The sequence below is a fragment of the Vombatus ursinus genome, unplaced genomic scaffold, assembly GCF_900497805.2.
Source record: "Vombatus ursinus unplaced genomic scaffold, bare-nosed wombat genome assembly UNPS02014821.1, whole genome shotgun sequence".
NCBI classification, from domain to species: Eukaryota; Metazoa; Chordata; class Mammalia; order Diprotodontia; family Vombatidae; genus Vombatus; species Vombatus ursinus.
The window spans coordinates 8,287,345-8,340,233 of NW_020954599.1; the positions used below are offsets into that span (position 1 = coordinate 8,287,345).

Below are 52,889 nucleotides of genomic sequence, written 5' to 3' on the forward strand. Positions count from 1 at the left end.
ATAGAGCTACACAATGAATAAGTGTCAGAAGCAGGATTTTTCTGCACTCCCACCCTAACTACCTACCTACTATGCTACTAAAGTCCAGAAAAAGGGGAGGGAAGGAGAGTGGCCCAAGGCAGCAAGAACCTTTAGATCTAAGACACAGGAAGTGTTTGCCTCCATTAGTATGTGTATTGGAGCAATTGATTAGCATTCCTTACAGGGTTAAGAAAGACAGTATCCACCTTGAAGGCTTACATTCTGATGGTGGAAGACAACACTTAAAAGGGAACTAAAAAGGAAGTGGGGATAGAGAAGGTACCCGTTGGGGGCATGTGCCAAAATGCGTGAGGACAGTAAGAATGAAGCTTGGCCAGTATAATGGAGGTGTGTCTAAGGGAGAGAAGGCAACTAAGTCAAGATGCTAAAAGGAAGTGGGGGAGGAAGCTTGGAGGGACCTGTGGCCAGAGCAAACTCGTCCCTTGATTCTTGGCCCTACTTTTCTTGAGGTTATGGAGTTTCAAGCTTTGTTGAGAAAAGGTAGGGCCCACGTAAACTTCGAGTCTTCTGAGAGTGAGAGATGGGAGGAGTAGACTGCATTGAGCAGTATTTCTGATTCCTATCCTCAGCTTGCTATACTAGATGACTCCGGGGAACTTACCCTTCAGTGGGATCTAGGACTCTCTTTTATTGAGTCAAGTTGATCCATTCCCAATGGGAAAGCTTCTCCACTCTAGTGTCTGGTACAAAATATATTTTTCTATGTATACTTTCTCTGATTTCTGTTTTGCTATTGACTTGGATAAATGAATTCTTTTGCCAAAAAAAAAGAAAATGGGTAGGCTGTTCAGCAGAGAGAAGAATGGGGTGAGGCTGATTGGGATTCCCAACTAATTTGGAGAAGAGGTATGGTGGCAGGCCAGGAATTCCACAGGCTTTGATCAGCTGGAGGAAGGTGAAGGATGTCTCTTAATTCTACCAAGTATTATAATCAGGGCCCCCCTATCTAGACCGATCTGTGACTGGTGGTTCTAGGTCTCCTTTGAATAAACTTAATCCTTCTCTTGGTCTGGAGGTAAGATAAGAGAGCCTCAGAAAATTCCATAGCCTCAATCAACACTGAGTGGATAGGGTTGGGGGTGGGAAGGCAGGAGGTAATACCTATGAGTCAATGCCGACTCAGAGACTTCGAGGCAGAATGGCTCCATCTCAGCAGGTGTACTCTCCACTTCCTCCCAAGGATTTCTGCCCCTGTTCTCTGTTATTTTTATCCTTTTTTTATCATCTCTCTTTGGTGGAAAGGGGAGAGATCTAGAGGCAGCATTTTTGAATAAGTGAGGACTGAGCTAACTATCGGCTTCTCTCTGGTTGTTCTCAGTTTAAACTTTTTGTGTCATGGACCCCCTCTGGTAATATGGTGAAGCCCATGGATTCCTTTTCAGAATAATATTTTTAAATAATTGAAGGAAATATCAAATTTCAGCTATAAGTTAATGAAATTAGTGATGTCTTTTTTTCTCATCCAAATTCATAGACTTCCTTGAAATCTGCCCATCAACCTAGATGAAGAACTCTTGCTCTACTCTGTTATCTTCCAAGAAGTCTTCCATATACATCTTTAAAGCTAGAGAGATGTCCTCCTGAATCAATTTTAAATTGAGCCCTTTGGGGGCAAGAAAATAGACTAAATGAATTTCAGGCCCCACATATCTTGGAGATTCTAGATTTCCTAATCAGATATCCTTTTTGATCATCATTCAGACCATACTTGTAGCATTTCCTGCCAGGTAGGACCTACCAAAGCTTGCACTGGGGGCTGGCAAGGCCTTTGAAGATGCCTTTCACATGACCACAAAGCTCTAGAATGCAAGGCTTTGAATAATGAACCTTATTTCTGTTGCTTGAGTTTCAGTCTAGCTAAATGTGAAAAGACTCATCATCAGGTCTTACAGGTCAAAGGGAGGTATGTTTATACTCAGTGGAGAGGGTACCCTCATTCACAAAATGACAGATCCTTGGAGTATTTAAGTAAGTACTCCTGGTAGACCCAATCATCATTCTCTATTATTCATTGATCTAAACAAAATTTCTGTTCCCATCTCCCAGAGCCTTAGTGATAAACACTATTTTAAGCATGTTGAAATAAGGAAAAAGAAAGAAAAAAAAAGAGCAAAGGATATTCTGAACAATTCCAAAGCTAACGGGAAAGTCATCCTCACCCTCCCCCTTGCTAATGATGATCTGTGAAAAGATGGCCTACCCTATGTTCGATCATGATAGACTGGTCACTTTTCTGTCAGCTTCAACAGGGAGCTAAGACTTATTTCATATTCTTCACAATCCTATAAGAAATAGATGTCTGTATAATAGTTGTCTTTAAAATAGTTGATCTTTTGTCCATTTTCACCTATCAATGAAATATTTTTTGACTATTATATTTAGTTCCCTGTTCCTCATTACAGTTCCTAAGAGAGGATGACAAGGCCCCACAATGACACAGGAACAAGGTAGTCTGTGATAGGTGCTTTATAGATATTATTTCATTGGATCTCAACCCTGTGAGGGAGGTACTATTGTTATCTCCATTTACAGATGAAGAAACTGAAGTTAAGAGAGAATAAGTGACTTGCTTAGGGTTCCACATTGCTAAGTATCTGAGGCAGAATTTGAATCTTCCTGACTCCAAGTTCCACATTCTGTCTGTAACACCACCTAGCTGCTGGCAGTCCCTTTGTAGTAACTCATATAATTGTACTACAACTTTCCTAGTTGTAGTACAATCCTACTACAACTTTGCTGGTCTCTAGAACTACAGTCAGACTTTGGGCACCAAAGTAGGAGACATTAAGCTCACATTTTTATGGTGCTTTATGGTTTTCAAAACACTTTCCTTTCAACCACCCTCTGAACTAGATAGTAAAAGTTTTGTTATATACATTTTATTAGAAATAATAATACACAGCATTTACATAACACTTTTAATGTTTGTGAAACACTTTACAAATGTGATCTAATTTTATCTTCATAATAATAACCCTCATTTTACAAATGAATAAGAGCTGATTTTTGTGTGAGTTGACCTTTCCAAGTGACATCTGATTCCCTACCTCATCATACTGGGTTTATCCCAAACATCCTACTGTAATACATATACTTTACTTTCTTTCCATGCTACTTCTGGCCTTGATTTTAGCCATTCTATGTCGATGTCTATTATATTCAACTTCAAAACGTTACATCTTATTGACTTTCTCCCCAAATTCTAGGGTTCAGCCCTACATGGAGTGTGAACTGATAAACCTGCTGTGTGACAGCAACAGGAAGCTGGGAGGAGCTGTTCTGGTCACGGGAGTGGGGAGGATTATACAAGTTAGGTATCACACCTTGGAAGGACATCTGAGTACAGATGTCCAGAAGGCAGCTAAAGACACAGGACTGAAATAAGGGTGAGAGGTCACTCATACACGTGTCATTGGTAAAAGGCACATAAATGAAGGCGTAAACTCAAATTGGCAAAGACTAAAATGTTTATTTTAAAAGAAAGCTAAATAAGTGACCCAAGTTATTGGTTCTATTGCACCTCTAACTTATGTCACTACATAGTACAATGGGTGGGAGTTTTGTAAAGAGGCAAATTTAGGCTTGATGTAAGAAAGAAAAACTTTCTTGCCAATAGGGGGATGTAGAAGTGGCATGGGCTGCCCCCTTCCATGGAGGGCTTCAAGAGAAGGTTTTGTGACAATGGATGGCACACTGTAGTGGACATCTAAGATTCTGCTATTCAACACCCATCTAGATAGAAAAATTCTGATAACAGCAACAAGTGATAGTGACAGCTTTAAAAATCATTACTCCCAGAGTCCTCTCCTTTCACCTCTATATTTGCACATGTGATTCTCTTCCTTCTCCATCTTTATTTTGATTCTGTTCAGCTTTCTGCAGCAGTCTGGGGCCCAGAAGGCCAATGAGCAGGCTTCCGATTGGAGCTGTGATCAGAATCGACAAGAACGCAACTGTCAGCACGTCCATTCCATACTTTTCCAGTTGTTCATCTCCATGTGTTCTTGCGGTGTCCAAAGCCACAGATCCTATGGCAGCCTGTGAAACGTTAAAGGTCAGGGGGGTGGTACAACCCAATGAATGTGGAAGAAAAAGGAAAAGGAATCATCAATCCTAGCTTTCCCTCTGGAGTCAAGTGGTCTATTGGTATCGTGATACTTTATCAGTGTCTTTCACTGGAGTTTTTATGGCTTAATATGAGAGGGTCAGTATGACACAGTGGACAGGGCTGGATTTAGAATCAGAAAGTTACATTCAAATCCTGTCTCTGATATTATCTGTGTAAACTCGAATAAGTCACTGTATCTTTAGACCTGAGTTTCTTTATTTGTAAAGTGAAGAGGTTTGACTAGATGATCTCAGAGGTCCTGTCTACTGCCAGACTCTCTCTGAACCTCACCTTCCTCTTCTCTAAAATACGGGTAAAACCTTTTGTACCTACTGTTAAATTGTGAGCTCCTCAAGGGCAGGGATTGTCTTCTGCCATTCCCTGTATCCCTGGTTTAGTGCAGTTCCTGGAGCATAGTGGGCACTTAATAAATGCTTATTGACTGTCTGACTACCTAGTTCAAAGAGTTGCTGTGAGACTCAAATGAAGATGCAAGTGTAGTGTCCAGTGTGGGTTGAGTATTCAAGGACAGATGTCCAGAAGGCAGCTCGAAAGCACAACGTGTCTGCTACTCTAACAATTAAGAATAACGAAAAGGCAAATCCAATCACATGGAACCCAAGAAGCAAAAAGCAACAGATTTATTACTTTTTTCAAAAGGATACTTGGTATAATTATAAAACTTCTTTGCTCCATCAAACAGACAAGACAGCAATACAAAGCAAGAATAGTAAATTATTTCTCTGTATTTTAAATTTGTAGTAAACGATAGCTTATGATTTTCTAATTTTAAACTGCAGGCAATTTTTACCAAATGCATAAACTTGATATTTTTTTTAATCACTGGACCATCTGGATCATAAATTTGGACCAAATGAAGACGATTTTTGTTAGGACAATTAGCATGACTATAATTTAATATTAATGTATATCCTTGAACCAGGAAAGCATTCGCACATTTTCTTCTATAAATCTCCGTTGCCCATAAACTCTGGTCAGGCTTCATGTATCAATCATTTGATCAACAAGCATTTATTAAGTATACTATATGCCAGATGTAAGATAAAGTAGGTGTCAGAGATACAAAGACCAAAGTGAGACAGTTCCTGCCTTCATTGAGCTTACATTCTACCATGATCATCAACTCATTCTAACCCAGCGACCGAGCTAAAGGCCTATGAACAATGCTTCTTTTTGCTTTATTCCTGGCTTTGGAGCTTTCTAAAGGGAGGGTTCTCCTGAGTGATTTAAAGGAGATCCTGTCTCAAGCCAGGGAGAAAGTTGTTGTTGTTCTATTGTTTCAGACTCTTCCTTACCTCATTGGCAAAGATACTGAAGTGGTTTGCTATTTCCTTCTCCAGCTTATTTGACAGATGAGGAAACTCAGGCAAATAGGGGTAAGTCACTTGCCAGGGTCACAATGCTAGTGAATGCCTGAGGCCCAATTTGAACTCAGAAAGATGAGTCTTCCTGACTCTAGGCCAAGCACTCTATGACTTATGGCCAGTCACCTAGTTGCTCTGGGGGAAGATACTCTTGGTGATAACCGAAGGAAACTTCTGCTTTTCAAAGTTTAGTTCTGACAGCAATCCTCAAGAGGTGGCCTTCTTTCTTACTCTATGTTGGGGTTCTTAACCTTTTTTTGGTTCGTGGTTGCCTTTGGCAGTCTATGAGACCAACGGATCCCTTCTCAGAAAAATGTTTTTAAATATTTAAAATAAAACATATAAGGTTAATATAATTATGAAAATATTTTTAACAAGTTCATGGATCCCAGGTTCATAGTGGTAATGTGGGAATGAATGTTATTTCTGGTGAAGTCCTGGAAATCTTTGTTGGAAAAAAAAAAGAAATTAAAACAAACTCTGTTATTTGTCAACTGTTCATGTTAAAAATGAAATTTTAAGCTGTGTGACCCTGGGCAAGTCACTTAACCCTAATTGCCTCACCAAAAAGCAAAAATAAACAAAAAAAATGAAATTTTAAGTGGCTATACTTAAATTAAAAATTTTCATTAAATGGATTTTTAAAAAAAATTATGATACTCCTTGTGGTAGTAATAAGCATGGGTACATTGTTTATTTTCTTCTAAATTTTAACCCAGATTCTTATTCAATATTTTAAAAGACTACATAGGGGCTGCTAGGTGATGCAGTGGATAGAACACCGGCCCTGGATTCAGGAGGACCTGAGTTCAAATCCAAACTGAGACACATAACACTTATTAGCTGTGTGACCCTGGGCAAGTCACTTAACCCCATTGCCTTGCCAAAAAAAAAAAAAAGACTACATACAAATTTGTCATCCTTACCTGGACCGTGGCTTTAGGAAGCCAGGCAAAAGAAATGAATATTTTTTCCTTTATGTTAAAACCAGCAAAGGACACCATCAAGAATGTGGTAACAATCCTTATAAACACAGCAATGCCCAAGGTGGCCACACATAGCCCTACAATATAAACAAAGTAATTATTTAGAAATTGTAAGCTAGAGAGTACTTGGAAAGAACTTAACTTTCATGGTTACTAATTGAATTGAAGAACAAAAATATTATTTAACGATTAGATGAAATGGAATTTGAAAAAAAAATTATTTTGTGAGAAATAAATGGTTTAAAGTTATTAATTTCTGCCTAAATAAAAACTTTTAGTTGTCATAAATTAATACAAATTTTTACATTTCTTATATTTTGCATTAAAGACTATATTTTCATGTATTGATGACCATAATTAAAGAACTGGATCTTACTAAAATAACAAAAGATGAACCTTCCTCAGAAAAGTATAGACAGAAGCCTAATTTGTGACTGTTAATTATTCTTCCATTCTCAGTAACAGATACAACATTAAAATTTAGGACAAGAAGAATGTTTCCATCTTTTTGATCTCATAGATTCCTGGGCAACATGAGAACAACAACATGAATAAAAATAAATATTAATAAAATATATTGCCCTTCATCTATGAAGATGACCCTCTTGACCCACTGTTAATACAGTGTGTACTATGAATCATTTTTCCAGTAATGGTGATAAATTGCACTGAGTCAGTTATAAATATAGTCTTCCTGTTTCCTTTTGTTACTAAAAGCCACATTTGTCATATAGACAGACAGGCAGAGGCTTTTACAGTTCATGGAACAGATCTATTCAGAGTTGTCCTTAGGGTATAACAAACAGAGATAACTTCCCCAGGCCCAAACCACTTTGAAGACAGATCCAATAGAATAGCAGAATGAGGAGGAAAATGTGTCCAATGCAATTACCACTAAAAAAGGTCCTAAATTAACTAATAGCTAAAAAAAATCCTAAATTAACTAGTCTATTTTATAATGATCATTATTAGCGCACAAATACTATCATACCTCTCCTCCCAAAATATAATCACCTCAGTTATGTTTGTTCAGTTCCTACTTTTGCTGTTGTTCTCATAATAGGAAAGAAGCTCCCTCCCCAAATTTACCCTGTCCTCATCCACTCATAGACAAATTATATCATTTGCTCTGATGCCTAGTACTCCCTAGAGACGGGACTGCTATTTTCTCTGTGCCACAGACCTAAGTCATGTGGCTAGTTAGCTAAAAATGTTAACTATCAGAATGTGCCATCTTAGAGTGGGGGGAGGGGAAAGAAAAAATTTGGAACTCAAGTGGAAGTGAATGTTGAAAACTAAAAATACAGAAATAAATTAAAAAAAAAAGAATGTGAAATCCTTGAATGTTAACTAAAGCTAGGTCATCCTTATCTCTAAAATAAGAAGGCTGGAATACACCATGTCTAAATTCTTTTTCATCCTATAATTTCTTGATTCTACATATGGACCACTGTAAAACAAAACAAAACAAAAAAAACAAAAATCAATTTTGGCAGGGCTAACTATCTTTAAAATTCATGTCCGAGGTAACAAACAAATATATGACCACCAATGGAAAAACCAATGAAACCTGTGTTGTGATAGTATTTAGTAGTATCTTCATATATATATATATGTGTGTGCCTGGTGGGGGGGGGGTTCCTTATTAGGAAAAAGCCATAAAATACGGTAATAAGTGAAAAACCAAAAAAAACTTAAACTTTGGGAAATGTGGAAGCCCAGACATGATAACCTGTTAGAAATCATAACTTAGATACTAAATCATAATTTAGACACTGAGTCAGAACTTAAGATACTATGACCTATGAAAGCCATAACAAGAATATTGTGACATATATGTGACCAAGACATGATCAATACACAAACTTGTGTCTGGGCATAACGTTGGCTTAACTCCCTAGCTCATTACTTAGCAGAAAACCAAAAATATCCACCAATCAGTAGAGATGCACTCTAGCTCCTTCTTCCTTTGTCTGTTTTCTATAATTACTATGAGGATTTTGGGGTTCTTAGCAGGGATTCACTGATTGTTCTGGCCACTGCCCCAGACTGAGGATGATTAATATTTTGGCAGGGATCCATCATACTGCCCCAAATGTAAGTAATCCGAATTGATTAAACTACTAACTATAATAAATTTGGAGCTCTTTTGGCCTCTTCCTTTGGTATCAAAAGAACCCACATTTATGGGAGAAGTTCCCTAAATGGGGGAATTCCAGACCTTACAATATGTGTCATGGTAATTTAGACCACTGTCTTGGCCTCATTATCACCATGCTCAGATTGTATGAATATCATTAACTTTGTTATATTTGTTCCTTTAATAAAGTCCTACTCTGATGCTTCATTGTGGCACAGAGCTAACATGTTTGCTCCAGGGATATGTTATTTAAATTCATGTTCTAGCAGTTCCACTAAGCTGGAAAGACCACAAGTATTGATGCAGGGACAGGTTGTATGCTTGCCATGAGAGGGCCAAATTAATGAAGGCCAGTCCTCTTCTTCAAACTCCTCAGCACACTGATTTGAAGAGTCATGAATTTTTTAGCCACAGCAACTCTTGAAGACCATAACCAAAGAGGAGCTTTACTTTGCATCAGTAGGGAGAGTACCCAAGTTAAAGAAATCAAGTATCTTAAACATTGAAGTATAGCTATCATTGTTATAAAATTGTTATCAATGTGTATTAAGACAATAGGGAATGGACCTATCTTATCATTTTATTAGTACAGCTAAGTCCCAATTAGTGCAAGTAACAAACCCCCTGTAGTGGCTGCATGTATTCAAATCTGCACTATTTGAAGTTATAATTATGTAAGATACGGTTGTTGGTTCTAGACCAATGAAACTATGCAGGGATTCCCAGGTAAGGAAATTCCCCCTACCAATGCAGGTTGATGCCTTCTGATACCTAAGAGAGCTGCCTAGAATATTAAGAGGTTATCTGCCTAGGGGTATGCGTCCAAGAATATAACAAAAGCAGGCCTTGAACTTGGGTCTTCTTAGTGTTGAGGCCAACTCTCTATCTACTAGGCTACCTTGTCTCATTATCTAGAAAGCAAAGTATTTCCTCAAACTTTTGGTATTGAGACACTTACCAACAGTTTCTGGTCTGAGGGATGTAATAGATACTTCTGCTCCAATCAATCCAAAAAGAAGAGGTTGAAAAATGTCCCATGAAATCGCAATGATCTTTTCCACATCTGCCTATGTGGAAAATAATATTTATAGAAGAATAGAAAAAATTAATTGGGGCTTTATAAATTTGAAATATGAATTAATTTGGTCAGGGCTGGCCTTTCTCTTTGTGCTATCTATGAAGAAATGCAGCATAGTATATAGTGCACAGAATACTGGCCTTAGAGTCAGGAAGAGCTTACTTCAAAGCCTACCTTTTACATACACTTACTGTATAAACCTGGGCAAATCACTTAACTTTTCCTATGTTTCACAGAAGTCTTTAACGACTGTGAGTCTTGGGGCAGCTAGGTGGTACAGTGGATAGAGCACTGGCCCTGAAGTCAGGAGTACCTGAGTTCAAATCTGGCCTCAGACCAAACACTTAATACTTACTAGCTGTCACTTAATCTCAATTGCCTTTAAAAAAAAAAAAAAGACTATGAGTCTTGGGCAAGTCACTTAACCCCAGTTGCCTTTTTAAAAAAAAAAAAAAGGCTATGAGTCTTACATCTCCAAAAGACTCATGATAGAAAATGCTGTCCACATCCAGAGAAAGAACAATGGAGTCTGAATACAGATTGAAGCATACTATTTGCTCTTCTTTTTCCTTCTATGTTGTTGTGTTTCTTCTTTCTTGTGGTTCCTTCTGTTAGTTCTAATTCTTCTTTACAACATGTCTAACGTGAAAGTATGTTTAATAGGAAGGTATACGTAGAGCCAATATTAGATTGCACACTGTCTTGAGGAGGAAGGGAGAGAAAATTTAAAACTCAATATCTTATGGAAGTGAATGTTGAAAACTAAAAATAAATAAATATTTTTTTTTTAAAAAAGACTATGAGTCTTAGATGAGTTGTATTCCCCATAGGCAGAGGACTCTTACACTGATAAAATCATAGGTTATTTACATACTGATGTATGAGAGAAGAAAAGCTTTTCTAGATGAATGATGAGTATAGACAAACTTGCATGAGAGAAGTTTAACCTATTTGGAGATAAACTAGTTTAAGAACTTTAACATATTGTTGATTTCCAAATAAATGCTTATAGAAAGATTAGAATCTCCTTATGAAAGTGGGCCCAAACAGGGATTCTACAGGTAATATCTGGTTCCATTCATCAAATAAACATTTATTGAAGCTTGGTAAAAGAAAAAACTAGCGTCATGCCAAATGGAAGGTCTTTAATGGGATTCTATCTTGGTTCAGTTCTATTCAACATTTTTTTCAATGAGTTGACATGTCAAATTCGTGGGTAATACTATCACATGATCATAGATTCAGAGTCGGAATGGACCTCAGAGGCCATCTGGATCAACTCCCTCATTTTATTTTATTTTATTTATTTATTTTTTTGGCAGTTGGGGTTAAGTGACTTCAACTCCCTCATAGATGAGGACGCTAAGGCCCAGAAAGGATTTCTGGGGTCTGCTCCTAGCTTTTCTATTAATGAATAGAATCCTAGATTTGAATATCCTAAGTCTAACTGCCTAACAATGGAGGACTCCCATCTACACCACTCCAAACAGATGGTCATCCAGTGCTGCTCCATTACTTCTAATGGTGCTAAACCTCACTCCCTCATGAGGCAACCCATATTGTTGTTGGATAACTTTAATAATTAGAAAAGTAGATCACTTTAATTATTTGAAAAATCTCCCACTTCTTCAACTAAAATCCATTCCCTTCTAATTTCTAGTCATTGGTCCAGGTTTGGCTAACTGGAGCACACAAGTCTATTTCTTTCTTCCACATAAGAACTCCTCAAATACATGAAAGCAGCTATTATGCTGCCCTTAGATTTTTCTTCTCTAGGCTGAACATCCCTGTTTCCTTCACGGGTTCCTCTTCTGACATCATCGCTAGACTCTTAGTCTTTTTTTTTTTTTTTTGGTTCTTCAAATGTTTAAATATAATTGTCTTTCCTGACCTTCTCTATTTGAAATTACTTAGCCATGTACCATTGTATCTTCTCAATAGAATGTAAGCTCCTTTTCTTTTTGTTTTGTTTTTTGTTGTTTTTTTTTTAGTGAGGCAATCGGGGTTAAGTGACTTGCCCAAGGTCACACAGCTGGTACGTGTCAAGTGTTTGTCTGAGGTTGGATTTGAACTCTGGTCCTCCTGACTTCAGGGCCGGTGCTCTGTCCACTGAGCCACCTAGCTGCCCCCAGAATGTAAGCTCCTTGAGGGTAGAAGCTGCTGTATTTTGGTCTCGATGCCTAGCACAACACACTGAACATCTACTATTGTAAAGAAGAAATGGAGTTGTGATCAACCAGTTACTAAGCTCTTTCAGGAGGACCAACTGAAAACAAAAAAACAAAAACAAAAAGCCCCAGAAACTTTGGTGGAGGAAATCCCTGAAAAACAAGGGTAAGACCTCTATTAACAAAGACTGAAATCACTAATATCTGACTGAAGCTGTAAGCAAAGCAAAAAAAAAAAATGACAAAAAAACCCAAAAAAACCTTGAGAAAATCCATTGTCTTACAAAAGTCTAGGAGCAGACACATTGTATCCAATATATAAAGTTTTTTTTTTTAATTAAGCAACAAATTCCTGGGTTTCTCTTTAAAAAACACAACTATTAGTAAAGCATAATACCATTTAATCCTGACAAATAAATGCAAAGAATTTACTACTTCATAAAACATTTTACTAGTCTCTCCATCTGCTCCCCATGAAAAACCTAATTAATAAAATAAATCATATTGGTACTCTTTATACTCTGTGTATAAATTGTTAGTTGTCTTGGGAGTCTGGAAGGCTAGTTTTATGGTTTGTTGTTGTTTCTAAAAGGCCAAGATCTTCTTGCTTTTCATTACTGTGGAAAACACATTTCCCACTCTTCAAGAAAGTATAGCATTTGGGGCTGGAAGGGGTTTTGGGGAGTATCTAGTTTATCAGTGACTCCCCCATCTCTCCATACGTAGTAAACAGCAGAGTCAGAATTTAAAACCTACTCCATTAACTTCAATTCAGTGTTCTTTCCATCACACCAGGTTACCTCCTCTTTTTGCCTCATCAAAAAGATAGTAATTCTGAAATTCTGCTGGAATGATGTCCTGAACAGGGAAAAAAAGCTTTGCAGAAATACAGATAAAAGCCCAACAAAAGAACTCAGCCCATTTTTTAGAGATGTTTTAAAATGTTAATGGAGCACAAAAATTTGTAGCTGAAAAAAAAATTCCAGCTGAATTCTGGATCACATAAAATCAGCAATTAGGTAGTGAATTGTGAAAAAGTGATTCTCTGTGGCTAGGCCATGGAATACCACCACCTCTGAAAAATTAAAGTTTGCAACATTATAAAGAAAACGAATTTTGAAAGACTTTAGAACTCTGATCATTGTAGTGACAAACCACAAGTTAAGAAGCATAATACCCACCTCCTGCCAGAAAGGCAGTGGGCTTCAAATGCAAAACGAAACATATCTTTCTGGTCATGGCCAATGTGGGAATTTGTTTGGTTTGACTATGCATATTTGTTATGAGTTTTCTTTTTCTCTTTAATCGTTCAGTGGTGGGAAGGGAGGAGAGTTGGAGGAGAGAAAACAAAATGCTTCTTAATTAAAGAATAAATTTAAATTGAATGAAACAAAAAGAAAAATAAAAAGGTTGCAAGTTACCCAACAGGCCACAGAGATCTGTATGGTGAGCATGAGTAGGCTGCAACCTATTACAAATGAAAAATTGTATAGTAGAATAACTAAAAGGGGAAAATGTATGACGAGAAGGTAGCTGGGCCAATTTTATGACAAGAGTGAGAGTGACAGATAAACCAAGAGAGAGTCTGTGTACTCCAGGGATTTTGATGCAATATCAACTTATGTAGGGGAGGGACCCCAACAGGTTGGGTAGAGGATTTATGGGAGGATATAGGATAGACCGAAGGGGTGGGAAACCTGCGGCCTTGAGGCCATATGTGGCCCTCTAGGTCCTCAAGTACGGTCCTTTGACTGAATCCAAACTCCACAGAACAAATTTAGGGTTAGTGAAGTTTGGATTCAGTCAAAAGATTGTACTTGAGGATCTAGAAGGCCACAGGTGGCCTCAAGGCCGCAGATTCCCCACACCTGGGTCCTACAGGATGAAAAAAATAAGGATCTGCTTGCTGGACAAAGGACACCCATCAATGAGGCCACAGGTCCACAGAAACATGCAAGTAACAGTCAAGCGACTATTCACTGTAAGATCATATTAAAATAGTAACACTAATATCTACTTCATTGTCCCCCTTGTGTTCCTATGGCAACAGAAGGCAACGTGGTTTTCTTAGTCAAGTCAACAAATATTTCATGAGAGCAACAATACATCTGCTGAGACAGCATGGTGGCAGAAAGAATGCTGGGCTTGGAGGCAAGGGAAGACCTGGCTTCCAACCCTTATGAGCACTCCCTCTCAGACCTCTCTCAGAAGAGACAGCCCAGAATCTTGAGCTCCGGATAGCAGTGCCCCTCAACCCACTAGCCATCATCATCAAGGGAAACAACCCTTATGGAAATTCAACCTAGCAACTGCTTCTGCATGAGCTATGGTCTCGGCCTCCCTCAGCAGCCACAGCTACTGAAGACTCAGAAAAGAAAGCTCTTCTTTCTTACCAAGGACCTTTGGCCCTGTCGAATAGTTGAACATCAGAAACAGATATGGCTTTATCGATAATATTAAAGAGGCAGCATTACCATGGCCTTTGTTACCGCATCCTGAGGACCCAAGGGTCTTTCCATCTGACTTGGAGCTCAAGCTGCCTATATGTACTATCTCCTTCATTTGAACGTGAGCTTCTTACTAGTGGAGAATGTCTTGCTTTTCTGTTTGTATCCTCAGTGCTTAGCACATTATAAAGTGCTTAATAAATGCTCCCCCCCCTTCCTATATTATCTCATTTAACTTCTACAACAGCTCTGTGAGGAAGGCACTAATATTTTTCCCATTTTACAAAAAGGGAAATTGAGGCTCAAGGAAGTTGACTTGCCCAGGGTCACACTGCTGGCAAGTGCATGAAGCAGAATGATCGTGGCTAAGTGCCCCAGTGGTAGAGTTCTGGACTAAGGGTCAAGAAGACCTGAGTTCAAATCCAGTCTTACAGACTTACTAGCTGTGTGACCCTGGACAAGTCACTTAACCTCTGTCTGCCTCAGCTTCCTCAAGTGTAAAATGGGAATAATTATAGCACCTACTTCCTAGCATTGTTGTGAGGATCAAATGAGGCAGTATTTGTTAAGTGCTTTGCAAACCTGAAAACATTACATACATGTTATTATTATTATCCCACATCATTCTCACTAAGTTTAGTGTTCCACTCACTATGTCTTACTGTTCTTGTGGTGCCTCTCAGTACTGCTATTCAATCACTCAGTCAGTCAATAAACATTTATTAAGCACCTACTGTCTGCCAGGTCTTATACTAAGCACCAGAGATATAACGAAAGCAAAAACAGCCTCTGTTTTCAAGGAGCTCACAATCAAACGGAGGAAACAACATGAAAACAACTATGTAAAAACAAGATATCCACAGGAGATATCAACAAAAGGAAGGCACTAGCCTTAAGAGGAATCAGGAAAAGCTCCCTGTAGAAGGTAGGATTTTAGCTGGGACTTGGAACCAGGGAAGCCAGGAGGCAAAGACATAGAGGAAGAACATTCTGAGCATGGGAGACAGCCAGTGAAAATGCTCTCACAGGGTTGTTGTGAGAATAAAATTCAATTATATATGCACAGTGCTTCAGCAACTTAAAGCAATATAACATTTAATAATATGACATTTAAATAAATATCAGTTATTATTATTTTTATTGATACTAGGTCTTCCTATTTCACCCAGGCTAGAAATACAGCAGCCACTCACAGGGTTGACACTACACAGTTCATCAAGAGAGCTTTGTCCTGCTATATTTCTGACCTGGGCTGATTTGCACCTTCTGAGGTAGCCTGGAGGCCCCAGCCTAGTAGGATCCCAGTAGCTCCCACACCATACTGCGTAGGCACCAATTGGTTTAGCTCCCTGCGGCAAAGAATTCCTCAAGCAAGACAATAACCTCAGCCTTTCTGGTAGCAGGGATTACAGGCTTGGATTACCATACCATCGTATCATTATTATTTATAAGATACTGCAAAACTTTAATAGTTTCTTTACTTAGTATCATTTCTTTATTAAACTGGACAGAACCTGATCCTTTCAAACACAAATCTGCATATATATATATATATATATATATATATATATATATATAAAGACAAAAAAAACCATCAGGAGACATTTAATTTGTAACATAGAAAGCTTGAAAATAAAATTCACCTTTTCACTAGACCACCCAATGCCAGCAAGAAAAGCCATAACCAGCGTACACAGTCCTCCTGATCCTGGAAAACCAAAAAACATGCTACTGAAGACGGCAAACACAGCCAGACCCAAAAGGAGATAAGCTCTCTTCCACTTCAGTTTTCCCTGAAAGCAAAAACAATGGGAATGGGAGAGAAGTTGATTCAATTTTTCCTCAAGATAAGTTTTCTATATTAAATATTAAATTTAAAGGTAAATTTAAATTAAATTTAATTTATATTAAATGCTAATGTAATAAGAAAATTTCTGGCTTAGCTTTCTTACTACTGTTTACTTAAGATCAACACATCACATAGTTGTTAAAGAGTCTGCAAAACCAAGCTTATCAACTCCAAGTCTTGTGTTCATGAACTAGTTTTCTGTTTTACCTGAGACAAATCTTCCCCTTCTGCCATCTGACCTTCGTCTATAAATCAATATCTTTTCCTATTTACTCTTTGAAATTCCACTGTAACCACCTTGCTTTTGTAACCAAAATCTATATATAACTTAAAACTGATGAGTGAGGCTCGCTGGTTTTTATTGTTTGTTTTTGTTTGGTTTTATTCAGTGATGCCTATGCTCTGAGCATAATAAACTATGGTTTTCACCTATCTCTGCATCACTGATTATAAAATTGGACACAGTATCTAACCAACAGATCCTAACATAATTTTTGTCACATTAACTTACAAATTGTTTTTTCCTGGATATACCCAATAGATTACCTGATATTTGCTTTTTCTTCCTTCCCAAAGACAGATCTCACTAAGTAGAAATTCTTTGTACCTGCTCCTATTACTTTCTTTTATTGTTACTAATGTAACATTTTAGATGAGAGTAAAATCTCTTTTTCCTTAAAATTCCCCGTTCCTTTTTTTGGTTCTTCTTTTCCAAGTTTATGAGCTTCTAAATCTGGGTGCTTTAAGAATAAACTGTTGGCTTCTTGGGTTTCAGGATTATAGGCTTATATATTTTATTTTTACCTTTCAATCACTTAGTTTCCTTATTCTTAACATTGTTTTTAGAAATGTTAGAAATGTATCCCAAGCCATTAGCATAGTGCCTGGCACAACGTAAGCATTTAATAAATGCTTACAGTTTGGGGTTTTGCTTATTTTGTTATACAAGGTATCATGGAAATCTTAGTCCAATTTCAAGCTTTAATCACTTTAAATAAACTTAAAATTGAACTAGAGATTTCTGGGCCACCGGACACACATAGTTCATAAGACTTAGGGATGGCTAAGACCATCCCTTCTTCTTTTTTAATGTTCCCTGTAGGTCTTATTGTATCTTCTTAGAATTGATGGGTTTAGAGTTCCTCAGGTAGAAAAAGTCCAAATTAATTTAAATTTTTTTTCTCTTTTAAGAAGAGACATAGCTTTCTTTTAAAGGAAACATTAGAACTATATCATTGCTCAGTTTTACGACATTATCAGATAAATTTGGTAAGCTAAAGGATTGTCTTGAAATCTATTCTAAACTTTCCAGATATCAAAATATCGCAGACATCTTAGAATAATGTCTGTTCTCATAGATGTCAACCTCTGAGTGAGGGGATAAGTTCTATGTATTTGCATCTATCTTTATAAAGTAAATACCTGAAAGAAAGAAGACAGCCTATGAAATCTTGACTATGTGGTTGAGAGCAGTGTGCTCATGTTTGATTGTTCTCATTTTTTTTAAACTATTCTAAGATCTTTGGGAATTAGAAATGGAGGATCACAAAGAATTAGATTATGTGTTATGACTTGCTTGCATGTTAGCTCAAAAACAAACAAAAACCCTTGTTCGTCATCAGAAAATGGAGCTCATGATACCTGTTTTACAATTCAAAATGAAGAGTGAAGTTTGAATAAGTATTGGAGCAGTTAGACAAGTTTTCAGAACATTAAGTCTTCTACTCACTCCATTTCACAAAGAGCACGATCTCACAAGACAAAGAGACATTTAAATAACCCCATTCCTTCCCTCTCTAATTTCGTAAGAAATATTTCATGGATGTTTCTAAGAGTGAACTTTTTTTCATGTCTGAATGCAGTTTCCCAACAAATATAAAACTTCCTTGGTACCTGATCCCAACTTGGAAAGTACTGAATAAAAACTCCAAGAAGAGATCCAGCTGCCACACCAACTATCACCTCCAGCAATCCTCTGAGAACATTATAAATTGTGGAACCTGTGAAAGTACAAAAAGGAGATAATATTTCAAATAAAAATCTTAATAGTAATAATACAATATATCCTCACCTTTGGAAAGGAAAGACACTTTTTATCAGTCAGACGAGAAGTTATTGGAGAAAAAAATTATTGAGTTTGATTATACAAAGGTAAAATAACTTTGCACAAACCTCTCAAATATGTCTAAAATGAAAAGAAATAAATTGGGAAAATAAATGCAATAATCGTGTCCAAGTGTTAATATCTGTAATCCAGAAGGAACTGACTCATATGTACAAAAACTAAAATTCACACTCTCCAATGCGGCAACTGATTAAAAGATAAAGATAAGACAAAATGTTAAATAACTACAAAAAGATGCTATAGGGCAGCTAGGTGGCCCAGTAGATAAGAGTGCTGGGCCTAGAGTCAGGAAGACTCATCTTCCTGAGTTCAAATCAGGCCTCAGATACTTACTAGATGTGTGACCCTGGGCAAATCACCTAACCCTGTTTGCTCAGTTTCCCCATCTGTCAAATGAGCTGGAGAAGGAAATGGTAAACCACTCCAATATCTTTCCCAAGAAAACCCCAAATGGGGTCATGAAGAGTTGGACACAGCTGAACAACAACAAAAAAAAGATGATCAAATTCCCTGATAATACAAGAAATAAAAATCAAGACAACCTTAAGATTTTACCTTACACTCACTAAAAAGGCAAAAATGACAACAACAAAAAAAGTCCTAAATTCAATTGTGTCAGAGCTATGAAAAAAAAACAAAAAACCAGGCACTCCCAGTTTCTATAGTGCTCCATTTAATAATGGAAACACTAACTTTTTAATTGAAATTTAATTCAATTACTGAATATATTTTTGGTGGTACTGTAGGCAAATATTTTGGAAAGCAAAGTATTATGTACTAAATCATCTCTTTTGAAAAAAATAATTTTTATCCATATAATAAAAAGGAAAAATAACCTATTTACAAAAAATTATAGCTGCTTTTTTTACGATAGGAAAAATGGAAATTATGTGACCAACTAGAGTATATTATTGAAATGGTTCTATGAAAATGATAAATGTAAAACATTTGAGGAAATATGAAAATACCTATATGAAGTGATGCAGAATGAAGTCAGTAGAACGAAAATGTCATATATATTAACTACAGCTACTGGGGCGGGAGTTGGGGGGGTGGGCAGGATAGGGAAGAAACAAGGAAAAATGACAAACAAAACTGGGGGAATGGAACTTTAGAAAAACCTAGAAAGGGACAAAGAATAAAAACAGTTTTGTTTGGATTGTTTTAATTGTTCATTGTTCATTAATTTCATTTGTTTCTATCTTATTAAAATTTTTTGTTAAGATTATAATCACTATGAGTTTTGTATATGTATTCACTCATTTGTGGTAATGGTTAAGTTTGTAATTAAAAAATAAAACGGAACAAGGTTCAAATCCCACTTCTAATGCCACTGCCTATGTGACCTTGGACAAGTCATTTTATTTCCTTGGGTCTCAGTTTCTTCATCTGTAAAATGAGGGGTTTGGATATTATGGCCTCCAGGGTCCCTTCCAGATTTATGAGCCTATGACCCTATGTATTAAATACCTAATAATTGTGTGTGAAATATATTTTTTGCCCTCCAAAAAGTTGCACATAACCTGCCCAAGTTAAAAATGTAAATGTCTAGTAAGATAATTTATTTTATGAAGGATATAAACTTTATACAATAATACAAAAATTATAATTAAGGCCAGCCATGAAACATGTAACTTGGAACAATTTTTTCACTATACAAACTTATACATGGATGGAGTAAGCAGATTAAGTGTTTACCTGAGTTTTCAAATGCCCGTTTAAGGGTCTGATTTTTAATATTTGGCCTGAAAAGGTACACTAGGAATTTAGCAAAAGAAACAACACAGGTTTTATGAATAATAATCTTTGTAAACAATATAAGGCAGTACAATATAGCAGAAAGAGAACTAAACAGGAAATCAGAAGACCTGAGTTCTAGTCCTAGCTAGTTGCTCAGAGATGGCTATATGACTCTAAGTGCATTACTGAACCTCTCCAGATCTCACATTCCTTATGAGATGAGATGGTTGGATTTGATCATCTCTAAGTTCCTTTTCTCAATCTCAACCAATCATTATATAACCAGGTTTAGGGAAGACCGAATTCTTGCAAGCACTGGGTAGGACCTCAGAGACTAGCTGCATAGACTTCTGTTAATTATAGTCTCATAAGACAGAACAAAAATCCCCTCACTTGGATGGGAAGGACTGCATGCAAAGGAGAAACTCAGCAGGAGAATTTGGTTTCCTTTTCACTAGGAAGAAAGACAGTGGCACCAAGAAAATGGCAGATTGTTAATTGGTAGTTAAAGGGACAGAAAGAGAAAGAAAGGAAAGAGAAGAGAGGGGAGGAAAAAGACACAGAAAGGGGGCTTGAGTTCTCTCTCCACTCAAACTCTCTGAGAAGTGGGTGTATCTAGGACAGACTGGGGTGAGATCTTCAAAATGCCAGAGAAGTGCTTTAATTTTCCCTCACATCTCCCTCTGTCTACAGTCAGCAGGTATTGACTTTAAGATTTTTCTCTTAAGTTGTTCCTAATTTCTGATTTTCATAGCAAGTTAAAAGATACTTTACCCAATATAAAACCGTAACCAGTCTTAATTAGTTCATGATTAAAATTATTCTTAATTATGAACAAGGGGATTGTCAGGGAAAGAGACAATAAATAGTTAGTGATTAAAAACAGAGGCAGAGAATAGATGTTCTGTCTGGATTGCTGGGACAGTTGGGAAAGGATTCATCTCTCATTGTTCGGCTAGGAGCTTGAGTTATTAGAAAGAAATCTTAGGGAGTTTTGATTTCCTGTTAGTAACTCTCATAAATTCTTATATAGCAGCGTTTAAACCACTAGGGACTATACCCCTTTGTTACCGAGTAAACAAACACATGGCTAACTAGACTGATGCTTTTCTCCAAGGAAAGTAGTCTCAGGCAAGTGCACTCCCCTGTGTCCATTTTCTTTAAAAAGTCTATTCCTAGGGAGGGACAGTAGAAGGGCATTGACTAAGGAAAGTCACAGCCCCTGGGACTAAGGTAAAAGTTGGGAAATAGCATAAATGCATACATTCCCAAGGTGTGGAGAGTGATGCAATAGAGACCATCCTTCACCTCCATAGTCAACCTTACCAGACAGCACCACCTGCTGGTTACAATTATATGCTCTCTCTAAGCTCTACCATGACTTTTTTAAAAATTCAATTGTATATTCAGTCACAATGTCTTGCCTTTCTCCACTCTTTCTTCCATCCATTCTAACATAATTTATGATTCCCTACTACTTTATGTTATTTTCGAATTTTGGTCATCTTTATCAAGATTTTGTCCTTCAAATAAAGCTCAAAGATTTTTACTTGAGAAAACTCTTAGGAGAGAATATCTATAACACATACATATCTATCTGCTGGTATGAAATAAAATCAGAAAAAAATGTGACTTTTCCTCATATATGAAGTTATGGAATTAATTTAGTAATATACTTACCTTAATGAATAGAAAACCATATTCTGATGCCCTATTGTGGTGAGGTAACCCTGTGTTAAGACTATACCAGTGAAGTCATGTTAGGTCCTTCCAAGCTGGAAAGACTTTGAGTATGACCCAGACCCTGCTTATATAGTTTCTACTCTAAAGGCAGAGAGGCTTATCAGTTGGTCAATCAATCAATAAGCATTTATTAGGTGCTTACTATGTGCCAGCTACCATGCTAAGTGCTAAGAACACAAAGAAAGGTAAAAAAAGAAGGAAAGAAACCAATCTCAGCCTCTGCTTTTAAGGAGCTCAGTCTAATAGGAGATATAACATGCAAGCAACTGTGTATAAACAAGATATAGACAGAATGAGTTGGAGATAATTAACTGAGAGAATACATTAGTATTAAGGGGGATCAGGAAAGGCTTCTCATAGAAGGTGATATTTTAGCTGGGACTAGACAGAAGCCAGGAGAAAGAGATGAGGAAGGAGTTCCAGGCATGGGGGACAACTAGTGAAAATGCCCAGAACTGGGAGATGAGTGTTTTGTGCAAGGAATGGCAAGTTAACCGAGGTATGGTGAATTTTTTGGTCACGGTAACTCTCAAATATTGAACCTATGATTTCAACAGTACAGGAAGCTTCCAGTGAGGAATTTCCTTTATAAATATCAATTGGTACCTTCTCTGCAATTTATAATCTTAAAGAGTTGCCTAGTAAACAGAGAAAGTAGGTTACTAGCTCAAGGTCATACAGCCAGTATGTGGTAGAGGTGGGGAAAAAGAGGTGAAGAAAAATATGATAATAGTTCTTTCTTCTTCCTGCTGTGATTTCACTTCTTTTCTATCTATTAAAAAAAAAGGAATTGATTTTGTTTGACTAAAAAAGAAAAAAATTCACTGGTCTATGTTAAATTGAATATAACTAGCTGATAGTTATTACAATATATGAACTAGTATATATGACATTATAGAAAAGCAGCGTGACATAATGGACAGAGCCACCTTGAAGCTACAAGTCCTGCCTCTGACTCCTACTGGCTGTGTGATTCTAAGCAAGTCACAGCCTCTCGGTGTTCTAGATAACCCATTGAGACTAAGTGGCAGAAAAGATGCCAACCTACATGGGTAGGAGTAATTTTCTTAGCAATAAAGTCATAGGCCCAGTGATCCCTATTCCAAACTTAGAATAAATACAAATAAGAAAGGAAATATAGAATAGTGGATAGAGGATTGGTCTTGGAGTCTAGAAAAACCTGTGTTCCAGACCCGCCTCTGATGTATACTACCTGTGTGACCATGGGCAGATCACTGGATTTCTCAGTGCCATAGTCACTCTTTAAGACTAGGTTTCAGAGGAGATGCTGATCTTAATTTCCACAAAAGGAACTCCTCCACACGATGAAATAAATCACAGGCCAAGGGGAAAAGGAAGTAAGACTTGCCCATTAGTCATCTATAAAGCTATAAACAAAGTCCAAAACAAGTCAATAATACAAAATACAGGATCAAAGACTGGGAATTGTTGACCTCTGAAAGCTCAGGTAATATGCTTCACTTATTTCATTGGAATGTAAAGCCACCTTCTGAGGTAGAGGGCATGACAGTAACCGTACCTTCTCATCACACTCAACGAGCCATAGAGCTAAATTGATTTCTAATTATTAAATCATTAAAAAGAAATTATAAAATGGTAAGGTTTGCTAAGGTTTCCTAAATATTTGAATGGTCTGGGGTTTTCCTTTGATTTCCAGGTAATAATTCTAACAAAAGTTAAATCAATAGTAATTTTTTTCTTGATAATATTTTCTCCTTTTATATTGCAATTAGGACTCAAATAAGGCTGAAATGAATAGAAAGCTCAAACTCATTTTAGACCTCTGTTTTAAGACAGTCTTGCAAATAATACATTGGGAAGTATCTTATTAAATTTTTAGTAATATGGTCTAGCCCAGTTAATCCAAGCCAAACCAATGTTCCTCACTGCTCATTTTATGTGAGTTGTTACTTACTGGGGAAGGTAACTACTAACACAGTTAATTTTTTTTCCCATTTAATAGTATTTTATTTTTTCCAATTACATGGAAAGATAGTTTTCAACATTCACTTTTAGAAGATTATGAGTTCCAAATTTTTTTTCCCTCCCTACTCTCCCCCCCTCCCCAAGATGGCATGTAATCTGATATAAGCTATACATGTACAATCATATTAAATATATTTCCACATTAGTCATGTTGTAACATAGTTAATTTAAGTGAAGTCTTTTAGCTGCAGAGAGAAAAATGGACAAGATGGCTTCTGGTCCATTCCAGCAACATAATTTTGGAAGCTGGAATTTGATTAAGTCAAATCAAAGATAAAAGAAGCAATGAACGAATGAATCTTTCTTGTAACAATTTTCCTATATTTCAAGAGCCAAAGAATACTATGAGTTATTAAGTGCTTACCTGTAGAGAAAGCCATGCCTAAACAGGTATTGAAGCCAGTGATGGCTAGAATATCATCAAAGCTACCAGCAGCCATAAGCAAAGTCGGGACACCTTTTTCAACACCAAATCCACCTCCTTGCAAAATGAGCATCGAGGGCACCACAACAGCTGGGGAGACGGCACCTAGAACAAAACTAAGCAGGAAGAATTGCAAGTCTCCATTGAATTTTTTTCTTATGATTTTGAAAGGAAATTATCATATCTTCAGGGGCAAAATCCCCTACATCTATAGAGGCCAAAATAATGACCATCTTGGTCATTTAAAACTAAGAAAAAAACTTCCTCAATACAAAGCTTTTTAATTTCATTATTATATTATATTATTATAATATATAATACATTATGTTTTTATTAAAGTATTACAAAATACTTTATTATTAATAGCAATAATAGTAAGGAAAAGAAGAAGAATAGCTATCATTTACATAATACTTTGTAAGGTTTGCCAAGTGCTTTACATATGTTAACTCATTTGATCCTCACAACAACCCCCAGAGGTAGGTCTTGTTATTATTCCCATTGATGAGGAGGGAATTGAAATAGAAATTAAGTGACTTGTCCAGGGTCACACAACTTAATAGCTGTGTGACATTTAATAGTGTCTGAGGCAAGATCTGAACTCAGGTCTTCATAGAAAAGATATAACACCATTCCCCCTCCCTCACCCAGAAAAATGAGTGTAAAATGAAGCAACAATGAGAATTAATAGCTGAGCAGGAAGAGAAGAAATGATAAAATGGTAAAATCACAGTTGTCAGGGTAGAGTGTAGGGACAAAGACTGTATTATCCTTTGTGCTTTTTTTGTGGTGAGATTTGACTTATCTTTCCCAACATCTACAGGTTTCACCAACGTGAGCATTTCCTCCAGGCTACCCATACAATCCTTCTCATCCTGTCTGCTTCTTGGACAAGTCCTCCCACAAAACCTCTGAAGAATTTCCATGGAGTGTTGGAATGTAAGGTGAGACTAAAATAGAAGGTCTTAACCTGGGATCTCTGAATTTTTTTTTAACAATTTTGACAATTGTCTTTCAATATTTTTGGTCTTCTTTGCAATCCTGTGCGTTTTATTTTATGCATTTAAAAACATTATTTTGAGGAGGAGTCCATAAGCTTTACCAGATTGTTGAAGAGGTCCATGACACAAGAAAAGTTAAGAATCCCTGGACTAAAACATCAATTGTCCCCAGTACCCCAAACAGTTTGAATTATTAACTTCTACAATGTAGGCAAAGGGCACTATAGAGTTTACATTATAAATCAGAAATTAACACACTTTAAATTCTGCATATTTTGGTAGGTCTCACCTAGATGTCTATAATTTTTGCTGCTTTAGAGGAAGTGGAAAAGCACTGGAAGATCTGTGTTCAAATCTAGCTTCAGATGCTTACTAAAAACGACTCTGGGCAAGTCACTTTACCTCAGTTTCCTCATCTGTAAAATGGGGATAATAATAGCACCTACCTTGTAGGGTTGTGAGTGAAATAATCAATCAATCAAGTGAAATAATATTTTTAAAGTGCTTACTTAGCACAGTGCCTGGCACATAGTAAGCACTACATAAATGTTAACTTATCATCATTATTATTATTAATATAAAAGGCTAGGAAATGTACATCTGACTCAAATGGAAAGAACACTCCGCAAAATCTTAAAGAGTCATAGATTTAAATGCCACATGTTATTTAAGTTTCAAATGTTCCTGCCTATTTTCACAAAGAAAAATAAATTACCCTAAGATAAATCCCCATTGCCAAGGTAAATGCATTAAGAAGTGGGCAAGAACAGCAGATGAACATGCCTCAACAAGGCAGGGGCCCATGGATAATCGTAGGCACACAGCCTTCAGCTTCCTCAGGGCCTGAAATAGAAAAAGATACATTTAGATAATCCTTTAATGATGTACAGGCAAAATTAGCTTTAAGGATTGTTGGTTTGGGTTTTTTTTTTTTTTTGGCACTTTAATACCCCATTTTAAATCTACTTTTTGTTTGTTTGCTCTGAGATTTGAGAAGGTCTGGATAACTGGAGGGAACTCTGACCAAGTAATTGGGACAAGCTTTATTTTTCAGTGTGTGATGTTTAAGAAGTTCGAAAGACATAGTTTCTAGATAGTTAATTATTCTACTAATAATACTGGCATATTATCAATAAAAGGAATGGTGACATAGGCTCACAGTTTGCATGCCTTGGAAGAATGAATGTTCCTCTGATTGGTTAACAGTTAATGAGAGGATGAATACTATAATGAGAGATAGGCTTGTTCCAATGAGGGTCTTGGGATATGTGACACTGAGCACCCGAATTTTGGTCAAAGTAATTTATCAATGTCCATATCACCCGTCTGACAAAAAGGAGAATTCACATTTTCCCAGATCTGTTTGAGTAAACATAATGAGCAGGAATCCACCCATTTGCCTAAACTTGGAATTTCTTTACTGGTTTTGATTAGATCTTTAGCTTTCTTGGCTGGGCAAGCCTTTACCCAAGATTTCCCACACTGGTTGGTTTCTGGATGAGGAAATAGAAAAGGGGAAAAACCTTGGTCCTAATCCAATAATTAATTATTAAATACAAGAGAGAAATAATTATTTCTCTCAAGTGTAGGGATAGACAGATATTGAGGTATTCTTTTTACCTCCACAAGGAGTAGGAATTTTCTAGGAGTGCCAAAGACCGTCTGAACTCAACAACTTATTGACATGGCCAACAGAACATGGCAGAGCTGCCCTCTGACTGTATCAACATATCATTGTAGAATTAGGGTGGGGAGTCAGAGAATTCAGAGAGTCACCATAAATGGGAAAAACTTTGGTAAAATAGGGCCCTAGACTTTTGTTTTAACTTATCTCATATTAAAGCTAAGCCTACCTGAAATACTCACATTCAAAGAGAAATCACATCTACTTTACAAAACACTCTGATATTTCATTCTTACTTGAGAACACAAGTCCTATTCAATTATTAGACATTTTGTTTCTCAACCCCACCTTTGAATCAAGTCCAAGCCCAGCGCGAACCAAAATAATAGAAAGGGCTATGTTTCTGAGAGATGCAGACCATGTGTGCTTAATCTGGATTTTGTCACTGACAACAGGAATATTTCTAAGGAGAAACCCAGCAAGCAGCATCCCTTGAAAGAAAAAACAAAAACAAAACAAGTGTTTCTTAGGTGAATTCATTTTCTAATAAAATTGAGGATATTTTTAATTATTAAAGGCATTTGATGATTTCAGTAATGTCCAAAAGCCATTTTTTTTTCATGTTTGATTCCGTGTCTAACACGTGTTGAACTTTTAATGAATAACTTTTTTTAAGAAAAGCATTACAATCTAGTTTGTGGGGCTGATACGAGAAAAAAAAATTTTGCAGAATTTTCATTCATGAAATCACGGAATTTCAAAATTGGAAGCAATCTCAGTAGCCCATCTAGCCTAATGTGTACCCAAAAGGAATTACCCACTATAATGTACTCACACGTGATCATCCAGACTCTGCTTGAAGACCTTCAAAGGAGGGGAATCCGCTATGTCCCAAAGCAGTCCATTCCATTTTTGTATAGCTCCAATTATTAGAAGGTGTTTCCTTAGGGGATTATAGATCTAGAGGGCTTCAAGATACCATGGAGACCGTCTTGTCATAGGATCAATGGATTCTGACCTGGAAAGGATCTTTGGGACATTCCCCTGTGTGAAAATTCCCTCTTTTAATGCAGATCAGCAACTCTATAACTTATTTATAATCTTAGAGTTGCCTGCAGCAATGAGAGGTAAATGACTTGCTCATGATTACACAACCAAAATTTGTCGGAGAATGGATTTGAGCCCAAGTCTTTCTGATTCCAAAGTCAGCTAACCCACCACCAATAGTCACAATGCCTTGTATTCACCTAATCTGCTTTTTCTCTTGGCTCTTAAGTACAAGAAATCTATGTGGGTTCCCTGAATCAGTAACAATCCAAGAAAGGCTGGAAACATACATTGCTTCTCTGTAGATCTTCTCTGAAATGTATAGAAATGGACTAGTATATTTTTCTGCCAAATTCTAATTAATCAAAACCCAAATTATATGGGTGAATGACATAGGAAATGACATTTAGGAAACTTGGTGTTTTAAAGAAGCCGGAGTACGTTGGACAACTCATATTTGTGCAACACCTCTGTCCGCTGCAAATGCAGAGGGAGTTGTGACTCCTGTGAGAATGATGTATGAATGGAGAAGACATTTCTTCAGGTGATTGAAAGACTTGGAGAGAGCCAACTGTGAGAAGCAAGCTCTCTAAGTTTTGAATGGCAGGCAGAGGATCTATTTAGAGCCACAGACACGTTGAATGGTCGATTGCTCACTCTCCATTATTCTGCAGTCCCTTCCAAGAGGTCCTAACTATAATAGCACTTTGGGATATTCCAGTTTCCTTTCCTTCTTCAATCAAGCTACCGACATAATGTTTAATCTTGGTCTATAAAGGAGAAATGTCAATTCTGGTTTAAGCATTAAGGATACCCCTTCTGGCTGCTGGTCAGAACTATTATTAGCACAGCTATTTCCTCTCACTAACTCAGCTAATGACTTTTGGTCTGGAAACCCTATTGTCTCTCCTGCCTCCACTCTTTAACATAGAATCTACTCCCTATCAGAAACTGGCCTGATCAATCCCTTAATATAGAAGCACCTAGGCTAAAATAAAGAGGAGGCAAAATATCAAGGGCTTTTGTTATTGTTGTTACCTTATATTTATTTTTAAATCTAATCTAAAACAATTTTTTCAATTAATAAGAATTTATTGCCTCTTCCTCCTACTACATTCCTCCACCTGGGGAAAAGAAAAAGAAAACCCTAGTAACAAAAAGTTTTCCCAGTTAACTGTTTTCTTTCTAATCTTAACTGGATTGATTTGTTTGTGTGAAAACTTAATTTTATGTAATCTGTCCTTTTTATCTTCTGTGATTTTTTTGGTACTTTGGCCACGTATTCTTCCCTTCACCATGGATCTAAAAGGTAGTTTCTTCTTTGATCTTCTAATTTGTTTTCAATGTGGCCTTTTATGGATAAGTCATGTATCTACTTACAGTTATCTTGATATATGGTGTGAGGTGTTAGTCTAAGCCTAATTTCTACCAGACTTCGTCCTAGTTTTCCCATTAGTTTTCGCCAAGTAATGAGTCCTGACTCCAGTAGCTAAAATTTTTGGACTTATCAAACACTAGGGTATGAAGAAATTAAATTGATTCTGTATCATTTTATAATTGATTCCATTCTTTAATCAATCCTATTCTGTATTACTACCCCATTTTGTATGATTGACCAAGCCATGTTTCTTTGTCTCTTTGCCTATGAGCTAAATTTAAAAGTTCAGTTCTCTTGCTAATCACTGTCCTATTCTTGCCTCAAGGAAATCTGTTACCCTTGAAAAAGGCAAGTGGACACCAGGGAGTCCGGTCTAGTATCTTTACACCACCAAACTTCAAGGATGTCTGGTTTGTTATCCAAAGAAGTCTGGTCCATTATCCCTGTACATGCAGGTGGACTCAAACAATGAACATTTCTTAGTCACAGAAGTTTGGCTTCCCCTCTGAGTTGGATAAAAGAAAACTTGTTAAAAAACAAACAAACAAAAAAAACCTTGTTATTCCTCATGCTTTTCACTCCTGAAAAATTCCATGATACCTGTTTGCTATCTTTAAAGACCCATAAGCTGACTTGGTACAATTGCACCAAATATGTTCATCCTTGCCTATCTTTCTGCAATTAAGGAGGATCTTATTTCCCTCCTAGGAGCCAGGGAGTCTGCTATCCCTGTATTTTTTAACAAGTACCAAATAATTTTAATTATGATTGCTTTAAAATATGGTTTGAGATCTGGTATTGTTAGGTCTCCTTCCTCTCACATTTATTCATTATCTCCTTTGAGATTCTTGATCTTTATTTCTTCCATATAAATCTCATTATTATTTTTTCTAGAATTGTACAGTAATTCCTTGGTAGTCTGTATTGTTATTTTTATTATATTGGTTCAGCTTACCCACTTCTCCCATTATTTAGGTCTGTCCTTTTTACTATAAAGGGCATTTTACAATTGCATTCATATAATTTCTATCTGTAGACTCCCAAGTATTTTATACATTCTGTAGTTATTTTAAATGGAATTTCCCTTTTTACTTTTACCTGCTGGATTTTGTTGATAACAGAAAAGCTGATGATTTATAAAGGTTTGTTTTATATTCTGCAACTTTGCTAAAGATATTGTTTTCATTAACTTTAGTTGACTTTCAAGGATTCTCTAAGTAAACCATCTCATCTGCAAAGAGTGATTACTTTGTTTCTTTTCCTAAACTCATTCACTCAGTTATTTTTCCCTATCTAACTGCATTTCTAACATTATATAAAGTGGACATCTTTGCTTTACCTTCATCTTATTGGGAAAGTCTCTAGTTTTATCCCCATTACATATAATTTTGGCTCTGGGTTTTAGATAGATACCACTAACCATAGTAAAGAATGGTAAATTATTCCTTTGCATTCTAGTGTTTTTAACAGAAATGGATGCTGTTTACTGTCAAAAGCTTTTCCTTATGTTTAATATGATTGTACATGTATAGCCTATATCAGATTGCATGCCGTCTTGGGGAGGGGGGAAGGAAAGGAAGGGAGAAAATTTAGAACTCAAAATCTTACAAAAGTGAATGTTAAAAACTAAAAATTAACTAATTCAAAAATAAAAAATAAATAAAAATAAATTTTAAAAGGTTTTTCTGCATCTTTTGATGTGATCATATAATTTTAATTATTCTAGTTTTAAATTATTTTCACATTTATTATTTAAGTTTTAAATAATTCTAGTTTTTAATTATTCTAGTTCTAATTTTAAGTAAATTCTAGTTGGCCAATTATGTTTCTAATGAATCAATCCTGAATTCCTACTATATACCTAATCTGATCCTAATGTGTAATTTTTGTGATCTGTTGCTATAGCATCTTTGCTAATATTTTATTAAGAATGTTTGCTTGGGGGCAGCTAGGTGGTGCAGTGGATAGAGCACTGGCCCTGAAGTCAGGAGAACCCGAGTTCAAATCCAGCCTCAGACCAAACACTTGATACTTACTAGCTGTGTGACCCTGGGCAAGTCACTTCACCCCAACTGCCTAAGCAAAAAAATATATATATATATATATATATATATATATATATATATATATATATTGAGGGCAGCTAGGTGGTGCAATGGATAGAGCACTGGCTCTGGAGTCAGGAGGACCTGAGTTCAAATCTGGCCTCAGACACAAAACACTCACTAGTTGTGTGACCCTGGGCAAGTCACTTAACCCCATTCCCTAACCAAAAAAAAAAAAAAGAAAAAAAGAATGTTTGCTTAAGATGTTCATTACATATATTTGTCTAGTTTTTTCCTCTGTTTTGACTTTGCCTGGTTTAGGTACCAAAACCATATTTGTATCACCAGAGGAATTGGATATAATCCCTTCTTTTCACGGTTTTGCAAAAAGTTTGTAAAATATTAGAATTAATTATTCTTTAACTGTTTGATAAAATTTGCTTATAATTCCATCTGATCCCAGAGTTTTTTCTTGAGGACTTTATTTGGCTTGTTCAATTTATTTATTTTTTTTTGAGACCGGATAATTTTAATTCTCTACTTCTTTTTCTATTAATTTGAGTATTTCATATTTTTGTAAATATTCATACATTTCATTTGTCAGTTTTATTGCCAATCAGTTGGACAAAATAGTTTCTAATAATTTTCTATACTTTTCTGTATTTGTTGTAAATTCTCTTTTTTCATTTTTGATACTGATAATTTGGTTTTCTACTTTCTTTTTTTCGTTTTGTTTTGTTTGGTTTTTTTTTTAGTTAGGCAATGGGGTTAAGTGACTTACCCAGGGTCACACAGCTAGTGTTATGTGTCTGAGGTTGGATCTGAACTCAGGTCTTCTTGAATCCAGGGCTGGTGCTCTATCCACTGCACCACCTAGCTGCCCCTTTACTTTCTTTTTAAAAATCAAATTAATTAGTTGTTTATTTTTATTGGCTTTTTAAAAACTAGCTCATAGTTTTATTTGTTAATTCAATAGGTTCTTGCTTTCAATTTTGTTATAATCAACAGATTATGAAACAATATTTATAACCACTTGATTCATAACTATTACATTTTCTGGAAAATGTTTCAAATTCAAAGGGTAAAAATGGCAAAGAGATAAATTTGGGCAAAGATTTCGAATTAATGCAAATATCCTTTGAAAGACAACTAGGTAGTGCAGTGGATAGAGTGCAAGGCCTAGAGTCAGGAAGACTCTTATTCATGAGTTCAAATCTGGCTTCAGATACTTACTAGCTATGTGACTGTGGGCAACTCACTTAACTTTGTTTGCCTCAGTTTTTTCATCTCTAAAATGAGCTGGAGAAGGAAACGGCCAACAATTCCAGTATCTTTGCCAAGAAAACCCCAAATGGGGTCATGAAGACCCCATGACAGAAAAATGACTGACCAGCAAAAATATCCTTTGAAGGTCACATATGTATCTTACTTTAACATCTCATCATCCCACAGAAGTCAGTAACGCTCAGTGATAAAACAATTTTGCAGATGATTTATAGCAGTTATGTCAAACTTAATAGAAACAGATCGCTACAGATCACGTATTGACTTAGGAAACTACAAATTACCATTATCTATGTTACGCCGTCTTTTTATTTATTTTGTTGGATATTTCTCAATTATAGTTTAATCTAGTTCAGATCTCATTTGGGAGTGCTGTGGGCTACATGTTGGAAACTTCTGATGTAAAATCTACAAGATGGGTATAAGTAGACCTTACCATATTGCTATTAATAGCATGCACAGAAGTAGTTAAAAAAAAAAAAAATACCGTCCTCCACTTGGCCAGATAAGGAATATGTTTCATCCATATCTACTCCATGAGACCCTCTAATAAGTTTTTCTTAACTAAGAATCATTTTGAAAATATTACAAAACTTATTTTGTATAACAACAGTAAGATCACAAGATGTAAGAGAGGTATGGTTCCACACAGGAACTATATTCAAACATTCAAACATTCTTCAATCTGAACTACCAAATCTTTAAAATTCACACAGATAAAAAATAAAGGAAAAGGTTGTACTTACCAAGAAGAGGAGGTAGTGGAGGCAATGTAGGTAGCTTGACAAATCCCAGAAGTTTACCCCCAATGACAGCACAAAAAAACAGGATTAATATTCCAAACAGGTTTCCACCAGGGAGACATTCATTGCCAGTAATTGACCAAACCACAGCCCATACAAGAACCACCATGGTGACTGTAATAAATCAGGAAAATTAAAATATGTGACATTCTATCTATAGCGATCTCATGCTATAAAATATGTATCCCACAATATAAATTTGAAGATAACATGCTCATTAAATACATTTTGCAATTTCTTTCCTTTATGTCATATTCTCTACATACCATTTGTTATTATTCGACCAAAGATGCCTCTTGGGGGGCAGGCAAATATTTGCCTCAGTTTCCCCCTACTTGATTCTGGTGATGATTCTGGTGATGGCTCATTACTCTTCAGTAGGGCACTTTCTTCCATTGGTTCATTTCCGTCTATACCTTTCAGATCCATGACGGTCCCCTCCTTAGGGCAAAACAATTAAAAGTATGTGAAAATGTGATTATATGATATATTATATGAAAATATGATTCTTTTTGATAAAGGAAAGTCATTGAATCAGAAAAGAAAATTACTAGTATTGAAATAAATGAAAACTCTGTGTTGCGGGGAGGGAAATGGCTGGCAGATTCTTGCGACTTTATGAAGAGCTAATACACTAGGATTTGGAAAAGGTACAATGTTGGAAATATTAGACATTATGCCAAAATTTTCTTAGAACAGAAAGAAATCAGAGCCATGATGAGGTTATAGACATTAACAAGTGACGCAGAAATCTAAGTGATAAGAAAAACAAAAGATACCGGTAAAAGTTTATTTTTAAAAATTCAAGTCACATTTGAGACCCAACAAAAACTATAAAAGGTCTATGAAAAAATGTCACAGCAATGATGGGCATAACTTTCCAAGATTGCTTTCAGTGCAAAATCAGGTATGCTAATAAAAATGCATCCACCAAAGGACGGACTGCACTGAAATGATTAGGACCAGCACAATCTTTGGTCTGGTTTTGCCTCTATCATCCCACACTCAAATTAAAAGTCAAGAAGACAAAGACTGGTTAAATTGGAGTGACTTGGTATCATGGCTGCTCAGAATTGAATTTAGACGTTAGAAGGAAATTTGCAATGCTATCACAGAGGCAAAAAATAGTTTATCCCTAAAAGAAAGTACTGAAAGATTGCACATTGCATTTTAGATTGTGATTTTTATTTTTCAAAATACTCATTGCTATTTTTTGCTTTTTACATCACCTTCACATCCCATAGATCTCCCTCCCTTCCCCATTCCAGAGAACCAGACCCATAACCAAGAATGGAAAAAGGGTAAAAAGAAGTTCAGCAAAACTAAGCAACACAATGAAAAAAATCTGATATTATATGCATTGTTTCCACACCAATGGTCCCCCACCTCTACAAAGAAAGGAAGCTGTGTGGGGCAGCTAGGTGGTGCAGTAGATAGAGCTCTGGTCTTGCAGTCAGGAGGACCTGAGTTCAAATCCAGCCTCAGACACATGACACTCCTCACTGAGCTCTTGGAGCATATATCCTAGCCATGGATCAAATGATATAGACAGTTCAGTCATATGCCTTGGCACAATTTCAAATAGCTTATCAGAATGGCTGGAACAATTCACTGCTTTACAGTACTTTCAATGTGTCTCTCTTTCCAAGACCCCACCAACACTGCCTAGAATGTGACTTCAATATGCCCATTTGACTTGGCACAGCTCTCTCTCACTTAAATCCAATTCACTTGCAAGTCATGAAATCATCTTCTTGATGTCGTGGTCTTCTTTGAGAATGAAGGACAAACACAAATGAACAAATGAATGACTATTATAAAACACAAATAAAATTACCTCTGTTGTCTTGATTGTGCAAGCAGCAGAATTTACTTCTGGTTCATCACTCTGAATTATATTATCTTCATTTCCCATGGTTTGTAAACTAAGAAAAAAAGTAGGATGGGGGGGAGGGAGAAAGCAATTTTAAATAGAGACGAAGTAGCATATGAAAATGAAAACTCTATTCCTTTCCCTTTAAATTAAAGTGCTTTTCTTCCCAGTATTTCCCAGATAAAGCCTTGTAGTCAACATCACACCAACAGTAGTTAAACCAGTGGCTTTAACGCTACATGTGGCCCTCTAGGTCCTCAACTGCGACCCTTTGACTGAATCAAAACTTCACAGAACAAATCCCCATAATGATAATGATAATGATAATGATAATAATAACAACAATAATAAATTTCTTTTGACCAGAAGGTTTGTTGTCTCTTAATATTGACTTTATTTACATTGCTGTAATCATTGTGCCTGGACAGGTAGGTGGCATAGTGAATAGAACGCCAGGCCTGGAGTCAAGAAGACAGCTTCCTGAGTTCAAATCTGACCTCAGACATTTACTAGCTATTGGACCCTGGGAGTCACTTAACCCTGTTTGCCTCAGTTTCCTCATCTGTAAAATAAACTGAAGAAGGAAATGGCAAACCACTCCACTATCTTTGCCAAGAAACCTCAAATGGGGTCATGAAGAATTGGACATGACTGAAACAACTGAACAACAATCATTATGTATATTCCTCTTTTAGCTCTGCTTTCTTCACCCTACATTATGTGGTTCATCCCAAATTTCTCTGAATTATATTTACCATTCCTCACAATGTGGCAATATTCCATTGCATTCATCTATCCTAGTTTGTTCAGTCATTCCCTGATCTTTGGCATTTATTTTATTTACAGCTTTTTGTTATCACAGATAACATAACAATGAATATTTCTGTACACATGGGCATTTTCTTGTCAATCACCTACTTGGGTTATGCATTCTTAACTAAATGTTGTGAGTAATGTAGTATCTTTTCTTGCATAATTCCAAATTGCTTCCTGGAATCAATCCCATTATTTTATAGGTGAGGAATTTCAGAGAGGTTAACATCTAAGGTCATTTAGGTAGCTAACTCCAAACCCTGAATTCAAAACCAGGTCGTTTAAATCCAAATCTAGTACTCTTTCCATATCACACTGCCTCCTTGCTAAAACTTTCTACCACTAGTCCCATTAATCCTCTTTTCATGATTGGTCTTCATCATCCTTTATATCACTGAGATTTTGGCCAACCTTTATTTTTTTCTTGACAAAGACCTTGTTGCCTGAATTAAAATCTTGATAGGATTTTTTTTCTTTTCTTTTTTTTTTTTAAATTATTTTAGACTCAAACACTGAAACTCAATACACAATAGGGATAAGAAAAAGAAACATATCATAAACTTAAATACAAAGTAAGAAAAGGAAAGCATGTTATGTGCATAGCAGAACATAAGAGAGGATTCAAAATATGTAGCAATAAATTTTCATTTCAAGAAAGCTCGTATGATAAATACTACACATTGTGTTGAGAACTGCTTTTCTCTGTTTCCTTGTAAGTTTTCTTTTGTTCTATGCCGTGCACTTTTTACTTTGTTCTTTTTCCTCCCTTTCCTCCTCCCCCCCCAGACTACAATTAAGTGTGAATATATTTTTATATATATATATACATACATATGCATACATACATAGAATATACTTTCCTTAACAAATTCTACTCCTGATCTTTGTTTTCGTATTTGTGTGTGTCTCTGATTTCCTATCCCTCCTGACTCCTTTACTTCCACCTGCTACCTTGTCCTCCTATTACTACCTCTATCCCTCCTCCAAGGATCCTTCCCTTATCCTCCCATTCCCATAAATCTAAACAACCTTCTATGCCCCCCTTTAACTTATCCCCTCCATAGATTCCTCCCTTATCCTCTCCCCTCTCCCTATCCTGTTAACATTTTATTTCTTTCTAAATTTAGAAGACTTTTATTCTCTTCTGGATATATATGTATTGTTCCCTCTTGAACCCATTCCCAGTGAAAGGTTACCAGAACTAACAGCCCTCCTCCCCCATCAAATTCCTCAGTATCAGTTCTTACCTCTTGTACCTCATTTGTATAAGATAATTACTCTTTTTAGATGTTCCTAAACAGTTTTACTATCTAAAGTCATATCATACTGAGGTCTACCCCAATCTTTCTTACAAACTACCCAATTACTACTAACAATCTTAGACATATGTTTCACATTTTACACACATGAAAGGTAAACAGTCTGTACTTATTTAATCCCTTGTAATTAGTCTTTGGTATGTACTTTATATTTCTCTTGTCTTTTATATGTCAAATCTTCTATTAAGTTCAGTTTTTTTTTTTTAACAAAGTCCTGAAAGTCAAAATGTCCATTTTTTTTTTCCAATCAGGATTATGCTTAGCTTTGTTGGGTATAACATTTTTGGCCAGAACCCTAGTTCTTTTGCTCTTAAATATATAGTGTTCCAAGACCTATGGTCCTTTATGGTTGCTGCTGTTAGGTCTTGTGTGATTCTAATTGTGGCACTGCTATGTTTAAATTGGGTTTTAGTTTTGTTTTTTGTTTTTTTATTTTTTATTTTTACTCTATCTGCCAAAATTATTTAGGTCAAATTTTCTGTCTTCTTCAAATTGCCAACCTATGCTTGTAACTTTAAAGCATAGCCTAGTTTAGACCTTCTCAAGGGGTAAGGAGGAGTAAGTTAATAGAGAAATTATTGTGGCCTTCATCAGTTTTGGAGAAACTGGTGGCCCAGTGGTTAAAGCACCAGGCCTAGAGTCAGAAAGACTTGAGTTCAAATCTGGCCTCAGACACTTACTACTTGTGTGACCCTGGGCAAGTCACTTAACCCTGTTTCCCTCAATTTCCTCACCTGTAAAATGAACTGGAGAAGGAAGTGGCAAACCATTCCAGTATCTTTGCCAAGAAAATCCAAAATGGGGCAAATAGAGTTGGACATGATTGAAATGATTGAACAACAATGTGGACACTGTACAGTTTACAAAATACTCTCTTCACAACAACTCTGTTAAGCAGGTAGTGTGGAGACTAGGAATCAATGAACTTACTCTCTCTGACTGATGGGGATGAGATCTGAACCCCTAAAAGGAAAAGACCATGTCTTTGGGATCTGGACCCTGAAAAGGAAAAACCCTGGACTTTCCCACCTGGCCAAATCTCTGGTGGCCACCTGAGGCTATAATTCTATCAACTGGCCTTTCATTGTGGCTACACCCAATCTCCCAATTCTGTTCTATTACCTCCCAATTGCCCCTCGCCACTTTCTACCCTTAATCCTATCTAGGCTCCATTCTCCCTTGGCCACCTGGTCTAGGTTCCTGGCTTTCTGTTCACCTCAGCTTACTGACTACTCCCATCCAGATCCTCTTTAGACCCCTCCTCCAGTTACCCCAAACTACTTGGCCACTCCTAGATTCCTCCCAAAGTCTTTCTGTATATAAGGTCCATCTTGTCTCCATTAAGGTACTCAGATTCTTAAAATCTAGTCACTGCTCAGATTCTTTAAGAACCTAGCCAATAGGCCCCAGGAAAAACCCTGGAACAGCTGAACCAGAAGAAAGATGGGGTGCAGCAGTCTGGTGGCCCAGGTAGCTTGAGGGATTAACGGGAAAGGCCCCTCTTGCCCTGGGGGAAGGGGAGCAGTACAGAATGGGAGGTGTCCCAGCAAGCTAGTTGAAAGCCCAACCTCAGCATACTAGGAGGAGATCCTGAAACTCAGATAGTGGAGCAGGCAAACAGCAGCACCTGGACCCCTGAGTGCCTCAATGAGGGCAGGGGAACCAGCTTGGAAAACCACCAGGTGCCCCAGCATTCTATAGCAACTGGCTCTCCTCGTGCCTCAGCAAAACTAAGGGAAGCAGCACTCCAAGGGGCCCCAGGCAGATAAACATCCTGCAACAACCATCTGAAAGGAACTGAAGAAAGCAAAAGGAAGGAAAGGCCCAAGTGAGCAGGAAATTTCCAGGAGCCCTACTATCCAATCCTACCCCTAGAGTTCCAGTGTTGCTGATTCCAGCCCAACACCAGGTAAGCTGCCAGAACCCTACGGCCTCCAACTGCCAACATTGGAGGTCCCACCAAACAAAGCCAGTGACCAGGCCCTAGGCTCCCAACACAAGAAGCTTGAGTCAGTGCTCTCTGCTCCCCAGCAGGAGAGATCAATCTCTTTAAAGGACAGGAAATAAGCAAAAAGAAACACACGATAGATTCTTATTATGGGAAGAGTGAAGATCAAGGCAGAAATTCTGAAGAGGACAACATTGTCAACAAACCCACATCTGGAACCTCAAAAGGGAATATGAACTGGTTTGAAGCACAAAACGCCTTCTTAGAAGAGCTCAAGAAGGATTTTAAAAGTCAAATGAGAGAAGTAGAAGAAAAAATGGGAAAAGAAATGAGAGGTATGCAAGAGAGAGTCAATAGCTTGGAAAAGGAAGGACAAAAATTAGCTGTAGAAAACAAGTCCTTAAAAAATACAGTTGGCCAAGTGGAAAAAAAGTACACTGAAGAAAACAAGTCCCTAAAAAATACAAATGGCCAAATGGGGAAGGGAGCACAAAATCTAATGGAAGAAAACAATTTGTTAAAAATTAGAATTGGGCAAATGGAAACTATCTATGAGAGAGCAAGAATCAGTCAAACAAAAACAAAAGAATGAAAAAATAAATGAAAATGTAAAATACCTCATTGATAAAACAACTGACCTGGAAAATCAATCCAGGAGAGACAATTTAAAAATTATTAATCTACCTGAAAATCACAATAAAAAAAAGAGCCTAGACAGCATCTTTCAGGAAATCATAAAGGAAAACTGCCCTTAGGTCCTAGAACCAGAAGGTAAAATAGCCATAGAAAGAATCCACCAATCACCTCCTGAAAGAAATCCCAAATTGAAAATGCCAAGGAATATAGTAGCCAAATTTCAAAATTACCAGATCAAAGAGAAAATACTACAAGCAGCCAGAAAGAAACTATTTAAATATCATGGAACCACAGTCAGTATTACACAGGACCCTGCAGCTTCTACATTAAAAGACCATAGGGTGTGGAACATGATATTCTGTAAGGCAAAGGAGCTTAGATTACAACCAAGGATCAACTACCCAGTGAAAATGAGCATGATCTTTCATGGAAGGAGATGAATATTCAATGAAATAGGGGACTTCCAAACCTTCCCGATAAAAGGACCAGAGCTCAACAGAAAATTTGATCTTCAAATACAAGACTCAAGAGAGACATAAAAAAGGTAAGTGGGACAGAAATAAACAACATGTTATTAATAAGGGCAAACTGTTTATGCCCCTACAAGGGAAGATGACATTTGTAACCCTTGAGAACTGTATTGTTATTACACCATGTTAAAAGGGCATACATAAAGGGGGTTGGTATAAGTTGACTTTGATGTAATGATAAAAAAAAAATCTGATCAAGTGGGTTAAATGGATCCAAGTAAGTGGATTAATTTGATCTAACTAAGAGAATGTACTGAGAAAAAAAGAAAGGAGGAGGCAGACAAGGGTAAATTACATTATAGGAAAAGGCACAAAAACCTATTACAGCAGAGGGAAAGAAGGGAGGGAGATGAGCATTGTTTGAACCTTACTCTCATGGATTTGGCTCAAGAAGGGAATAACATAATCAGTTAGGTATCAGTATTGATAGACTTAACCCTTCTCAGCAATACAAAGATCTAAGACATCTCCAAAGGCCTCATGATGAAAAGTGCTATCCACATCCAAAGAAAGAACTATGGAGTTTGAATACAAATCAAAGCATACTATTTGTTATTTTTTTTCTTCTGTTGTGTTTTGTTTTCTCTTTCTGGTGGTTCCTCTTATTGGTTCTAATTCTTACTTACAACATCACTAATGTGAAAATATGTGTAATAGGAACGTATATGTAGAACCTATATCAGATTGTGCACTGTTTTGGGGAAGGAAGTAGGGAAGGATGGTGAGAAAATTTAAAACTCAAAAGCTTATGGAAGTGACTATTGATAAATCAAAATAAATTGATTTAAAAAAATTTTTTAAAAGAAGAACCTAGGTAATAGCTCACAAATGTTCGGATTCCTTAAGAGTCTGGTCAATATGGCAGATCTTTAATAAACTTTGTCTCTGGCTGAAAGAAGGTTAAGGTCAAATTCCTTCGGGCAGGGGCCATGTCTCTTGCTCTCGATATTTTGGGGTCCCAGCACCCCTAAACCTCTAGACCTCAACATGATCAGTGCCCACATTTCTATCCTTTATAACAGCAGGATATTTCAAGGATGTAAAGACACCCTTGAGTGTGTGTGAATGATGATACTAGTTGGATCTGATTCCAAAAATTTGAGTATTGGTCTGAGGTAGGTGGACAGATGTCAGAGATCCCAGATTGGTGGATGTCACTACCATTGGGGGCTTGAATCTCAGAGGGTCTCTGTTCTCTTCTTTGTGTTCCCTTCTTTGAATATTTGCAAACCATATCAGTAATCCTTCCCAGCACTGAGTCCCTTTTCAGAGATATGATGTGTTCTTGAGGGAAAGCTCTCAATCAGAGCAAGCTGCCAGGATTTTTCAAATCAATGAATGTTATCCTGATAGCATAAAGTAACCAAGGGAGAGGAGTGGCTAGTGGTCCTGGTAAAGAGCTTAGCTAAGAAGGATCTCAAAGGGGTCACTAACTGAAAAACTGCACCCCACAGACACTCATTATCTGTGTGATTATTGGCAAATCACAACATGAGACTCAGTTTCCTCACTGTGAAATAGGTTCCATACAAGGAAAATGCTTTGTAAACCTTAAAAAAAAGGGAGTTATTTTCAGTACAAATTGTGAATCAACACCGTTGAGAAGTCGAATTATTCAAACACTATTCCCACTACACATGAGTCCTCTCTTCATGTATGGGGTCCACTTTCTTTCTCCATATTGCTACAGTAGTAAGGAAAGAGAATGAAAAGTGAAGCAAGAACTCAAAAGCATAGGGCTACTTAAAACTTAATATTTATTTCTTTATTATTATTTTTATTATTTATTATTACTTAATAATTATTATAGGTGAACCACTCGATAGACGCTGTCATATCCCAAAGCAGGTGATAATTAAACATCTTTTTTTTTTTCACATCTCCCAAAAAGAAAGACTCCTGACCTCTTCCTGTAAACTCTGCCTTAATTCCCACCTCAAGAAAGGAACTCAGCCAAAAGAAAGATAGGCTGAAACACATACCTTAGATCAAACAACTTTCACAATCTCTCTTTAGGGTGAAGTTCCCTAAATGGTCTTTACCTTATCTGAAAGAGTTAGGCAGTACCAAGTTTGAACAATGGTTATTCTGGTTTGTAAATGAAGAGGGTGGTTCTGTTGAAACAGGTAAAACCTCAGCTAAGGTAAAAAAAGGAATTTACAATTAGGTCCAAAGTACCACCACCCCTCTTTCTTCCACCTCCCAATTTTAACCACATTTTAATTGAAAGTAGAAGACTCATTTTTCCCTCTTTCAAATAAACAAAATTAAACTTCTAAATTAAAATAAACTTCAAAATTAAACTTCTAAAAAAGGACTAATAATTACAATAGCTAGCATTTATATAGAGCTTTAAGGTATGCAAAGAGTTTTAAATGTGATATACTTCACATGCATCTTTGCCACTAAATAATCTTGGGAGTTAGATACACTGGACGGTATTATTACTATTTTACAGGGAAGGAAACGGGTTCAGAAAGGTTGGGATTCTTCATCCTTCCCATCTTACATGTGACCTCTTACGAAACCTCTTCTGATCTCTGGCAGTTCTGGTCTTTCTTTCATGGACCTTAATTAGCATTTTCTCAGCACCTCTTGAGTTCATGTTGTATTAAATAGATCTCTAAAATAGAGACTATTTTTTTATTTTAATTAATTTTTAGTTTTCAACAATCACTTCCACAAGCTTTTGAGTTTTATTATCTATTTATTTAAGGGATTGGGGTTAAGTGACTTGCCCAGGGTCACACAACTAGTAAGTATCAAGTGTTTGGTCTGAGGTCGGATTTGAACTCAGGTCCTCCTGACTTCAGGGCCGGTGCTTTATCCACTGTGCCACCTAGCAGTCCAAGCTTTTGAGTTTTAAATTTTCTCCCCCTCCCTCCTCACCTCCCTCCCCAAGACAATGAGCAATCTGATATAGGCTCTACATATACATTCCTATTAAACATATTTTCACATTGGTTGTGTTGTAAAGAAGAAGTAGAACCAATAGGAGGAACCACAAGAAAGAAGAAACAAAACACAACAGAAGGAAAAAAAAGAGCAAATAGTATGCTTTGATCTGCATTCCAACTCCACAGTTCTTTCTTTCAATATAGACAGCATTTTCCATCATGAGACTTTCGGAAAATGATCCTTGCATTGCTGAGAAGAGTTAAGTCTATCAAAGTTAGTCATCGCACAACATGGCTGTTACTGTGTACAATGTTCCCCTGGTTCTGCTCACTTCACTCAGCATCAGTTCATACAAGTCTTTCCAGGTTTTTCTGCAGTCTGCTTGCTCATCATTTCTTATAGCACAATAGTATTCCATTACATTCATATACCACAAGTTGTTCAGCCATTCCCCAATTGATGGGTATCCCTTCAACTTCCAATTTTTTGCCACCACAAAAAGAGATGCTATAAATATTTTTTACATGTGGGTCCTTTTCCCATTTGTATGTTCTCTTTGGGATACAGCCCTAGAAGTGCTATTGCTGGGTCAAAGGGTATGCACATTTTTATAGCCCTTTGGGCATAATTCCAAATTGCTATCCAAAATGATTGGATCATTTCACAACCTCACCAACAATGCATTAGTGTTCCAATTTTCCCACATCTTCTCCAACATTTATCATTTTCCTATTTTGTCATGTTAGCCAATCTGACAGGTGTGGTACCTCAGAGTTGTTTAGATTTGCATTTCTCTAATCAATAGTGACTTAGAGCATTTTTTTCATATGACTATAGATAGCTTTAGTTTCTTCATCTGAAAACTGATATTGGCTATTTTTTAAATGAAGAGGGGGAGAGAAGGACCTAATTCTTTCTTTTTTTATTTTAATTTTCAAATTCTTTCTCTCCCTCCAGCCCATCCCCCACCCATTGAAGAGGAAAGCAATTTTTAAATTTTTCTTCAAGAACAGGTATGGTTATGACCTGTTATATATAAATTACTTGTCTGTGTCCTACTCATGCTGTTAAAATCTTACTCAAATGAAGCTTCTCTGATCTCCCACCTCATCATCCCAACAATACATAGCATTTGCATCTTTCTGAGAATTTTTATTATGCTAGTATATGTCTTGTAGCTGGACTGTAAAATAGATGAGGGAAGGACCTTTGATTTAGATAAACTTTGTGTGTCCCCTACTAAACCAGCAGATTAATTCACATACAGCTGGGGATTATTAATGCTCATTGAATTGAGGTGAATGTCAGCTCTTGATGGGGGAATTAAGGAAATTAGTGGGTTTCTTTTTTTTTTGCCACTTGTTTTGAAGGAACTAAATTGCATAGAAATCTCCACACAGGTTTAGTAGTTGCCACATTATCTACCTTAGTGATCTCATCAGCTCCCATGGATGCACCTAAGTCTAGGCAGAGGACTCTCAGACCTATTTATTCAACCCTAACCTCTGTCCTGACCTGCAATGTCTAGTCTCCAATGGCCTGTTACTGGACATCTCAAACTGGATGTTCCATAGACATTTTAAATTTAACATGTCCAAAACTAAACCCATTACGATTCTCCCAAAACCCTCCCCTCAAAAATGGGAGGGAAGGTGGTGGACAATGCTTGAACCTCACTCTCATTGGAATTGGTTTAAAAAAGGAAGAATAGATGTACACATTCGGTTGGGTATAAATGTATCTCTCACCCAATATGGAAGTAGGAGAGGAAGGAGATAAGAGATAGATGGCAGGGTGGGGAATGATAAAAAGAAGGGCAGATTAACTGAGACAGCGGTCAGAAGGACCATTGAGGAGGGCCAAGATAAAAAAAAATGGAGAAGGATAAACAGAAGAAAATGGGACAGAGGGAAATACATGGTAATCATAACTGAATGTGAAGGGGATGAGTTCACCCTTAAAATGCAAGTGGATAGCAGAATGGATTAGAAGCCAGAATCCAACAATATGTTGTTTTCGAGAGACACACTTAATATAGAAAGATACACACACAGTTAAAATAAAGGGCTGGAGCAGATTCTATCATGCTTCAGATGAAGTAAAAAAAAAAAAAAGGCCATTCCAAAGAAAAATTTAGAAGTAGACCCAAAGGGCTATAAAACTGTGCATACTCTTTGACCCAGCAATACCAACACTAGGTCTGTATCCCCAAAGAGATCAAAGGAAAAGGACCTATATGTACAAAAATATGTATGACAGCTATTTTTGTGATGGCAAAGAATTGGAAATTTAGGGGATACTCATTAATTGGGGAATGGCTGAAAAAGTTGCGGCATATGACTGTGATGGAATATTACTGTGCTACGAGAAATGACAAGGGGGTGGTTTCAGAAAAAAACATGACAAGACCTATATGAAGTGATGCAAAGTGAAGTGAGAACTGGGAGATCACTGTGCACAGAAACAGCGATGTTGTAATGATGATCAACTGTGAAAGACTTGGATGCTCTGATCAATACCATGATCTAAGAAAATTCCAAAGGATTCATGATGAAAAAAATGCCATCCACCTCCAGAGGGAGAACTGAAGAACTCTGAGTGCTCCCCCTCAATATGGCTAACATGGAAATATTTTTTGCGTGATTTCACATGATTCACAATTAATTGATATAATTAAACTTATATATAAGAATGCTTAACATAAATTATTTTATTTTATTTATTTTAAAAAAGAAGATACCAAAACACTCCTCTCTTCTAAATTCCCTATTACTGCTGAGGGTTCCACCATTCTTCCATTCATTCAGTCTCTGAAACCTGTGTCATCTTTGCTTGATTTCTCATTATCTCTCACCCAGGCATATCCAATCTACTGCCAAGGCCTATCTATTTCACTTGTGCAACATCTGGACCATACCCCCTTCTCTCCTCTAATACCCTTGTCCAGGACCTCATCCCCTCTGCTTGGACTGTTGAAATAACCTTTTCATTGCTCTCCCTGACTCAAAGTCTCTCCCCGCTCCAGTCTACTCACCACTGAACTGCCAAATTGATCTTCCTAAAACACTGGTCTGACAACATCACAGTCCTATTAGATAAAATCCAGTAGCTCCCTATTACCTTCTGGATCAAATATAAAATCCTCTGTTTACCATTTAAAGCCCTAAATAACCTGTCCTCTTTCTACTTTTACAGTTTTCTTATACCTTAATCCTCTGCTCTCTGGGATGCGCTGACACTGGCCTTTTTGCAGTTCTTTGTACAAGACTCTCTCCTCACTCCACACATTTTCATGGCTGTCCCCTATGCCTGGAACAGTCTCCCTGCTCTTGGCCTCCTTCAGGTCCCAGCCAAAAATCCCACCTTCTGCAAGAAGCCTTCCCTATCCTCTCTAATGCTAGCCCCTTTCCCGTAAGATTATCTCTAAGTTACCTAGCATATATCTTGCTTGTACACAGTTGTTTACACGTTCATTGTTCCCTCAATTAGATTGTGAGCTTCTCAAGGGCAAGCACTCTCTTGGACCTTTCTTTGTGTTCCCATGGCTTGCTTCGCAGAGTGCCTGACACACAGGAGGCCTTGATAAATGTTTGCTGATTTGACTACATACACCGCTGCCCCTGCCCTACTGCTTAGCACCATGCCTGATGACCTGTCATCGCCTCCTTCTCTCTGATTTCCAGGAAATACTTGTTGATCAGTTATTGATTGCAGAGCCGAAGCTCTCCGGGATTCCTACGCCTCTCCCGGAGGTCTCCTCCCAGCTTCCTACCCCCACCTGGCCTGGGGGACCAAATCTCCCTGCAAGACCCAGGCCCTGTGCACCCCTTCGGAGTAATTAAAAACAAAACAACGTGCAAACCGACCACCCAAGGAAGACAGCCCTGTTTCCCATTACTCAAAGCTCAAGCCATCAATCAGTTCCAGAGTCAAAACCACAGGTGGCTTTCCAGAGCTCAACCTAGAGCTCCAGGTGTTCGCAAAACAAAAGGAATAATACTCACATTGCTCTCTCCCGGAAAGGCATCATTAAACCCATTTTTAACGGTCGCTTTGGAAACGAGCGGCAAAGAACACTTATTTTTTAAAAGGGAGAGAAGGGCGGACACTGGCCATTACCAGCACTCTTTCTCCTTGCCCAAACAATAGCTGGCATCCACGCGGCTGCTTTCATCCTGTTCCATCCTGGCCAGCATCGCCCTTTTTTCTCTAACTGCTAACAACATCGGCAGTCGCTCGGCGACCCCCCGCTCCCAGCCCGCTGACCTGGGTGGCCCGAGGGCAGGTATTATGGGTTCCTACAGTTGGGTTCTACAGGGTTCCACAGCTGCTGGGTCGCCCACCCTGCTCCGCCAGGCATCCCGAACACCGGGGTGGAGCCCAGGCGGAGAAGAGCAGGATGGATGGAGGAGGAGCCTTGGGGGTACGTCAGGCAGTGACGGGAAGGAGGCTGGTGCAGTTGCCCCGACTCTGTCCGGGGACTGCTGCTCAAAGAGACAATCCCTGCCTCAGCAGTGATAATGCCCTTGCCCACCCTGCAGGGCAAGGTATCCCTTCTCTGGTACCCAGCGGAGGGAGTGCGGTTGGCTAGCCCTGAGGAGCAGCCTTCTGTGGGCCGAGCCCTAGGGATCTAGCCGTCTACTGTTTGCTGCTCTTAGTGCCCTGGTGTGAAATCAAGTGTATGTATGCTCTTTGGAGCATACTCTGTGCCTGGCTCAGGGTATTGGGGCACTAGATCCCCAGGCAGCCGTGTGGAGGGAGTGTGCAGAGGGCTTGGTTTGGAGTCAGGGGACTGCAGTTCGAATCTCACCTCCCTCCTGCTGCGTGACTTGGAGCAAGTCCCTGGGCCTCAGTTTCCTCCTCTTTAAAATGGACACCCTATCCACGTTACCGAACCACACAAAGCATGGCTTTCTAATTAGGGTACTGGTGTAGGTCGAATCGGCACTGAATGAGTGGGACTCAGAATCCAGAATGCCTTGCAGTGGTAGGATTTTCAATGAGTACCCAAATTTACTGATGGACTGAAGAATCCCAAATCTTCTGTCCCTTCGTAGGCATCCAACTTTCTTCATCACATCTCAATCTGATTTTAATTTACCATCTTGAACTCTCCATCTCACCAAGAGTTTGCAGTTTCTCAAGCTCTTTTTAATTCAATCCCCCATTTCCTTGGCCCCCTCAAAAATACTGGAGCCCATTTTTGATGGTCTCTCTCTCTCCCCTCAGCAGTTAGTGCCTTCAAATTACTTAGTATTTACTTTAGGTATAGATTTTGCATTTCCTTAATTGTTTATAGGTTTCTCCTCCTAGGCAAAGACTACCCTAAAGACCAGCATAGGAGAGCTCTTAATCAATCAACAAACTGACCAAGAGACCCTAGATGAGTGATTTTACCTCTCAGTGCCCCTGGCAGCTCTGGGAGCTATAATGGCAGATTTCTTTCCTTTGGGAGAGGGAGAGAATTTCTCACTTAGAGCTCCCTCCACTGGGATGAAATCACAGGTGTGGTTAAAAACAATAACAACACAAAAAATCTTTGAAGAGTAGTTTGAGTTTTGTTGTTTTTTTTTTTTATATCCAAAGTTACATCTGAAGTTAGGTCCAATGATCAAAGTCTTAATGATTCTAGTTGAGCTTTTTTCTGCCTTCTGTGTAAGGGCCTCAGCAGCTGTAGTGCTTACAATCTGCTTGAAATGCCGAAGATTAGATCTAATGAAGTCTGGTCATTTGTTGGGCCTGCACCAAATAGTGGTTAGAGAGCTAGCTGGCTTTGAAGCCAGAAAGAGCTGGAGTCAAGTTCTATCTCTGACATAGACTGGCTGTGTGACCTTGGGCAGTTACAGCCTCCCAGTGCTCTAGGCAACTCTCCAAGCCAAGCTGTAATGTACAGACAAATTTCTAAGAGAGCAATTTCCTAACTTTCAAGAGTTTTCTGGTCTGAAATCTTAAGTCCCATAAATATTTAAGTTGTTAAGTTCTTTCATTATTTTGTGGACAGGAACTCACATTATTTACAAGCCAAGAAACCCTTCAGATAAGCATCCCTTTCCTTACCTTGATTCCACTCATCTAATACATTACAAATATATTTTATGACTAACATTCCTTCTTTCAGTTACTAATAGCTTTTTAAAAATTCAATTTTACTTTCAGGTCCACATTCTTTTCCTTCCACCTCCTCTCTCCCTGATTTGCGAAAGAAAAACATACCAAAACCCCTATTACAAACATACATAAGCAAGAAAAACAAAATTCACAGGATGGCCATGGCCAACAGAAAAAAAAAAGTCTCAGTCTGTTCACTGAGTCCATCACCTTTCTCCGGAGATGATGGCATGTTTCAACATGAGTCCAGGGGAATGTGGTTGGTCATTGTGTTGATCTGAGTTCCTAAATCTTTCAAAATTGTTTGTCTTTACAATATTAACACATAACTTTTTACATTTTTTTTAATTTTTAAAAAAATATTTTCTTTGTTTCAGTCAGCCAAGATCCACCCCTACCCCCCATCAAAGGAGAACAGAAGTAGAACAAAACCCACTACACACATGTGTAATCAAGCAAAACAAATTTCCACATTGGCCATGTCCAAAAAACTATTTGTTTCCTACATTGAGCTCTTTCTCCTCTCTTTCAGGAAGTAGGCACCATGTTTCATCATTAGTTCTTTGGAATCCTGGTCAGTCATTACCAACACATAACTTCTTGAAATATTTTTAGATTTTTAAAATGATTCCTTTCCACCAGATGTTTATGGCAGATGGTGTTGTAATGACCTCATTTTTAAACTTTTTTAGTGGAACTCCAAACACCTACTCCTAAGGTAGGGAGAGAAAGTCTAAGAAACAGAAAAAAAAACAACTCTAAAGTTTCCAATTATTTTCATTTTGATATTCATGACCATGTATTGTCCCTGGCACCTATACAACCAAGTGGTACTGAACACTTGACTGGAATTAAAGAGTTTCTGGAATTAAAATGAAAATTAGCTGCAAAATTCTCCTAGAGCTTAATCTCTTAACAACTCTTTCTGGCCAAAAGCTACTTAGTTAGTTGGGGTTTACTGGCTAGATTTCTTTCTCAAAGACCAAGTCTTAAACCCAGTTTGCCCTGGATCTCATGGATTGGACAATAGGTCCCTACCCAAGCACCACTTAATGGTTATTTTTTGGATTCTCCTGGCTCAGAGTGAATGTAAATAGTAACTGGTTCTCTTTTGGCCAGCAACCCTGAGGGTCTTCCCCTCCCAGTTAGATTTTTTTTTTTTCGTTAAAGGGGCCATCTCTTGACTCACTCCTTAAAGAGGCTTATTTACCGAATGAGTGTTGCCTGACTCAAAGTGAGAATCTGAAAAAACTTAGCTTAAAAGAGCCAAGGTCTCTCATTACATCCTGGGCTGTCTCCAGACATCCTGATCAATATCTGGCCCCTGGACCCAGATGGCTCTGGAGGAGAAAGTGAGGCTGGTGACTTTGCACAGCCCTCCCTTACTCAAATCAAAGTCAGTTGCAAGTCTTGTCATCATCTCTCTGATGTCATGGTCCTCTTCGAGAACAAAGGAAAAACTACACATTGGAAATGGTCTTATCCTTACCGAGGCTAGTCCTGATCACTTTTCTTCCCAAATTAAACCTTACCTGTTTTCTTACCTGTTTTCCTCACTCTCTTAGCAGAATCTGTGCGTGGTCTGGCCTTGGAAGTGTCTTTTTTTCCTACAGTGGTTCTTCCATAAAACCTTTACACCTCTCAAATCCTTGTATATTAAAGAAAAGAAAGCATAGACTCGAAACATTTGCTTCTCAGGTGCCGTTGCTGCTTCTCAATAGAGAGTGGAGCTCTTTCCCCTTTGGAGCTCTTTTTATCATAAATCATACAAAAATTTCTTGGTGCCGACTTCCTCTTGCCCCCCCCCCCCCCGTAGTATATTTTTCCTTCTTTCCCAGTCCCAAGTTCTTCATTGATATATCCCTAGGATCGCTTCATGTGACTGGAAACACATCGTAATCTTGCTGGATTATATTGTATTTTGCAGGGTATGGGGGGGAAGGTATATAATGGGAACTTTTAGTAGGAGAGATAGTTAATTAGTGTTTACTGTGCATTTCAGAAATTGTCTTTCATACAAATTTAGAACAAAACACTATGCTTGGAATACAAAGTGTTTTTATGTTTGTCACTTGAAGTCTTTTATGGATTTATAAAGAACTAGCATCATTTTAACTGATATCTTATAGGGTTCACATCTTTCCACTAATACTTATTAGCTGTGTGACCCTGGACAAGTTATTTTACCTCTCTGAAGAAATCACAGTTCTTTGATATAACTACAGGGGTCTCAAAGTCAGTAGTGTCACTAGTCCACCCCTCTGTCTGAGTAGAATCCTAGAATTTGGGAGTGGGAAGGCATCTGAGATGTCCAGCCCTTTCATTTTAAAGATGCAGGAAATGAGGTTGATACTTGTCCAGGATCAGGTGAGCTAGTGGCAAAGCCAAAACTTAAGTCCTAATATTTGACCAAAAGATCACGGAACTAGGGCTGAAAGAGACCTCAGAAGGTAGCCTGTTCAACCTTCTCATTTTACAGATGAGAAAACTGAGACCCAGGGAGGGTAGATGATTTGTCCAGGCTTACAGAGGTAGTATATGACAGAGGAAGGTTTTGAACCCATGTCCTCTGAGTGTTTCCATCTAATTTTATTTATTTATTTATTTATTTATTTATTTATTTTTTTGCATGAGGCAATCAGGGTTAAGTGACTTGCCCAAGGTTACACAGCTAGTAAGTGTCAAGTGTCTGAAGCCAAATTTGAACTCAGGTCCTCCTGAATCCAGGGCCAGTGCTCTATCCACTGTGCCACCTAGCTGCCCCCATTATTATTCTGCTAGATAGTAGTAGCACAAGAGTCATAAACATGCATTACATCATTTGATCCCCACAACAACCTGATAAGGTAGATGGTTTTATCTATCTCCTCTCCTCCATTTTATAAGAGGCTTAGGCTCAGAGAGATTAATTGCCTTGGTCGGGGTTGCCCAGCTAATTCAGGCGGGATTTCACTTGAGTCAGTCAATCAATTAATCAACATTTATTAAATGCTTACTATTTGCCAGGCACTGTGCATACTTTGGATACAAAAACAGGCAAAAGTCAGTTCCTGCTCTCAAGGAGCTTATAATCTAATGGGGGAAGACCTGGGTTCATATCCTACCTCAGATATTTAACTAATTATTAACCCTGAGGCAGTCATGACCTCAGTCTGCCTCGGTTTCCTCATTCTGTAAAATGGAAATAATAATAATAGCACTTCCCAGGATTGTTGTGATGATAAAATTGGATGATATAGGTAAAGAGCTTTGCAAACCTCAAAGTGATGTGTAAATGCTAGTTATTATCATTATTATCCACACTGATTAAGATAAAGGGTTTACCTAGAACCTAGATTTA

General features: G+C 37.5%; 1 protein-coding gene across 2 annotated transcripts; it reads right to left on the reverse strand.

Moving 5' to 3' along the window:
- Positions 1-2,995: 2,995 nt before the first annotated feature.
- On the reverse strand, positions 2,996-47,797 carry LOC114024508 (sodium/hydrogen exchanger 9B2-like). Of its 2 annotated transcripts, none has more exons than XM_027837524.1 (12): positions 47,708-47,797; positions 35,262-35,349; positions 33,691-33,865; positions 33,368-33,538; positions 27,216-27,358; positions 25,959-26,086; positions 24,183-24,358; positions 18,097-18,203; positions 15,998-16,147; positions 9,620-9,728; positions 6,462-6,598; positions 2,996-4,080 (listed from the first exon to the last, which is right to left on the reverse strand). In XM_027837524.1, the coding sequence occupies exons 2-12, from the start codon at positions 35,337-35,339 to the stop codon at positions 3,859-3,861; spliced, it is 1,596 nt and encodes a 531-aa protein (XP_027693325.1). In that variant the 5' UTR covers positions 35,340-35,349; positions 47,708-47,797; the 3' UTR covers positions 2,996-3,858. The 2 variants fall into 2 exon arrangements, with proteins under 2 accessions (XP_027693325.1, XP_027693324.1); XM_027837523.1 differs by having other exon boundaries at positions 47,446-47,797.
- Between the last annotated feature and the right edge of the window lie 5,092 nt (positions 47,798-52,889).

Coding starts and splice junctions, on each gene's coding strand:
- LOC114024508 (XM_027837523.1), bottom strand. CDS start 47,480: ATGGGTTTAATGATGCCTTTCCGGGAGAGAGCAAT. Junction 18,204..24,182: donor AGGCATGGCTTTCTCTACAG/GTAAGCACTTAA, acceptor GTACTTTCACAG/GTTCCACAATTTATAATGTT. Junction 16,148..18,096: donor ACTTTCCAAGTTGGGATCAG/GTACCAAGGAAG, acceptor TTTTGCTTTCAG/GGAAAACTGAAGTGGAAGAG.